Source organism: Gymnodraco acuticeps, unplaced genomic scaffold, assembly GCF_902827175.1.
Source record: "Gymnodraco acuticeps unplaced genomic scaffold, fGymAcu1.1, whole genome shotgun sequence".
Lineage (NCBI taxonomy): Eukaryota > Metazoa > Chordata > Actinopteri > Perciformes > Bathydraconidae > Gymnodraco > Gymnodraco acuticeps.
The window spans coordinates 51511-122342 of NW_022989855.1; the positions used below are offsets into that span (position 1 = coordinate 51511).

Sequence of the window (70832 nt, forward strand, 5' to 3'; positions counted from 1 at the left end):
CTATGATAGAAAATGGTCCAGGGAGAAGCATAGGGGAGTAGCCTGAAGTTTGTCATGGGTTTGGGAGACTCATAAGAATTGCGAGATTTATTATATAGGAGACAAGAATCGAAATAGGATGTGGCTTAAATTAAATGATTAATACAAATGATAAAAAGGCATGTGTGAATATGTGTCTGCTTCCCATAGGTGAAAGGGATTATGTCTTTTATAATCAATCAATTTCCCTAAACAATGTTCAGGATGATCCAATTCAAACACTGAGTAAGTGCATTGAACAAATCAATGACTGGATGTGTCAGAACTTTCTTCAATTAAACAAAGATAAAACTGAGGTAATTGTTTTTGTAGCCAAGGCTGAACGTATAAAAGTTAGCGCTGAGCTTCAGTCTGCAATGTTCAAAACAACAGAAAAAAGCCAGAAATCTAGGTGTAGTCATGGACTCTGACCTAAGCTTCAACAGTCACATTAAAACAGTTACTAAATCAGCCTACTATCACCTAAAGAATATATCTAGGATTAAAAGACTAATGTCACAGCAGGAGTTGGTAAAACTTGTCCATGCTTTTATCTTCAGTAGACTGGACTACTGTAATGGGGTCATTCTACAGAAAAGGTGGAAGTAGGCTACTGTCACTTACTTTTGCAGACACCAAAATACATGACATTGACCTAATACTCACATTCATTATATATGTTGAATAAATAGAGATTGTCTTTGCAATGGTACTAAATAAAGACATTTAAAAAAATGTTTATACATAAATTGCAATTTTTTAAAATGCCAAGTTCAAGGAACTGCCTTGTCACTTTGATCATACATGGAAGTGGAGCCTATAGTTTTCATTTAAAATGTTTTTTTTTCAATAAATAAATCTCATTCATATTTACATAACATTACAAGCATTAAATATAACACTGAAATGGTAATAAAAACGCTAATTATTATTAATAATATCCAATAAATGTCAGTTACCCAAAATTACGTCATTGGTGTTACTGCTACACAAAACGCTTTTATTTTTGAAGTAATGTACTGTCTCTGAAGAGCCTCCTGTAACAAGAGATCATTTGAGGCAGTGCAGTGGACAAAGACATAAGGAAAGTCAGATACTTCTGACTTTGTTTGTTAAAGGTGTCATTTTATCTTCAAATTGTACGTGCGTCTTTCAAGTCTGTCATTAGTGTTACTCATTGCATAGCCCTAGGGGTGAACATTTTAATGGGAAAATGTATTGTATTGAAGAGTTACACGATTTTGATATTGACTGAAGCCATTTGTGGTCTGACACATGGCAGCCATTTTGTTAAAATGGTAGTGTTTTCTCCAAATTGTCACTGGTGTTACTCTTCTTTCTGGTAACACGTAACACCAGTGACGTTCCTATATAAATAAGCTGTGTATAATGTATACAAATAATAAAAATACTTTAAGCTCTACTTGTTGTGGATTTAATCTTTGCAGGTCTCACTAAAAAGATTTTTTTTTCTAATTCAGAACGCCGCTGCTCGAGTCCTCACTGACACTAAGAAAGTGGATCACATCACTCCTGTTCTGAAGTCTTTACACTGGCTTCCTGTGTGTCAAAGAATAGATTTCAAAATACTGCTGCTGGTTTATAAAGCATTGAATGGTTTTAGGCCCAAAATACATTTATGATCTACTGACACATTATGAACCATCCAGATCTCTCAGGTCTTCAGGGACTGGTCAGCTTTCTGTCCCCAGAGTCAGAACTAAACATGGAGAAGCAGCGTTCAGTTATTATGCTCCAAATATCTGGAACAAACTCCCAGAAACCTGCAGGTCCGCTGCAACTCTGACTACTTTTAAATCCAGGCTGAAGACTTTTCTTTTTGCCGCTGCTTTTAAATGTAACCATTGACATCTAACACTGAACTGTAACTTCTATTATTATTATCTATTATATTTGTAAATGCCATTTTATAATGTGTTTCCGCTGCATTATGTCTTAATGCTCTTAACGTATATTTCAATGTTTGTAAAGCATTTTGAATTGCCTTGTGTTGAAAGGTGCTAAAAGTATTATTTTTACTTTGTGCTACACATGTGGCCTTCCTCATTTACACGTCTTGCAGACTGTTTATAAAAGCAGCGTCACTTCACTTCTCTAAACATCAACATCTCTAGGTAAGAGGTAAGTCCTCATAACTTCTAAATGGCACATATCAAATAAGATACATTTATTTAAAACTACTCTAAAATCTAAAAGTTTGGATGTTTCATCATCATCAAAGTATATTGATATAAAATGTCTTATCCTATATCTGGTTTCAAAATATGTCATATACTAATTTACCTCAGCTCTAACCAGTATTTCCCATTTGTTGAATCAAAGCTTTATAAAAGACTTGGGAAATAATGTATTTAATCGAGAAATTATACATTTAATTGTTTAGTTAAAATCCAGATACATTTTGTTCAAATGATGGCCTTTAAAGAAACCTAAACAAAAAATCTGAGTTAATAAGGGATGAAATGCTCTAAATGTTGTTGCATATATTTCCAGAGTTTCTTCCTCTTCTGAGACACAAAGATGGCAACAGCTCTGACTGTCCTCCTCACCGTCTCCCTGCTGCAAGGTGAGTTAAACTTCATTTACACTTTCATTAGTTCTTCTAAAATGTATAAAAACTCTTACTTGCTTCACATTTAGTGGTTTATGCAATACTGCAGAAAAAATAAGTCTGCGGAGAGCTAATTAAGGTTTTTTTGAATGGCTAATAATTTGTTATTGTACTTAAACCTAAAAGCAGGTTGTCTTTTTGGATTATTGGTAAGCGAGTCAGCAAAAAATACTCCCGATGTCTCATCATTGTAAAATGTGATGAACTCTTATACAGATATGTGTTTGTTGTGTTCTAGGTGCCCTGTGTGTAGAGTTTAAGGTGATTATGCCACAGACTATACACGCTCTCAGTGGATCCTGTGTGACCATCCCCTGCTCCTTTGACGTACCCAACATACATAAACCAACGTTGGATAGCACATGCAGAGCAGTATGGACAATTCATCAAGGAACCGTTGTGTTCAACAGCAGGGATCCACAACAGACTACAATAAAGGGGACACTGATAGGAGACTTGACAAAAAAAGACTGCACCACAACCCTAAATAACATGCAAACTGCTGACAGCAATACATATGCCTTTCGACTGGAATGCAATGCCCTGAAATATAATTTTTTGCAATCAACCGTGAATATTTCAGTCAAAGGTAGGTTCTAAAGTCTATTTATTTGAACTTAATTTCCCCTTGTAGAACCGACCTGACATTGTTTTGCATTTATTGCAATTTGAAAAAAATAGTGTAAAGAAAGACAGGGAATGACTGTGTATTCAGCGGATGGTTTGTATGTACACTCTGCTTGCATTATGTAATGACAATAAAGTCATCTAATTTAATATGTACCTTCATACCTTCCCAGACGACCCTCCTAGACCTACTCTGACTCCTTCCACACTGAGGGTGAAGGAGGGAGCCTCGGTGAGATTGGTGTGCTCTGCTCCAGCTCCCTGTCGGTCTCATCTTCCAACTCTGACATGGACCCCCGGCCTGGGGCTCAGTCAGGAGACACTGCAGGAGAATGAGGACAAAATTGAAGTCAAGACCTCTGTTGTGAATTTCACGGCTTCTCACCAACATCAAGGAAAGACCATTTCCTGTACAGCCACCTACAACAAACAGGAAGGGAGTGCTGAGTCAGCTGTTAGCACAAGATTAACAGCTAATATTTCATGTAGGTTAACTTGTCCTTTGCTGAAACTCACTATTACCAATGTTTTAATTGACTTGAGCTTTTTCTCTTAACTTTTTGGACTCAGCGCAGAAAACCTTGTGTTAAATATCTACAAATAAATAATGAATCTCTGTGATGTGCATTCTGATAGTTTTCACACACAACTTTTCAATTATTATTTCATTCCCTAAATCTTGACATTTGTTTAACGTTAAGATATATAGATGAGACTATTCTTGACTATAACCCATCTGTTTTCTCTACATCCATTAAAGTTGCTCCACAGATCTTGCCATCATCTGATTGCACCAAAGATGAAGCCCAGCTCAACTGTTCCTGCAAGACCGCTGGAAACCCTTCTCCCACCTTACAGTGGTATTTGGATGGGTCACCTGTCAATCACTCTGACATGTTCTCCATCAGTTATGAGCCTCTGAATGACACAGGTCTGAGGAGCATCATTGCTGTGAGTCGACATGAGGAGAGGGATCTTTCCACCCTGCTCTGCCGCAGCTACAACTCCCTGGGATCTGCCAGTCAACTATTCTGTGTCAACAGCCTTGGGCCTGAAACATCTGCAAACAGCCAAGGTCTGTCTTATGTGCCCTGAATTCAAATGTTATTGGTTAGCTGGAATCTAGGATTTACGGAAATTCCGGTGAAATCAAGATATTTATTTATTTGTGTATTGAGATATGGACTAGGTTTATACACTAGAGACAACCAATTATGTTTGAAATACTTTTGGATTGGTTTCTATGAAGTATTGCATTCATTTTTGAAATAATTAAATGACCAGAAATGCCTGAGGTAGCCAAGTGGGAGTGGGTATTGTATGTGGCAGGGGAACCTAGTGTTGTTATTCAACACATTTCACAAATGTGTGAAAATGGATGGAAATTCTGGTGTGACTTCCTGAGGTGTGAACACACCCTCATTTCTTCTATCTAGCATACTGCTAACGTATTAGTTAAAAGTGAGTACGAGGTGATGAGTGGTGGTGATAACACATTTGAGTTAACAACTGCTGGTGGAATGTCTGTGTATAGAGTAAGTCCAAACTGTTATCCAATTAATAAACTCCTATACTTTTATTGTCCCTTGTTTGTTTCAGATCGAGTGATGTTTCCAGTCTTCATCACCACAGTTTGCACTCTATTAGTACTAGTCTGTGCTCTGCTGTTTGTTATCAGGTAGGGTAAAGTGTTGCACTATATAACTTGGACTCTGTCTTTATTCATCAAAACACATTCAACAGGGTACTTTCAAATTGCAACTGCAAAATGTACCTTCATAACAATGATTTTAGGAAAGACAAGAGGAAGAGGAAAAGTGCCTTTTCATAAAGGATCACTGCCAACACTGGTGTATATTATAAAAACATGTCAAACAGCACTTGTCAATCCCGACATGTACATCTCATCACTCTGATAGTTTAAACCTCCACTTGGCTGACTAAAATGAACACCCTTAACAGAGTTTAAATTCATATCCATGACATTTAGTTCCTTTAAGCTATTTCCTTTTCTGTGCTTTCACTGTGATCAGTGGTTTCATCCTGTTGATGAATACATGAAAAATTACACATAGTTGAATGTACTATTGCCTTTGCCAGGATTCGGCGGACCCAACACAACCTTCAGGAGGGTCAACGCACGGGGGACACCAGCACAGTTATGAGCCAACTTCTAACGAGTGGAGAGGGCAATGAGGTACATTGACTTAAAGCCAAGCAGTTTTCTATTCCTAGTTCTCTTTCACCGTTAGCTGATGTTGTCTCTTTAATTGTATAGATACCAAACACAACAGAAGAAGACATTTATGTCAACAGCGAAGCGCTGAGACAGGCAGATGTCGCCCACCACAATCATCTCTGAGCCAAACAGCACCAACTTGCAAGGCATGAGACAAAACAATGCAGAAGGAGCCCGTAAAAGCTCAGAGAAGGAGAAAGGCAATACTGTTATTTACTCTAGTGTGAATTGGAATTCCAAGAAGAAGACAGAAAACTCTGTGGACATGCATCAGCCGGGAAGCGCCTCTCTGGAGGAGGAGAGGTGAAAGGTCAGAGAAATTCAGGACTCTGATCCGGCATAAAACATCTCTTCTCTTTTCTGATATTCATGTATTTGTATGCATGGTCCTTGTTTGAATAAATACATAAATGAAAAAAAATAAAAAAAGAGGCATACGCTGAAGCTTTGTGAGCAATGCTGGAGATGGGAAATATATATTTAGATTAATAATAATGAAACATTTTCATTATTTACTGTGTAATGCATATTATTATTATAAGACACTGCATTTTCTTTCTTATATTGATGTTGGCATGTGTTAATTAAAAGAGTCCCTGCTGGTGACATTTTGTTCAGTGTCAGTGTGGTTTATTTTCTTTATGAAGCTTTTTTAACATTGACTTTTTTGTTCAAAGTAAGTATATATGGTCACAGGCCTAACATGAACAGAAAACTAATGCTCTGGCTGACTGCCTTAAATAAGGTGAGCAAGTTTCCTGTTTGACACCGATACCATGGTGGGTGTAGAGAGGCGGAGGTGGACTTATACATCAGTGGGCAATCGTAGACACATGCAGCAGATCGTCTGACAAGGTAAGCGCTCCTGTCAATCAACTCAATTAAAACATGAATCCTACATTTCAAATTCTCAATACAGTACTACAGAATAATAGTGTGTAATTGCTACTCTGATAATGAGGTGCTTCAGGCCTTTAAGTGTTCAAAAGTGACTGCTCTAAAGGATTTGCAGTAACATATGGATTTATATGATTGATGTGTGACTCGACATCGAAAATCTGCTCGGTATATACAGTTTCCTGTACCACAGTATAAAAGACCAAAGTAATGTACAGAAATAACACAAATATTTTAAACTGTAATTAAAGTAACATGTGTAACGCTGCTGTGTTTCAGAAATTCTGTTGTCAAAGGTGGCTTACTAAATGTATACAGCGACTACTTTCTTCGATGGGAACTGCACTTCTGTTCAGACTGCTCGGCTTGTTTACTGGTAATATTAAGCTTTATCTGTTTATGTTTCTTCTCTACATTTTAAAGATTAAAAGATAACACAATGAGCTAGTATTTCAAATATGAGTTTCATCTTAAGAGAACTAGGCCTATTCCAAATGTATGAGAGTTTTGCTGCGACATAGAAAAAGTAAAAAGCAGCAATAAAACTGAAAAATTATGAAATACAGACAAATCAATAACAATTACTACTTTCATTACTCCCAACATTATTATTACACAGTTGCAGTTGTTTTTTGTGTGTGTAAAGTTACTCGCATTACATTTAAACAAAAAAAGGCTTAAGTGGTGTAAACTGGTGTAAATGCATTACTAATGCTGCATTACCACACCATTTGAAGCCAATTTGCAATGTAGTGCATCAGCATAGAAGAAAAAGGCTGATGTAAAGTCCTTATATGTTTTAATAAGTTCTAGCTGTAAACGGCTTTAAAAGTAATATGGTTTGTTACAGAATTATTTTTACTTTTTGTTTCCAAGAAGTCATAGGAATTGATTTCCTGTCACTCTGCTATGGTTAAATGTCTCTAATACTGCAGCACACTCAGCGCTGTGGTTAATCGGCTCTCTCAGTTACATGTGCAGAATAATTCATAGTTGTCACGTACATTACTTTCTCATCTATTACCAAAAGTAGCATCACAAAATAGACCAACCGCAACTAACATTTGTTATCTCTAAACTACCCCCTCCTCTCACCCCACGAAGGCATCTCAATGCTTCAGCAGGTGATCAGCTGGAACATCAATGTACCCAAAACAGTTACTGCAGTGGAGGGGAGCTGTGTTGTGGTGCCATGTCAGACAAAACCTCATTCTAGGGTCATATGGTACCAGTACCATACAATAAATTATCCTGTTGTGTATGATGGACGCCGTCCCAATGCAGTGGAAAAACAGTTCAGAGGACGCACATCAATACTGGGTGAAGCTTCAGAGGGGAACTGCAGCCTGATGATAGATAATGTAAAAACATCCGACAACAACCTACGAACTTATGTTTGGATCGACCCAGACTCTGACTCAACTCAGAAATTCCATCATCAAACTGTAACTATCTCTGTCGGTAAGAAGGCTAAGTATTTGTAAACTATTATCATAAGAATGCCAGGTTAACCAGGGTGAGATATATAAAGTGAAGGGAAAAATGCCATTGGAAATAATAATTCCCATATGCCATTTCTTTACACAATTGTCAATCTAAAAATGTATAGTTCTGTATCTACACTTTTACTAGTTTTTTTTTCCATTATCATTTTGTTTTGACTTCCAGAGAGAAACACTATTAAAATGCAGATTCAGAAACGGATAGTGAATGGGGAGATGTTCCAGGCTAACTGCAGCGTAAAGCACCCCTGCCCTTCCTCACCACCATCCCTTCATTGGAACAAAAGTCCATTTCTAAACGACTCCACTTCAATGACTTTTGACACGCTTGGACAGGGCCAATGGTGGCATACAGAGACACTTCATGGACTAGCAACCTATAAAATGCATAACAGCAAAATGTGGTGCTCTGCAAAGTTCACCAAAGAAAGTGAACGGACAACACTCAACGTTTTATGTAAGTGATACAGTTTACCTCGTCAAAATAATTACAGGAGTAGATTCACTTGCCAGGAATTACTATATGTATTGTTTGTGATTTTCTTTCTCCACAGATGAACCTGTGAATGTGACCCTGACACAGCAAAAGGAACCAGTGATGGAGGGTGGCAGTGTCACCCTGGACTGTGCTGCTGACTGTAACCCACAACCACACACGTACAAATGGCTCAGAAGACAGATGGGTCAGATCAAGGGAATAAATTCAACTGAGAAAAAAAGACCCTTCAACAATATCACGCGAGATACCTCTCTCTCCTGCATCGCTTACAATGACATTGGAACAAGGCAGTCCGACTGGTTGGATCTGGACGTTCAATGTAAAAACAATTATATTCCATGTCCTCTATTCCTCTAGAGTGTACTGATGAAATCTTAATTTACTAAAGTGCTAAACATTCATACCAAGATATTGCTCAGCTGGCTACTGAACAACACCACCAGAGAAAAGTAACTACATCCATTAAGGCGCCTGGTCCTTTAATACCACCTGACACAATTCATAGCAAGCTTGCAAATTGCAATGTAACCGTACCTTCCGCTCCGACGTGCTGATTTAACAGAATAACCATCCGCACATTTATTTGTATTTTATGCATTTATTGGTTATATTTTATATGGCGTTAAAATATGTTCAGTTATGTAAAATTGTATAAGCTATACTTTTCTTTCAAAACTAACAGTGTAAATAATAACAGCAAAGACACAGTTCATGTTTATCAAGCAAGAAATAGGGTGCAGGTTTCCTGTGATTAGCCTGCACACGTTCATACAATGGATGATATCTGGTACAGTATGCGTTGTAGAAACAAGCCATTAAAATCCCCTACAAATATTTAACAAAAACATCAAATGTTTTTTTGAAGAACAATGCATCTTTGAATATAATCATACAATACATTGTAGAGGACAATTGTGATAACTTGGTAGATAACATTACATCCTGTCTTTCTAGATGCCCCTGTAATCCTACCGGAGTCCTCCTGCCTCCTGACAGGGAAAAGTCTGAAGTGTGTCTGCAGGGCTGAAGCGTCGCCTTACCCCTCTATACACTGGACCATTGATGGAAATTACACTCTTCCGTCTTCCTTCAGCTTTGTTTCCACAAATCTAGTCTCTGGGGAAATAAATTGTGCAGCTCAAAAGCAATCCAACATATGTTGCACCGCCACAAACTACCTGGGCAGCAACACAAAATTGCTGTCCGTAGAAACATGTAAGTCACTATTGTGTTTCCCCTAACTACACTTAAAGGCAGATCAAGAGTATTTTATTTATTTATATTTTTCTTTCACAGCCTCCATGTTTATCTGGCTGTTAGCTTTTGTGATCCCAGGAATTGGTTTGCTATTTGGAAGTGCAGTGTTCATTTGCAGGGAAACATGGAGAAACAGGTTGGGAGACTTCACTCTTTGTCATGTACATACATGTACAGTAGAGCTGTGAATAATCGTTCTATTGTTGTTGTATTATCCACAGACCGCCAGCATACGTTGTGTGCAACACTGATATCCTTTTAAGGTAAAACTGGAATGTATCAGTTGTCTATTATTTATTTCAAATTTCTAAATTCAAATCACATCTTTTTGTTTTGCATTTTTTTTTTAAGGGAACAAAGCTTACCTGACATCGCAGAACAAGAAGAGAGATATGGCAACTTTGAAAGGTAAATAAAACTATTGTGTTCCAAATGTATGTATAAGGTGGAAACTGACAAAACGGATAGATTGTTTTACATAGTCCAATTTATTTTTGTCTTTTCTCTTACACCTCAAACAAACAAAAAATATATAGAATGGAAGATAACAGTATCAAGTCGGTTTTCATTTACCCACTTCTCCCCTACCGCTCTTTGTCTCTCCCTTCCTCTCTCTCAATCAGATTTCAAGCTGAGGACATACTATCACCATGCGGACCAGATAAAGGCTCAGATGAGGACAGACTTTCCTGTGTTTATGACAATGAATTTTTGGAAGATATGAAAGAAACCAACCAGAGCTCAACAGCACCACAATAACAAAATGGCTCACTGAAGAGAATGCAAAATACAGCCACAAGCAAAGGTGCAGTGACTAAGACTCATGATTAAATTATGCCATGATCCAGACCATCACGTGTCACTCAAAGTAGCATTCAAGATTTTAAAACTCTATACATAGATTAGATTGTTAGCAGGGGAAGACCTTAACACCACATTTTTCCAAGAATCAAATGAGATTTGTGTAACTATTGCTATTATTAGTTTTGTTTCTATGATGATATAGAAGAATAATTTGTTAATCTGTAATGACCCTTTATCTGATCCAGCTGCAAATAAAAGCAGGCTCTTGTCTTAATAAAATTCAAAATGTTATATGAGGTTTTATTACTGTAGAGATCCACTGGTCCTTAAATAACATGCCTAACACGAAAGTCAACATGAGCTTCCATTTTGCATTTTGGTTAATATTAACCAATGGGTGTGTGTTCATTGCTCAATGTAGAAATAATATCAGTGAGTCATACCGGAATAGAAAGGGACTGCTGCTTCTGGAACTTTATATATCAGCTCATCTTTGAACCATATTGTCTTTGATGAAACACACAGCAAGACAAACAGCACTAAGCTTTAGTGTTTATTTATTTGAAGGCCAAACACTTGAGAAAACGTCCAGTGTATGTGAGTAAATACAATCATTTATTTAATCAAACATTTCAGATTATCTTTGCAAATGAAATTCCCACATCTGGTTTTTGGAACCTGAGAGCCGATATGGTTTGTTTATTTTAAATTGTTCTGTAATCATAGAGTGCTTGTATGAGGTACCGGGGAATTGATGTTGTTATCTATGCTCTCTTTAAAGACAAAATGCTACTTTGACAAAAACAGTGTTTGATGATTAAGTTCAGAGCCAACGAATAAACATAATTACACAAACCACCTAAATAATTGAGGCAGCATTAGACAAGCAACTCTCATCTTCTGCATTGTGAAATGACTGTTTTTGACAAAGGAGTGGTGGCTTTAAAACGGGGATGGAGCAATATTAGGGTTTTAGTTCGCCAACATAAAAGGATGTCGAGCACAAAAGTGGAGAATACTTTCTCAATATAGTGTACATTTAAACTGATAGCGTTGGCATTTTTTTAGGTTGTTAAAATATATATTTTCTGCTGCCCAAAAACTCTGTAGTGCATTACTTAGGTCCTGTGTCTATAGTCCAAGCTTTTTCCACTTGACACCATGTATTCTACTTTAGGTATTACACTGACTATAGATGTACCTCATACAACCCAAATTCAAAACGTCCTATCTTCTGTCCCAATGATGTGGTTGTTTAAACTTTAAACAAATATTCCTTCATAATTCATTATGTATCAGCAGGAGTGTTTCTTTTGTTGACCATGGTCACATCGTCAAAATGAATTGCTTAATAACTTGTCTTTTTTCTTTGGAATAGGATAAAAATGGAACCAGGGGTGAGGAGTGAGGTCATTCTCTCAGTTTACATCATTTCCTTTCTCCTTGGCCTCCCAACAAACCTTGTGGCTCTCTACGCCTTCAGCGTCAAGATCAACTCCAAGCCCGTTTTAACAGACATCCTGCTTCTCAATCTGACGGTCTCTGACCTGCTCTTTCTGATCATCCTTCCTCTCAAGATGCATGAGGCAGTGTCAGGCATGCAATGGCATTTATCCAGCGTCCTGTGCTCCATCACCTCCTTTATCTTCTTCTCAACAATCTACAGCAGCTCCTTGTTGCTAATGGCAGTCAGTGTGGTTCGCTACATTGCACTAGCTTTCCCCATCACCTATCATAAGCTGCAGAAACCTGTGTATGCGATGATTATCAGTGCTGCTATTTGGCTGATTACAACAGCACACTGCAGCATCACTTTTATTACCCAGCACCTACCATCCCTATCCAGCGAAGACTCCGGTGTTTGCTATGAGAACTTTACGGCGCAGCAGCTGACGATCGTCCTCCCTGTACGTTTGGAGTTTTTCTTTGTACTCTGCGTAATACCTCTTTTAATTTGTGTTTACTGCTACTTGAGCTGCATCGTTATCCTGTACAGTCGCCCCAGGATATCCCTGAAGCAGAAGCAGAAGGCCATCGGCATGGCCTTGGGGACTCTCGCTGTGTTTCTCATCTGTGTGCTGCCGTACAACATCTCTCACTTAATGGGTTTCTTAGAGGGTGAGAGCCCCAAATGGAGGCACTACACCTTGCTGCTTAGCACCTTCAACACCTGTATTGATCCCATCATCTTCTACTTTTCCTCCTCCACTTTCCAGGGCATTGGTAAAAAGTTGATTTTCAAGAAGTGTGTATTCACTGTTTCAGGAGAACAGCCCACTAACTCTAGCTAAGTCTATAATACAACACATCCAGCTGAAATATTCTTGTTGTATTGTATATAATGATTATTATTTTTGGCATTTGTTATGCTTTACAGATTGCTTTAATAGTTCAGTTCCTTAATTAAACCACGTCTCACATGGTTTGCTGTTAATAAGTAACACAATATTATGTTAAGATTATAACATCCTGCTCAAAGACCTGCTTTCCATAACAAAACATTTTATGACAAAACCACAAGTTATCTTTGGTGCATAAGCAAATTCCAAATTTTATTATTTTACAGTTAATTCTCAATTTTCGAAAGGGAACTGTTATTCTTTGCACCCTTGACACATTATTTCCTGTTTACTTTAACGTGGGCCTGCAACTCTTCTGCACTCATGCATTCTGTAGGCACACATGTAGAATATACCTGCAAAACAAAACATAGGTCATGTTACCACAAGTTTATGGCACTATAACAATCTGTTGTCCTGTAATACACAATGTTTGACAGCAAGACATATTCTCTTGCGTTAAAGTTACTGATGTGTGAGACTGAAAACTGTATTGTTAGCATTTAAGTGCAAAATAAAAGCTAAAAAGTCTGTAGTAACCAACAATTTCTGTAAATAAAATTCAAGTGTTTGTGTGCTGAGCTGAGCTGTTAATTAAGGTTTATAACGTTTTCTCTGTGTGCAAATAACAATGTCATATTTAAAAAAAAGAGTCAAACTGATATAGAAAGTAGTTACACCAACTTTACTGCACTATTTAATTTGAACAAACCTGCAAAGAAGTTCATGAGCAGTGCCACCCAGCCTAGTATGTAGGACCAAGAGAAGCGCCAGTCCCCAAAGCGCTTGCCCAGGAAGTTCACAGTCACTCCAGTGTAAATGGCCATTGCAAGCAGAACAAAGAGAGCTGTCGTATTGGGCAGAGAGTGACACATATTAAAATAATATCCATAAAAGTTAAGTTCATCTCAGTTGGAAGTTGGAAGAGTTTCAATAGCAGGCGTAGTAAACTTTATTGATATACAAATTAAATAATAATGGCAGATATGATGGGGGGGAAAAAATGACGTAATTTGGTTGATTGTATCCTTGACTCACTTGAAACAAAGAACATGATCCCAGCAGCAAATGAGCGGTTGAACCTCTCAAAGGCCGAAAAGTGGGCAAATGAGAGGATTCCTGCGATGATGCCAGCAAAGCATGACATGGCAGAAAGGATCATGAAAGCACGAGTGGCATTCCAGTAGGCTGTAGGAGAGAGAACGAAGATATGATATAGAATATTATGTTAACCATGATAAACCTTTAATTTGATATGAACAGTTTCATACTAAAAATGTACTCGGGGTCATTTGAAAACTCGCTATAATGAAACTGACCAATTTAACTCCAGACACATCCAAACTACGAAATGTTGTTATGAAGTGTTAAAAAAGCCTGTCACTTACTGTTAAACAGAATGAAAAGTTTAAACTTTTAAAAGGGTTTTATTGATTTTACTTCAGTAAGATGCTATTCCTTTTTTGTATACTATATTATTGCAGTATTTAAATGTGTAGCCAGATATGAACGTTCAAGGAATAGTTATATCAGTCCAGCACTAAAACATTTTGAACATTTGATCATTAGGCCAAAATGTAACTTTAACAATACCTTTCGACCAAATACCTACAAAACTAATAACTTTCCTATCAGCCTCATCTTTTCTTTGTATTAAGTCATTATAAGCTCATTTTAGCATGCTAAAAAGCTGGTTAACTTGTTACATTACACATGCTTATCATCAGCACATTAACATTGTCCTTGTGAACATGCTAGCATGCTGACATTAGCATTAAACTAAATACAGCTTTATAGAGCAGCCAGCATGACTTTAGACTCTTATTGTTAGGTAAAAGATGTAAATATTTGTTCCACCATTGTTGCTGTCGTTCTACTCGGCCTGGAAGTCATGAAAGTCACCTAAAAAAGGTGAGTTATTGATTCAGGGAGACAAGGGAATTATTAGGGGAAGAAGAATGTATTTCCCACTTACCAATGCTGTCAGTCTGCATGTAACACTTGCCAGACATGCAGTACCTCCACAGGCCCTGGTGGGCAAAGCTGCCGGACAGACGGTACTGCATCCAGTAGTCTGTGGCTGCGGACACCACCAACAGGATGTTTCCCACAATGGCACAAAAGAGGCCCCCTCCCATGAAGCTGTGCATCATGAGTGACACTAGGAAAGTGGTCTAGGCTTTATGCACTGTGCAGGAGAAAAACAAGATGGAAGTCAGTGTTGCAAGTGTACTTGTAGCAATATCGTGAGTCTTTTTAACATGGTTTGTAGCTTTAGTCTTAATGCTTTTTCAGTAGGAGATGTATTAAAGATACAGGAATGGCCTGAGGAGAGGATGCAGAGGCAGGAAAAAAAGTGTAGTCAGTCTGCTGTGATATGGGCCAACACCGCCACAGGTGAAAATGGGGGCTTATCGTTGAGCTACAGTTAAAACACAACCATTTTAGTATTTAATGAAGGGAAGACGTTGATTTACATTTCCTATTCAGAATTACCCTGCAGGCCTAGGAGCTTAAAACAACATTTTCACTGCCACATACCATTAACTCCAACCATTTAAACAACTTCCTGGCAGCAGTGTTTACCACAACATTTCCTCAAATACTGACTCATTTTGGTAGACTCTTTGTGACCTTTGAGTCAGAGATGTGTTTCAGCAATATGTGTACCTCGTTCAAGGAGGAAGCTGCCCAAATATACACGAGGATGTTAGAGCTATAGTCTAGCTGTGTTTGCCTATCCCTGAGAGCTGCTGGACTGGACAGAGTAATCATACTGACAATACATTTAGCTCATATGGACTCTCTCTCTCTCTCTGTTTGAACATGCTTTTCACACTAACTGAATACGTCAATTACCAAGACCAACCACATGAAACCCAAATCAGCAAATAGCTGAAGAAAATATGAAAGATAATAGAGGATACAAATAAAGCCACAAATTAAATATTGAACAAGGGTTTCAAACAAAAGCTAAAGCTTAAAAGAAAGAGGTCACTTTTGAGAAATGTGTCCAACTCCTAAAAGATATCCCTTAGGTTAAACCATTTCTCCTGTGAAGCTGCACAGACCGTAACTGATGTTTTAAGCATGACAACAAAAGATTGATATGAAATGGCAAGAGAAATGAGCCGGCAGAACATGTAACACATCTGTGCCAATGGCATCCCTTTAGCTCTGAGCTTTCAGAGATAACATGCATCATCAATACTCTTATGGAGGGGTGTAAACAGCTTAGATTTCTCTGTACACATGAAAGGAACCAGAAAAATGGCAAAGAACCATGAGAAATGTATCATGTAATAAACAAAAACAATTTATGCATCACACATTTACGCAAAAAGGCACATTGAATGTGGATAATGCGAGCTATGTATTGAAAGCCTGTCACTCTCACATGGTGGAGGCCCTAGGCCACCTGTAAGACATACACTTTCTGGTTAACATGTTCTGATATGATATTTATTATTTGTATCCCACATCTAAGTGGCAGCAGCAATTAACAAACGACCCAACATCATCTTACCTGAATTTCTCAGGATAAATTAATCGTCTTAAGTACCAGCCTTTCCTCAGGGAAAGAGTGAGAGAGAGTGCAAGCTGGGAGAGAGCGAAACGTCAAAGAGGAATCCCTAGGCTGAACTCCAAAAAGTTATCCCCTCCACTTTTCTGTTGATGGAGGCACAATCCTCTAAAACAATCAGCACAGAACAAATGCACTTGAGCTGGTGGGTCAAAAGCCACGTGACTCTTTCACACTGAACTACATGGGAGTATTTTGGGGGGTCAGGGGAGAGGGGAGGGTGATGGATGCTGATGGGGGAGGGTGTGGTATACGAGGGCGCTGCACTACAGTCCCCGTCTGTTGTTCTATATGGCATTCTGGAACTGTGGATATGCAAAGGCTTGCAGTACTGCACCGGTCAATGGAACATGCTGAAGCGCACACTTTCTTTCACTGTGGCTGGGGTGTGGTTACGGGGACACGCTTACAACAGACCCATGACCAAAGAGCTGCTTAAAAAACAGAGTGCTTGACATGTTCACTCTGAATATGTAACACCATTGCAGAAACACTGACAGTAAAAGGCTGCCAAATACTGAATAAGAAAAAGTGTTCATAATGCTATATTTGACATGCATATAATAACACAAATAGTACACACGTAGCAATGTTATTCACACAACTTCATTAAAGCATTAACAGCTGCTATGATGGATGCGTTATTCGAGGTTATTAAAGTAATTTGAGCACAGGTAATTACATGTCAGATGGTCTGTGTTAATATTCAGGAAAATGCGCTCTGGGACACCTGAGCAGTGATTCCATCTTTTGTAATTAACTACCTAATTATTCCACATAAGGGATTTTTGTAGGTAATTAAATTTAGAAGACAATACAATAAGCATACCCTGCTTGATAATGAATAATGCAAAAGATAAAAACACAAGGTACCAGGCTTATTTCTAAGGTGGACACATGAAAAAAGTCTCATACTAGGAAAACTAAAACAGCATTATCTTTAAACTGCACATATCTATTTTGGGTTTGGGGTACATTAGAACTCTAGCAGTAAAGTATCGTTCTTATTTTTGTGGTTAGTATGTGTACCTTACTGACTCATTCTCCTACTGTGAACTCTTCAGCTTCCTCATTTGAGTAATAAGCATGCCCTTTACCAAAGTGATCTTAAAAAACAAACAAAAAAACAACTCAAATATGGTGAGTGGGTTGTTTTCACATCGACTGTTCAGGTAAAATCTGTAATCTGCATTTGTCCGTTGGTGGTGTAGAAACATTTAAATAGAGATGGAATGAAACAAAGCACCAAGTAAAATCCTCCACATGAAAATCACCTATTATATTAAATAATAAATGTGCATGGTATGATGGCTGGTTATCTGAGACATGAGAAAGAGATAGACACTGGTGTGTCAAGAATCAGGTATAACCTTTACTGACCTCCACAGGAAGCAGCTGTACATATCACAAGTATGTGCTAAATGATCTTGCAACCCATTTCGAGGTTGACCAATTGATCTTCAATGTCACACTTTCCTCAACTATCATGCACTTCCTCATTTAACCATCCCACGGTGCGCTATTTCCTTTTTGAAAGTGTAAGATAAACACTAGCAGCATTAGGAAACATTGATAACTTTGTTGTAACATTCAGTGGCGGTCATAGGGGTTATTACTTATACCAATGTGTTTGGAGTTATTTTGGCTTTTACCATTCCTGTGTTTTATATTTGTTAGTGTTGCATCCCTGTGGATTGAGCCTTTCAAATGATTTGGCTAATAACATAACTTCATATATTTAGCCGTGCAGCATTGTCAATTCAATTGTCAAGTATTTTATATCATTGATGTTACCAACAGCTATTCAGAATCTTTTTGTGATGGGATGTGTTTAGCACTGCACAATAGCACCATCTGCTGCACTTATAAGGCATCAGATCACCATGATGGAAACATCTTTTTGAATATGTTTTTCCTCTCAACAGAAGATGGATCAGGGAAAAACATGTACTGTCCCTTGCAGTCATAGGTCATACTGGACACTGTTTACTGGTTGGCCTGCTGCTGTCATTGAAGCCTTTCCATGATCCTCCACTCTGTCTCCCACAGGAGAGGCAGAGAAGAGGTGAGGGCCGGGCGCGTCTGATCTCATGGGTCAACCTGAAAACACCTCCCTCTGTGGGCTCCCGGCTGAGGAATCAAAGGTTTAGTTGCTGTTCCTGTTTCAAATACTACTGCACTATAAAACATTCAAAAGCAAGGGATCATCAAGTGTGTGTGTGTGTGGGAAGAAATGGGATTAACTTGGGGCCCCCTGAGTTTACATTATTTTTCTATTTTTAATATTAAGGTTATTTTTGTATTTAATTCCACATTGCTTTGAAAATGTACATTTGTTTTGTATGTGTGACTGGAAGTGCTTTCCAATGTCAACAAAATATTTCAGTTTCAATATGAATTTTATTTTGTAGTGTCTCCTCCACTTGAACTTACAGTGGGGAAAAAAGGTCAAAATTAATAAAATATATCCCAACAAATCAGGATTTTGAATATTTATTTGAAAAGAGAGAATTAACTTTGATGCCATTGGACACTTTTTTTTGCTGGACCGTCTCGTTAGTGATCATCGAGTGTCACTTACTACAGGGGGCAATGTTGAGCAGTTGAGCTCTACCTGTAAATGCCTCCTTTGTTGTGTGGTTGTGTGCTGCTGTGGATTTTAAAAAAGTGCAGTGATAGTACTGAGAAGGATCTTGGAATACTGATAACACAGAACGAGGAGTGATCCAAGGACACACTGTGAAGTTAGCTACCTTACTGCAGAGAAACTCTTCAATTCACCGAGCATCACATCACTGGAAACTGAGAGGAGGCTCATCAAAGAGCAAGCAAGTGAAAGAGAATAATAGGATGTAATGGTAATACTGTAGGGTATAGCATGATGATCAGCACAACAGAGAATTATGGAGGACAATAAAACAGATCGGACATCTTTACAAAGGCTTTGTATGTTTATCCATCAACCCATGGCAAGGGGGGAATCAACATACAGCAGCAGAACACAGAAATGAGGGTAAGCATTAACATAATGCAGCCTATAGTTACTCTAATAAGCTTCTCATTTATGCATTTCAAGTGTAAACATGTTTTACATATTTCTAACATTTAATTGCATTTGTAATTGAATACTATATTGTAAAATAGGGTTACCTTGGCAGTTGTTTTCCCCAGCCATGTCTTGTGTGGTGCTGCAGACACTTGGTTGTTCTGGATCATATGAAAGAATAATCACAAGATTACTTTAATAACTGAAGATATGGAAACACATCAAATCATGCGTGTTGTTGACTGAAAGGAAAATCTGTATCAGTCTATAAACCATATGGAAACATTTGATGAAAGTACGTAGGGAGCAGTCTCTAAAACAGTGTTAAGATTATAGAATTATAGTGTATTATTACAACATGCTGAAAAAGGGAATGTAGAGACAGGTATTGCTAGCCTACATGTCGAGATTTAACCCAACACAATTTGTGACAAAGGATGTATGAAAAACCTAAACACACACATAACAAATCTAGAAAGTACATATGTATACTTGCATGATGAAGCAAGTCAAATTGCCACTTTAATTCAGGTCTTGAATATACACATAATGATTCACTGGGATACATGTTTGCTGTTGCAGCACACATTCAAATAATACCTTGTTTATTATTCCATAAATGTAAGTGTTAGACGTTAAGTTACATTAACTGTTAATGTGCCTTTTTTAACCTTAGATATTGATACTGCAATTTATTTTCAAAGAAACGCAAAAATCAATTGCAGCCCTAAAATAAACCTAAATCAAAAGCATTGCCTTCATCCGTGAGATGATAAAGCATTGTGCATTTTGTTCCATTAGGTTCTGTGTGACCAAGACGAACAGCATGGTTGTAAAGTGATAGCAAAAAGGAATGAAACATTTCAGGTTCTCTTCATATAAAGCTAAATAAATGTACAGGCATGGCGTATACTTAGATTTATTATGAATACATACATTACAAATTAATGTGAGTTTAAAATTGCAGATTATAAAGGAAGGTAGAACAAAAACACAGAATATTCACTGAAATAAATATAAGATCGATTCGAGTAATTAAAATATAGAAACAAATATCATACAATAAAACATTACAGATATAAAATATAGTTAAAAAAATAATATGGACATCAAACAGTTGTAGCAACTCTGACAGGAGCTGGAGGGACAAATGTGGGGAGAGCCATCGATCTCTCAGAGGGAGTCTGAAACAACAAACACACAGGTTATCTACTATTAAGCAACACATATGGACCAGAAGCAGCATTTGTCTGCTTATGCATCTTTTATTAGAAGGTTTACCAGGTTGAATCTGTTGTAGTCAGGGGGAGACTTCAGCCCTCCTGTCAGCAGGATATGAGGAGTCGTTTCTGTTTGGGTTGTTATTGCCTGCGAGAGAAAAGAAAGACATTGAAACAACCGGCCGAGAGACAGGAGCAGTATTCATTGTATCATTAGCCCTTCATGATTCAAGATGAAACAGATTATTCTATCACATAATGATAGCATTATAAGGGTCTTGGGTGAGGAGCTCACAAACAACACAGAGCCATTAGAGAATTACAATAAATGACGTGGGATAAAACCAATAGGATCAAAACAAACATGATAGCAAGAATACACACCAAGTTGTTCAAACAAAGAAGAACTCCACACCCTACAACTTAAATATATGACATTCTATATATTATGCATGATAAGGAGTATGGCATTTATATACATAACTTAATGTGCCCTAAACTCCTCATTGGTAGTCTTTAATTATGTTTTATTACAATTATTCTAACCTTCTCAACTGCTCTGGACACTGGATATCTTATCTGCCGACCTACAACACAGAGGGAAGAAGGTCCAAATGTGATATTTCACCCCGTTTAAAAATGGATCGGCATTTTTTGCAAAGCCATCACCTACTTTTGTTCTTGTCTGAGTGGAAACAGAAGTAAATGGCGATGCCCAGCAGGACGATGAAGAGCAGACTGCAGGGGATTCCAGCTGCGATGCCCGCGATGGCAGCTCTACTCAGCCCTTCCCCTAGTATCACCATCACAACAAGTAGGCAATAAAAGGTACTATAGAAAGAAAACACACTAACTGATAATGAGCCATACCTGGACCAATTCTCTGGACCTCAGACGGCTCTCCTTCCGTCATAAGAGCTTTAGGGATGACTCGAAATCTGTACGTCAAGCTGGGATCGAGGAAAAAGATATCCACACTCCTGACAGAGCCAGGTTTCTGCTGGATGGTTTGAAAAACGTCTGCACTGCCTCTCTTCTGGGTGCCGCTACGACTTTTGTTCGGAAGGTATGGTCCTTTCATTTGGATGTCAAACCCTATGCACAAAGCACATGCAATTATGTTTTGTTTGATACTAGTATAAAGTTGATTCATCACAAAAGTGGTACCACATTACATGCCTTTTTAATGAGGAAAATTAAGGTGTTATTTGATGTACATATACAAATAGATAGGTACTTTATTGATCCCAATTTGGGAAATGTTTGCATTGCAGCAGCATAAAAGACACAAGTCAATAATAAGATAAATTAAGACACAATAAATAAAAACATATTTCAGAAATAGAAATAAAATAGCATTAAAAATAAACTAGCTGAGAGGGAGACGAAACAAATACTGACATTTGCTATTCGCAGCACTTTGTTCCTTTAATTATTTTTTCCCAAAACACAGCGGCTTCACACATTACACAATATTTACACCCCTATGCTCCATGTCTGTTTTCAACTGTGTGGAGTTCTGCTGAGATGTACACATTCAAAACAGGAAGGTTGGGTTTGTGTGTGTGCTGTTCAAAGATTTTCTTGTGAGAAAAAAATGAACCTGGCGAAGCGCTGCTTTACCTGTAACGACAGAGGTAGGCGGGACCTCCCAGGTCAACGTGACGATGGTGCCGTTGAGATTACGGAACAAACTGAAATCTGAGATGGATGGTCCTGGAAAGAGAGGGATTGTGAGCAAGGGGGCGATCAAGAGAGGGCACGAGAGAGGGGGGGATAACAAGACTAGAGGGCTTTGTTCGACAGGGTAAGAGCAATCTCAGGTATTCCTTAGCTCTGAGGGCCCGTTGTTTCTATTACTTTTGTAATGCAAGTGTTTCATATCAGAAGCTGAAGGTAACAGAATCCTTACGGTATTTTTTTTTAAAAACACACAAATTAGTGCGTGGCAGAAGACCGCACTATCAATATAACAATATAAACATTTGAACAACACCTTCATATCAAAAGCAATCATTTCCTATTTTTTTTATATTAACAATTAGTCTGTTGATTGTTTCCCTGTTTTAACAATTCAAAGGTTTGTCTGCAACATGCCAACAAGAGGTGCCCACAATGCATCTTAAGAGTCCTCAAGCCCAGGGTGACCTATTTAAATCTATGTATGTTTGGCAGTCAAACGCATATAGATTCCTTAAGAAATTACTTTTAATTTCAAAATAATTCTTATAATCTGAATTGTTACCGATTCATTTTACATTGATCAGGAAGATGATTGATTAACAATTTAATTCCTTTTCTGTATCTCTCATTTCCCCTTCAGAGTGTCAAATTACATATTCACTTATTAGCAGCACTTCAATGTTTTAGTTGTTCAATTTAGGGATACATTTTTGTATTTATATATTGACATATATTTAATATTTATTTATATATTCATGTTTAACCTTCTAAAAATGCCACCTAAAATTGTTTTTAACGTTTTACTTATAAAATAGTCAAATTAAATGAATATAATGAAGCAAAAATACAAGAACCTGAAAACTGCATGTCCTACAGTACTTCAGTAAGTATCTGGAGTTTTACCACAGCTTCATTTGACAGCAGCCACACTGCACCTTGTAAGTGAACTTCCCTCCTCTGGCTGCCCAGTGGGTTGCTGCAGGAGCAGGTGTAGTTCTGGAGGATGAAGTTGCTGACATTGTAATCCCGAATCTGGAGCTGTGTGGCATTGCTGCTGATCTGGTATGTTGTTCCCGCGGCGACGGTCTCGCTGCCTTGGGACCAGGACACCACAGCTTCAGGCGAGGCCTCACTCACACACTCGATGGTGACCACTATTTTTCCATCAGAGGAAACTCTGGTCATCACATAAGGCAGGAACTTCATTGGACTACCTGGGGAAGAAAATAATGTTGTTCTGGGCTGGCTACTACCTTCTCTAATGAACACACATAGTGTCATTTTTGTAAGAACCAAATACTGGCTTCTTTATCTGAAAATGTAAGACTTACTTGCAGTCACGCTGCACTGATTCTGTTCCACTGGGTGGTCTGCCATGCATGTGACAGTTTTCCCGTTGAGGTTATCTGAGGCGTTGAAGGTCAGGCTGAAGGTCTCCGCTCCGCTGCTGGTGTTGCTCAGTGTTGGGAAAGAAAGCACGGCCTGTGGGGTTCCCCCCGGCCACATACAGTAGTACTGCAGATTGACGTTATTTACCGACTGCACCGAGCACATCGGGTTGCCTGACGGTCTCTCTGTCCAAAGGAAAATACATTATTAAAATGAACCAGGCATTCAGTCAAATGTGGGTATAAACAGATGTTATTCAGACATGCATGCGGAGTCGGCGCCATGTATTTGCAGGAACTTAAAGTTGTCCTAATTATTGTAATTTCAGCCATCTTCTTTTACAGTAGGTGCAAAGATTGTAGACTGCAATCTCATAACTCTACTAAAGATATTAAAACACTATCCTTGAAGTATATATATATATAAAATTGTAATGTAGCGATATGTAAATTCAAAACAGAAAGTTTTGTTATTTTCAGAAATGTTGATACAAGTTGAAACAGTCCTTTAAAATGCTCACCAAAAAAGGTAAAATCATGCTTTAGACTTACCATAAACTTTTAAAATGATGTTCATTTGAAGCTTTTCTTTAGACTGCTCAGTGACCAGCGTGCACGTATAAGTGCCTGCTTGATTGGTCTGCACATTTGTTAGATTTAAGACTCCATTGAGTTGATCAGGAATCTGACTACCGAAGTCCCACTTGGCAGTCGGCAGTGGGAACCCTTCAGCTTTGCAGGAAACGCTCAGCGTATCTCCTGATAAATAGAAAGGCTGAGCTGGAAGAGCCTCCAGTATTGGCTTTTCTGGTCCATCTATAAACAGATCACATATAGAAAGAGGAGTCCCATGAGAAGGAGGGGATACTATCAAGGGACAGATCTATAAAGACATTTTATTAATCTTACACAGCACGGTGACGTTTATGTGAGTTGTCACACTGCTGAAGGGGTTCTTCAGGAACACCGTGTACCGTCCTGTGTCTCTTCGGTTTGGCCCGTGGATCACAAGGCTCCTCTCCTCCACTGTATACTGCGAGTTGGAATTGATTTCTATATCATTGAATAACCACATCTGTTGCTGGACCACTCCCTGCAGCATGTCGTACTGAAGGGTGAACAGTTTACGTCCCTCTATGGCAAATTCAGGCTGTGTCAGAAGAATCACACTCTGGATTCTTTCTGTAAAATAAAAAGATTTAGAAGAACAGTTGGGTGAAGTAATTAGAGCAGGTCAATGTGGTTGTACCCATTTTACTTTAAAATGCACAAAAGTACAAAGCACATTTAATTTAGATGGAAAAACTAGACTGAATTGTAAAGATAATAAATAGTGAAACTTTCTGAATGCCTGAAAGACTCCCAAAGTGCATTTTTGTTTTCCTTGAACACATAACACGGTTCATTACACAACCACCCATCAGCAGCCCTGGAGCTGGGAGGAATTGCTTTAGCAGAAGTAGCCGATTGAACCATCCCGCTGCCCATAAATATAGCAGTTACATTCAAAATAAAGGTTTAGTTAGGAAATGGGTGTGGTCCGAGCGAGGACTCTTCTAATTTAGGACCCTAGCAGGGGCGGCGGGTGCTGTAGGCTAGGGAAGGCTAAGCCTTCCCAAATATTTGTGTAACTGCATCCTGGTAAAATAAAAATATAATGTCTTTGACATTAGCACTGCTATGCAGCCACCTGTGCCCTGTACCACGAAGCCAGTTCAACAGACCCTGGATATGCTCGAGTTATTTTAACTAACCCTAACAAACGCGATCTCGCTAAACGGTCCTACGGCGCTGGTTTTCAACTCGGTAAATCAAGCCAGGGTTTCTCTCTCCAGCTGAGAACGCGTTCACGTGAAAGGGGCGGGGTTAGCTACATTTGACCAATCACAAACAGGGACTGATTGATTGATTGATTGAAAAGTTTATTAACAGCTTGTATATTGGGTACAGTACAGTACAGCTCAAAACATACAATTGTTAAGGGGATGCAGACCAGAGAAAGACTTTCGTCTTGTTTACATCAGGGTCCCCCAGGACAAGTGTACTGACCGCGCAACATCATACTTCATTAATGAAAAGTAAACTAATATTAGACAAATATGAACTTTAAACATCCATGATGACTTAAACATATAATCCAGGATACAAGCCACATAGTTGCACCTGCAAGGAGAATACAGAACAACTCGTTAAAAAAATAAACTACCGAGTGTTTGAAAGCGTACAACAGTTTTATGATACTGCCCCATCTAAAACACGAGGGGATCTGACTTTATTACATTTGAGTCGAGTGTTTCGTCAACTTAATGTGTTGCTTAAAATAATACGTCTGCATACAGTATATGTGACAATGTAACTAAGTGTTGCACGGCCAGATACGGCTCGAGAAGCTGACTCAGATAAGGAAATATTGTGATATCGATGTGTGATCGATGATCTGATTGATGATGTGATGTCAGTGTGATATGAATGATAAGTGCGACACGTCGGCGTCTTCTCTGCATACGGCAGTTTAAACTGCATTTCCTTTTTCCTGTAATATGACTTGATAGATTTAAACTCCGCACACTGAGCTCTGATCGGTCAGCAGGCGGTGCTTTCACTGAGTTGATCTCTTTTCTATAGACGCCGGAGGCGGGCAGCGTAAAATGAAAAAAAAGGTTATTTAGCCTTCCCAAACCTGAGCCTCACGCGCCGCCTATGGGCCCTAGCCTACATTAGCGGCCACTTTAGCTGGTTTGATCCCATCAAAATATGGTCTATAAAGAAAAAGTGTGAAAGTGTCAGACTGTAGAACATTCAGGTTAATAAATGTTTAAGCAGACATTAAATGCAAACCATAACGGCACACAATCATGTTTCTCACCAAATACTTCCAAAGTGAAAGAAGTCACGGATTTGGCCAGTCCAGATTTTGTCATTTCAAACGTGTAGTTACTGGTATATCCAGTAAGTGGCACATTGACAAAGGTAAGGGATCCCTTTGGCTCAATGTTCAGCACCTTCTTTCTGTCTTCGTCTATGTCTGGGGGGACATCAGAGCCAATAGTCCATGTGACGACAGGTAAGTCTCCCATGAGCCAGGTAACAGTTGGGTCATCGGCCCCGGTGAAGGACACAGCCAGAGTCACATTGCTGCCAGCTAAAGCATTCACCAGAGTAGGACCGACAGGAGAGACCACCAGCTGACTGGAAGCACCTGTATAATCAGTTAGAAGGAGGAAATATTCTAAATATTTATCTCTTCGTTCTCCAAATCCATGTTACAGTAGGCCTACATGCTATAAATACTGGAAAGTGAATATGGTATGTGTCTGTTCCTACTAAAGTAAGCACACATATCATGTGAAACCTTAACAAAATTAGCAACATGAGAACAATTTAAAGCTAATTTCCTCTGTGGCTCCTAATGACAACCTTATAGTCTAGGTAGGAACAAGCAGAGCAAACATGCTATTTAAATCCAGGAATCTTGTTTTAGGCTTACCTTGAAAAGAAAAGCTAAAAATGGCCAGAAGAACTGCGCATAATCTCCCAAATCCACCAAGCCACGCCATTTTAGTGAAACAGGACGACAGTCGAAGTTGTTTGTCTGTTTTGAGTTGATTTAAAGGTTATATTTCGCCACATGAAAAGCAAAGAAATGTCCTTGGTGTCTTGGACAACGAGACTGAACAGTGTGTGGTCTGCTGTAGCAGGGCGCGTGAGTGGCTCACCTGTGCTGAATCAAAGCCTTAATTGTGCACGTGAGGCCACGCCCCTCATCTAATTTAACATCATAGTTCCGACTTTAATTCTGTTTAGCTATAAGCCATTATTACTCTAATACAACGTGACACATGAAGAGACTGATGATTTATTTTTTCAGTTTGAGTATATATGTAAACATGTTAAGGTCTTCATGCTGGTACCTTTACCACAGCAGTCAATTTGAAAGCAGTGTGAGAAAGTAAACACGTTAAGCCTGTTTAGTGTCTAACATATGTTCGATGTTACACTAAATACGCACCTTATTTCTCCTCTGTGTACAAAGATCCGTTTTTAATCAACAGCCCATGTTTTGTGTTGTGTTTAATATATAAGAGTGTTCCTAAATGCAAGATGGCTAGCTGCAATACAACCTTGATATTTAAAATGAAATGGTCTACTTAGTCCTGCTTCCTTTCACATTTGAAATAAATATATGTTTTTAAATTTCAAAATAGTCCCACTGTTTTCATTTCACTTTTACCAAAAGCCATTAAATATAAAAATGTAAATAAGAATGACACAGGTTGTTGTTTTGGTCTGAATGAGAAATTAGATCATCAATTGTTTAACACCAGAATCAAATAATTGAAATGAAAATGACCTGAAATAATTGCTTTATTAAATTGTTGGAGCAGTTTTCTGAAGGTGATTTAACTTTATGTTCAGTCTGCTGTTTGTGCTGCTGGTGTTTTTAACTATTAGCATGCTATAAAAAGCCCTCAATATAGCACAGTATGATTCAACAGCAACATTATCATACCTTTATGAAAGTAGGATTTACTGCAGGATTTTGTTTAAGACTGAAACAATATGTGTACCAAAAGGATAACTAAGTATTGCTACATGACTGAACATAACATGCTGCAGAAATCGTTTTCCAGACAAATTATATTTATTTACCATGTTATAGAACAAGAACACCGTCTAAAAATGAATACACTAAATCCTCCTTTCTCACCACTCCAACATAAATCGTTCTTTCTTCACAATGTTACCTCCATTTAATCTCTTATACCTGTATACACGTCAAATTCACACCAACAAAAGTGCAACAAAAGAACAGTCACAGGTGTATTTAGATATGAAATAGACTGGCTGCTTTATTGTCATGGTAATGTTCTGTACAATCAACAGAATATTGAGGCGCTTATGGTTCAATTCAGATTCATGACCATCTTCCTTTGCTTATACTGAGACACACAGTCTTAATCCTGAAACCCTACAATCTCACACAAGCTTTACAAATCACCAGCAGGCATGACGCTAATCTTGAAAGGAATAATCATCTCGACATGTGTGGGTCCATATTTACAAATATCATTTACAGAAACTGCACCTCATAACATGCGTGACTACAGATTCACAAGATTAAACAGCAGAGTCAAGCAACTGTTGATGAAATGCATTGATCTGGTAGTGTAATAAAACAGCAGCATGAATTATACCGATAGACATTTCTGTGGTTCAATTATTGCATATAGACAGCTTGTCTTAAGTCAGATTCTGAGCCTGTGATACAGATGAGTTTAGACGTTAAAATGCACATAAAAGACAAGATCATTCTTGTGTGGTGGTCTGGGTGGGCTACAGACAGTGTTTCTCAGTACCTCCTTGCATATATCAGGAGTCACAATCTCAAACAGAGGGATTAGACTGATGCATAAACTAGTCCTCCGGTCGTGCCTGTGCAATTCAGTCCACTTATTCATTCAGAGCCCTGCAAGGAGAGAAGACAATGCAGATAGATAGTTAAAATCTTTTATTATTAGCTTAACTTCCGCTTCCACAGTACACAATATAGTCTTTGCCAGAGAAATTAATTAGGTTTACACGCTGAAGAGATGGTGATATAAAAGGATGTAACAATAATATTCCAAGCAGATAATTGTGTCTTTCCAAACCAGAGGTAACTTTACAGCATATGCACACACAAGCTGAAAATGTATCAAGTAAGTCCTAATAAAGAGGAAGATATAGGTTTATTAAGAATAATGATTTGTGCCCACTCAATTGATATAAATATTACAAACTCTTAATGTTACGATATATAGGAAGGATTCTCTCCAAAATGATCGAATCTATGTTTTTTGCCATAGCTAAAAAACTAAAAGCATGGTTAGAGCCATCTGATATCCTTTGCTGACATAAGAGCTGTGACAAATAGTTGATTCATTGTTTAGTTGATTAAGGGGAAATGAATCTGCACATTTTTCGATAATCCAAGCTTCTACATCGGCTTGGAGATTGAAACATCTCATTTCCTGTCATCTCTTTATTGGTAGCATCAGGTAAAAGGCATCAAATGCACCCCGTACTCTTTTTTAATGATCTATTAATCATGGAAGACATTTTCTAAGCTATTGTGAATTGTTTGTTACTGAATCTTGAGATCCTTGCTGAAGATGTGTGTTGATGGGTTTAGTAAGTTATAATGATCTAGTTCTTATGTCAGGCTCTACACTGGTAGATTCAGGGAAACTCACCCTTCTGCCAAGTAGTTCTCCCTGCTTATGCTCCCAAAGCCTCTATATCCTCCCTGCCTCCTTCAGTCTGGCAATCAGGTCGTCCACCGTCTCCACCTTAACCCCCGCCTCTCTTTGGGCAGGCTCGTCCACCCTCAACACCTCCAACCGTGACGTGATGTCCACCCCTAAGTCTGCAGGCTTCACGTTGGCTATCTTCTTCTTCTTGGCTTTCTGAAAGTAGGGAAACACAGGAGTGGGATTAAGAACAGATTCTGTACTATTTGTTTTTAAAAACGTACCTGTCAATCAAACTATGATGAATATTGAATGCTGAATAGAGTGGAGCCCTAAACTGAGCTCCAGGCGTTTTATAGTTTCTGAATAAAATACCAAGGTCATTCCTAAAAACAAGAATATGTGTGGCTTTGTTTCTGCCTCCTGCATTTCTGAACATATTGTCCGGCTACCTACCATGATATTGGGCAGGGTGGCATATCTGGGAGTGTTGAGTCGAAGGTCTGCAGTAATCACTGCTGGTGTGTTGATCTTAACAGTTTCCAGGCCACCATCAATTTCTCTCACTACTTTAATCTTGTCTCCTTCCATTGACAATTCTGATGCAAAAGTACCCTGTAATTATAAGGTAAAGCACAAATACATAACATTAAATACAAACAAAATCATTATTGCCAAAACAGGAACAGGAACATTTCTGACCATGCTTTGGAAAGAGCGAATACAAATAGTGTAAGAGAGCCACACTTGGATTGTAACTAATCCTGGGGATATGTGTCTTAAGAATTAACCAATTGACTATAAAATGTCAGGTAACAATTGTAATAATATCCGACATAAAAATCTAAATATAGGTAACTTTGGGGATTAGCTTGTTAAAATTTGATTACGACTATCTACCTATTGAGGCCTCACACAAAAAGCTTACACTGAGAGATAATGTATCAACAAAGAGCTCCATCTATTGGTCAGCCAGTGGAAATTGCCCTCCACTGTCCAAACAGCCTTTGACCTGCTGATCTGTGCAGGATCACTGTAGCTCTTACCGACTCAAACTAGTCTCCGCTTACTTCGATAGGGCAGTCTGTACAGGGGCATAGGCTGACGTCACCACTGCTGCATTACAAGAATTATTAACTGTGTTGATCTAATTTAGAGCAATCCCAAGTAACAGGCTGTTCTTAAGTTAAAACTCACCTGAGGCCAGTCCAATAAGGCTGCTGTCATCTGACCAGTCTGATTGCAGTCATCATCGATGGCCTACAGGAGCAACACAAGTCATTTCATTACAACAACATTGGTGTAGATGGTTTCATCACCGTATGAGAGCAGGAAGTGGTTTTTTTGTAATAACCTGTTTGCCGAGGATGACGAGCAGAGCATCCTCCTTCTTGGCCAGAGCAGCCATGATCTTAGAGACCTGCAGGGGTCCCAAATTCTCATAGTCTTTGCCAGTCACTTCCACGTGAATGCCACGGTCTGCTCCCATGGCAAGGGCAGTACGGATGGTCTCCTAAGAGAGGGGGGAAAGAAAAGAAAGAACTGGTTTGAATAGAGTTGAAATATTTAGGTTGTGCTGCTCCCCAATTAAAAAAGTTACCAGACACAATTACAATCACAATTACTTAAACACAATATGGTACTGTAGGTCCTCACATGTCTATAACATGTATCTAATAAATGCAACATTCACTTTTTTTTTAAATATCAGTAGTTAATTACAGTATGACTAACTTAACATTGTGGACTATAAATCCTGTATATATATATATATATATATATATATACATATTCTCAGTTTATATACTGTACATTAAATAATTTTTCTGTATTACAAAAAGTATAATATAAGCAAATATAGGACTGCATTTTGGTTTGGTGATATTTACATATGATTTACAATAATTGTGATGAGCCTATTTTTCTAAAGATAACTGAAATACAAAGAAATTAAACATTTAAATAAGCGTGTATATAAATCAAACTGCCTAATTATGCTAAATGTATGATGATTTTAAAGTAGTACCCTCTAATTGTTTATAATGTATTAGTACTTGTGAAATGATATCCATTCTACAGCATGATTCGGCTAAACCATTATGAAAGATAGAGCAAAAGAAAACGATTAAACAGTGGAACTACTATAAATTACTCCTCTAAAGTAGTTCCATCTCACCCACCATTGCTTGCTGTGGCCCGCAGCTGACCACCACAACCTCCTTAATAAGCTTCTTCTCCTTCATCTTGACCGCCTCCTCAACAGCGATCTCACAGAAGGGGTTCATTGAGTGCTTAACTCCATCCGTCACCACGCAACTGTTGTCGGGCTTCACACGAATCTGAGAGGGGAACAAGACCGCAGGACAGAGTCAGGGTGCTAGAAGACAAACAATCCAGATAACCTGGATTCAGGGGCAAACTGTCAGACATAAAGACAGAGACTCACACAGGAAGAAAGCACAATGTCTAAACAGGCAAGACATGGTAAATGAAAGTGAATACATTTGCCTGAGGGTATTAAACATGGAATCTGGATAAAGGTCTGCTGTTTCATTAGTAGGACAGAAGTATATGGACATTCAAACAAAGTATGTGAATGTTCATTTGCAGCTAGAACAGGAATCTGGATGAAGGGTTTTAATCCTATTCTGTGATAATAGCAATAGAGAGGTCTGGCGATGAGGCTTAGCTAACAGCTCACGTTTCACCTGATACCGAAGGCATTTGATCTGGTTAAGGTCAGGCCTTTGTGCCGGCCCATATAACTTCTTCCACCTCTAACTGGAAGAAAAAAAAATCCAGTATTACCGAAATACCGGTTACTGGTGGCTACGGTATACCGTACCAAAATCAGATCCGATACTTTAAAATATACTTTATATAAGATAAAAAAAAATTAATTTAATTTTAAAAGTGAGTCCGTGGCCCGTGATGGCGGGTGTTATAAATTAGATTGCATAATCGTTTTTCTTCATATTTTATGTATTTTTCATTGTTTGTTCAATACTAGAAAGGTAAGTCCCACAAATGAACTGTGATGGGATTTGCTTTTCTCTCACCGGTGAAGGTAAATGTTGATTTTAAAGATGAGATTTGTTTGTTTGTGCAATGCCGAGATCTCATGACCTTTATTCTATTATTTATTTGTTCTCTAGTCGAATCTCAGGTTTAACATTAATTATAACGGTCTGTTTGCATTGACAATATGTGCTATTCACGCGGCACACCTGATGGCGGGTAATATTGATAAGATATTAAGATAAGATATTCCATAATCGGTTTTCTTCATATTTTGTATGTATCTTTCATTGTTTGTTCAGTACTAAAAGGTCCAAGAAGTCCCATAATTGAATTTAATATTCATTTGACATGTTAACTATATCGTAAAGCGCTTCATGGGAGTAATTGTGGGATGATACATTTTCAAAGTATCACGATATGTATCGGTTGAGTATCGGTATCGTTCAGTGGTATCGGTATCATAAAAAAGTCAACGATATGCATCCCTAGTGTGGACCACCAGACAGTGCATGCTGTGTATGTTCTGTGTCTATTGGCATTGGGCTTCAGCTTTAAGATGTCCCAGAAACCGATTCAAGGGACCTGGCTAAAATCACTGAAAAACAGCTACTGAACATAGAAGAACACAGAAATATTTGTATGGCCATATAACAAACCTGTATCATTTAACTTTATGTTATAAACATATGCAGAATAACAGTTACAAATACATGTATTTGAGCTAAATTGACCTAGTCAAGTATTTGAAACATAAGGGTGGGAGCATAACAATGAATAATTCACAACAATAAATGATGAGACATCGCAAATCATATGCTGATTCTAGATGACTTTTATATCTGAATGAAAACATACATTCAACATATTCCCCCCCCCCCAAAAAAACTTTTAAAAGAAGCAACTTTCCTAACTCAATGTATTTTAATCATCTGACTGATAACCAGAGAGCAGAGGGGAGAGAAGTGAGTATTGAACACTGACACTGCACATGTGCATGAAACAGCTGCAAATACATTTTATGATGTGCTCAATCTGAGTGCCAGTATCATTGCTGAAAATGTGAAATGATATTGACCTTACAATGATTATGTGACTTCAACATTGTCTTGCAGACTTAAGACGGGGGGGAGCTGATCTAAGAACTAGAAGGACATGCCACATCTCCATGTCCTATTATTTAACCTTTATTTGTCTCACTTAGTCTGGCTTTGTGTTGTGAAATTGACTTGTATCCGGCATTTGCTTTGCTAAATCTCCTTTTAACTGTGCTTTATTAAAGCAAAAAGTATTATTATGTTGTTATTATGCAGGTTATCTGTCAAGAACGTCAATAGTTATGTTACTTAAGCTATGATAATGTGCCACAGCCAGCTGGTATCAGGAGGCTAACATTAGCTACACATAAAGTCAACTGAATGAGTACAAAAAAAGAGTCTTTCAAACGTTAATACGCCCGTCGAGACATCAACACGATATTACCTTAACGGCGTAGTCAATGACTCGCTTAACTCCAACGAGGACACGTCCAGACATTATTGCTGAAACGTTTATCAATGCAGAAGTAGACAGCTAAAGAAACAGTGTCACCGCAGTGAACCTTCACCCAAGGAGTAGAGGTCGGACATATTTTAGGGTGACACCAGAGTGGAACGCCTCCCGTTCCAGCCAACAGGAAACGGACAAGAGTAACCAATCTCTACGCGGATTCGCTAAAAAGTCGCTTAAAGCCGTTGTTAAATGAAACAATAAGTCACCAAGTACATTGATGGTTTTTGTCAAATAAATTGAATTTAGGATGTTTGGAGAACGTCTTAAATCCACATTAATTCCCATGATCTACTATCGTTATTGTTTCCATTACTGAAACTGTGGTGTGGTGCTCCTCATATATTTGTCGTAAATAGGAGCCAAATAAGAAACGTTCCGGATAATGTGTGGCAAAGTTCACCGAGGTAGTGATGTAACGAGGGTTAAGCGATGTTTCATCTATTTATTCATCAATTGTGTTGGGGGCTCTGAATGGAATTTGAGACACAGACAAAAAACGATCAAATATAGTTATTCTGATAGGGAAAACATTAATATTCAAAGCCTAATCAATAGCTAATCTTGATATAAGTTTTTTAATATTCCTAAAATGAAAGAAATATATGTATTGTGTCCGTTTAAAATACAAACCTCGAAAAGCCCTTGTTCCATTGATATTTTTTTATGTTTAATCTTTATTTTAATGTAATGCTCGATGTTGAGCCAGACAATTAGGCAGCTTATTGATGTCTTTTATACATACATATGTATCCCCTGTGTGTCAGGGAACCCACAAAGTGTCAGAAAACAAAACCCTCTCTCTTTTCCTCCGTACCCAAATCTCTAAAAACTGGGGTACAACAACAGTCTATGGGTACAACGGAGCTGATCCAGATTTGCGTCCGATATGACGTAGGCCTAATATCGGAAATGTGGACCTACGGCACTATCAGAAACGTTGCCATCAGAAACAATGCCCGATTGTTTTGGACGTAATCGACGTAATATGGTCTTTGTTTACATTAGCAAGCATCGCTAACACTCAGAGCTAACCTGTACTGGTGAGAGTGGGTGTTTCTCAATAGAGAACCGCAGTGATGCGTCCTAAAACCCGGCAGTAAGTTAGCATTTTTACCACGTCCGGTTCATTCGATAAAAAGCAATGCAATTTCTCCATAGGATTTTGGAAAATAGCTCCAAATAAGGTCTGTGTTTGACACAAATTGAAGAGACAGATCACGTTTTGTTCTACGACATTAAATACATCAGCAGTGACCCCGCTGGTGATTTTTGAAGAGTTTACGTGTCTGAAAAACGATGGTTGTTAATAACATTTGGCTGAATAGGACTACAGAAGTTGTCCAGGCCGTTTTACGTCATTACACCGAACACGTAAAACACTCCCGCTAAGTTTGTTTGCCCTATTCTGCTTGAAAGCAAGTACCTGCCTGCTGCAAACTGTTCAAACAAACGCTTCAACTTGTACTATTTAGAATCTGTATGTTTGAATATGGATCTTAAGTTGGCGAGGCGTTGAAGCAGCAACCCTGCTGTAGTTCGTTTATAGCATAACGTTAGCATTTTGCTTCTGGCGACTACATTTATGATTCGAAAATTATAAAAGTAGGATAGACATGTGGATATTATCCGGCTGAACAAAACGTGATCCGTCTCTTAAATGTGTGTCAACCACAGACCTTATTTCGAGCTATTTTCCAAAATCCTATGGAGAAATTGCATTGCGTTTTTGACAAAGGAACCGGAAGGACTTTACTTCCGGGTTTTAGGATGCGTCACTGCGGTTCTCTGGCCGTTTCTCAATCTCGAGGAAACTGGATTCCAAGCCAATATTTCAAGGATGCTACGTCATCGAGTGCCGCAGAAGGACTGTTCCAATCTCCAGCATACTTGGAATTCCACTGAGGCCGCGTCCTTGGTTTGGGGGTAATTTCGAGGCTGCACATGGGTAGACTTCACCTCCTTAAAATCCCCACAATGCTTTGCGCGCGGACCAATTTCCCCAAATCTGTGGCGGAAAATGTAAGGCGGGGCCTCTCATATTACTCACACCTGCACACTTGCTAGCCTGTTCCACTCTTTGTTTTCCGAATGCCAGGAAGAATTATTGCCTAGCTTCTGAAGCAAGTGACTCGGAAGACATGTGCTACCAAGCAAGCATCCTCGCGATTGAGAAACGGCCTCTATGTCGAGTAAAGCTGCTCCAGAGCCACTATTTCAAGCATACTACGTAATCGAGTGCTGCCAAAGGACTGTTCCAGTGTCCAGCATACTTGGAATTCAACCGAGCCCGGCGTACTTCGTAACGAGACATTTCGAGGCTGCACATGTGTAGACTCCGCGGTCTTCAAATCCCCACAATGCTTTGCGCACGGACCAATTTCCCCAAATCTGTGGCGGAAAATGTAAGGCGGGGCCTCTCATATGACACACACCTGCACACTTGCTCCTGTTCCACTCTTTGTTTTCCGAATGCCAGGAAGTATTCTTGCCTCGCTTCTGAAGCAAGTGACTCGGAAGACACGTGCTACCAAGCAAGCGTACTCGACATTGAGAAACACCCAGAATGTGTAAAAAAGCAGGAAATAATAAAAGGAACTCACCTTATGGTAAACCTGCAAGAGAAAAAGCATTTGAGCTCCATACTGTTTCAGAAATAATCCTTGATGTGGTTTGGAACATGATATGGCATTTTCACACGGCAGAATATAGCAGTATCTGCCGGTAGAATTCTGAGCAGGCATTAGCTCCTACTCCTCTTTTCTTTTTTTTCAAGCCAAGGACCCCGAACCTGCAGTTCTTTAACAGGGCTGAAATAGAGGGATATGAGGGATGTCTAAAATGTATGATCTGTTTGGAATTTTTAGCAAAACACATCATACACATGTTTTTATATATTTGTACATATCTGAGACCCATAATATAGGCCTAAAATAGTATAATAGGAGACCTTTAAATATACTGTTAAACATGTGTATACTCTCAGATCAGTAAATGGTGATTCACAACACATTATTATTATTACAATATTTATTATACTGCATTTTACCTGTACCATTATGTCTGAAGCACTATTTTATTACACTATAGTTATGTTGTATATTGTTATGGCCTAAGTGCAGTATGTTTAATTGTTGGAGCAATAATACATGTAAAAAGTCCAACATGTCCTTTCAAAATAGAGTGGAGTAGAAGTCAGTACAAGTCCCTCAAATTGGTGTTACGTGTACGTTAAAGCAGAATGTGTATTTCTGTAGAGTCGTTAAACCGTGGACTGCATTACCATATGATTTAAAGGGATGAACATCTTTAGGTTTTAGAAAATGTGAAAAGAAAGATGTCATGTAACCTATTTTTCTGATTGTTGTGTTCATGAAAAAGTGGTGCGGACAATTTCTCCAGATACATCAGCATAGCAGAAGACAAAATATGTCCCTCTACTGGGTGTTGAACCTCGAGCACCTGCATGAAAAATGTAAATACCATTTTTTGTAAATGGGGACAAAGATTTATATTGCTTCTTTAAGAAAGAAACACGCACAAATAGGACTTTGTATACAAAGTCCTATTTGTGCGTGTTTCTTTCTTTTGCAAAATGTGTGTGTGTTTCTTTCTTTTTCTTTCTGAAGCAGACCAATGCATGGAGGAGTTTGGACGCTAAAAAGCAGCTGGACCCCAGCATCGTTGCGGCGATTGCACCTTGTAGCTGAATATGCCTGTATCATAGACGCGTTTGCAAAATTCTAAAACGTTTTCAATTCTGTTCCCCACAGAATATGTGCAGGAGAAGCATTCTCACTTCACTTTCAAGGGCGTGCCGAATGTGATGAGAACCAAACTTAATAATGAAAGCAAAAATCGGTAAATAGGCCTACTGAAATACCCACAATGCATGTCATGCACACATTTCTACATGTCCTCACTACAATACATTTAAAATGCCTTGATTGCTGTTGCTTTGTCAGACACATACCGGTTTATAAAGGCAGGGTTGTTACAGATTTTAGAAACATTTTGTGTTATATTAGTTTAAATTCTCATTACATCTCAACAGCAATCAATAAATCAAATGCTCTGACAAAAAAAAGAATGATAATCCGGTATCTGTGGCTGTCACAGGGCTGTAAAAAACGATATGTCTGTCATAAACTGATACAGTCAGAAATAGCTCTACTTGAGCTGCTTGTTACGTGTTATCTGTAAGCGAGTTGTCTTTGAGTGTACGAGGGGAGAGACAATGACAGCGGACCCGGTTGTGTAATTTGTGTTTTGTAATTGTATTATTTTATATTCCTAATTAAATTACATAATGTTTTACTTATTTCTTAAAGGGCCATAAAAACAGAGGGAACCTTTTCTGGAGCTGAGCTGCTTGGGGATTCCCATGGAGACTAAAGTGTTGCTGTTACTTTAGAGTTCCCAGTTGGTTTTACTTCACTCCAGTTGTTCTGCCACCTGGAAAAATGTTTTGTTTCTGGGCCTGAAATTGTTCTTGTACATTTAGATGCATATATATTTTACATTTTTTACCTTTAAGTTATTTTATTTTTGATAATTTTTGATAATAAAGCCCCTATCTTTCTAATTGAAACTGCTCTGCTTGCTAACTTCTATTTGTTGATACCATACTTACTATAGGGATGATTACATCATTATTAAAGCAAATTAGTTAATAATTAACTATAAGATCACCATAGTCAACTCTATATAAGCTTTCTATATTATTTCTATGGTGTTTTGGGACACACTATAGAGAATTACTATAGTAATAACTATAGTAATTCTCTATAGTGTGTTCCAAAACACCATATAAATAATATAGAAAACACTATAGTGATACTACATAAAACTCTATAGTATTACTAAAGTAATGCTCTATAGTGTGTCCCAAAACACCATAGAAATACTATAGCAGTTGTTTGTGGTATTTTTATAGTCATTCTTAATAGTAATACTATAGTGTTTTTTCGTAAGGGTAGCCTATGTATTATTTTCCTTTATCATCTTTGTGAGTTTTCATGTTTTGACAGATTTTGTGTCCTTGCCAGCCTAATGTAATACAGTCATTTCAAATCAATCCAGTCTGCCCCATGGTCTGCCCATAGGCCTACATTGCTCAGAGGTTAAGGCAGGCAGTCCATATCCTGATCACAGACGTGGGTTTTAGTCCCCAACTATAGAACATTTTGGGCTGCATATTACAAATAAATCTGTGTCCAGCGTCCCCAGCGCTAATTACGCCTATGGTTGTGTTGACTTTTGATTGTGATTTTGGTTTCATGTTACTGTAAGTATTTGTAAGCAGCTGTGACTTGAAAGACCATCTATTTGTATTTGCATTTTAAAAAATAAATAAAGGACAGGTTGAAAAAATATCTGCGTAAAGTGTACATGTTTTGTTTTGTAATAATCGCCATGAGTGGCATACATTAATGAATACTTAAATAAAGTACAGTTCTCGAGTATATGTAGGCTATTTAGTTACTTTCCACCACTGACAGCTGCTGCACTAGAGTCAGCTCGGGTCACCCAGCGGCAGCGGCAGCAGCAGCAGCAGTGGCCTCCATTTTACCTCCGACACCGAGCCGTACCTCACGTGTCCTGGGCTTCTCTCTCACATGACCCGAGTGTTTGTTCCCGTGATCAGCACTTCCATCTCCATCTGTGACACCGAATATCACTTTTTATTCTAACCCTGATGGATATGCTTGAACAGAGTCTGGACAGCGCAAGGTAACCGAGAGTCGGCCAAAATGGCTAACTGGGACAAGCTAGCTACAACATGCTATTTCGGATAGCTAGTTTACGACGCTTACCAAGGCCTGAACTAAAAAGAAAACTGTTGTCAAATTAAATAAAATCTGAGAAAGGCGGTTAAGTTAGAAAGAAAAGTGAAAAACGTTTCCATCTGCATAGCTGACAAGTTGTATCATAAAGACCAATGTAAAAAAACATGATCATGGTTAACTTAGCATACAACGGTGCAATAGCTATGTTAGCTTAAGCTAAGTATTTAAACATAAACAAATGAGCAACTGTAGGTCAACTGAAGACAGTAGAAATGTTGTGTTTTACATTGCGATTTTGCTGTTGGTTGTTTGACGTCTTGCACAAGTTTGCCATCAGCTAAGGCAAAGTTGAGTGTCAGTAATTATATTTATATATTTTTGCAGGATAAACACATCGTTAGCTTGTCACGTTAAAACTCAGTGTTTTTGTCATGTGGTTTGCAGCCAAGAAAAACAAGAAGAAGAGGTTGTCCAGACTTCTGAAGGTAAGAACCTATTTACTAAGCTGTCATTCACAACATCTGGCACCTGCTGGGCTGTGAGACTTTATAACGGATTGTTTTTGACTTGTTTTATCTGATTTAAAATAAAGGTGTGTAGCATGCATGTAAGTTGCAGCATGCTTTGGTATATGTATTGTTTTGTGCAGTTTATCTCAGGGTTTGTTAGCTGTCTTTATTCGTTTCCCTCCTCTTCTGTTCTAACTGTCTTTTTCTGTCCTCTTTCACCCTTGAGACGGAACAGGAGAAGAGCACACAGCTGTTACTATAGCCAGCGTTCAGCAGGCTGCAGCATTTGGTGATCACAACATACAATATCAGTTCCGCACAGACGGTGGGCAGGTAAGCAAATAATGGAGGCTATTATGTCAGTGATTGTGATTGTGTTTTCCTCCTCCCATTGTCAGAAAGACCAAGATAGTCCTTCTTCTCCAGTAGGACCCAGATGAGGGTGTTGCACTTTTTATTTGGACATGTGATGTTTCGGTGTTGTTTTTTGTTTTGTTTCTTTCTGTTAACTGGCAAGTGGGAACTAAGTATTTTTTTGGTGTACGTTTTTCGTGTCTCTCTTATTATCCTATGATACTGTGTGAATAAGAAAATATGAAGGACAGACCATCTATTTCCATTTATAGGGCTGGTAACATTTAAGGGGCAGGTAACATAAGACTAGTTTCTTCTCCCTGCTCCTTTTCGGTCAATGGTGTGTTAATAGACATGTTTTGTAAACAATTGTTATACATTAAGTTGTGCATACTATGAACGGAACAAATACAAATGAAATGAATGCAGTAGTGGAACCTAAGTAGGAATTGCAAATTGCAATACTGCAATGTAAACATATTCTGTTACAAGTAAAAGTCCTGAAAGCGAAGGTTCAAAAGTCTAGGCAATCAAAATCAGTACCAAAAGTAAAAATATTACTTGTGCAGAATAGCCCATTTGGGAATTATGAATGTTATATGACTGGAGTATTATTAGTGATGCAATAATATGTTGAGAGGGTTAGGCGATATGGAGAAAAGCAATATAAAAATATGTTTTTACCAAATACCTCAATCAATATTGCGACCATATTGAACAGTACACTTTTTGTGCATCTACTAAATGTTAACGGCATTTTTGGAAAGATAATCATCAGTAATGTGGACTGGACATAATGACTAAGTGGGTAAAGGCAAATGATAGAACAGTACACCCACTTAACTGGAATGCAGAGTTTTAATCACAGGAAAAGACAACACTCAAGCCCTATTATGTATTTTGATGTCCAAAAGATGATATCAAGTCTCATTACAAGATTCATGCAATATTGATATATTGCCCATCCCTATGAATAACACACGGGAGGCGTGTGGCGCAGTGGATAGAGCCTTGGTGTTGGGATCAGGGGGTCACAGGTTCAAACCCCACTGCAGTCAGCATGTCGTTGTGTCCCTGGGCAAGACACTTCACCCCAAATTGCTCATATGGGGATTGTCCACAGTATTGAGTATGTAAGTCGCTTTGGATAAAAGCGTCTAACAAGTAACATGTAATGTAATAACAATCACTGATGTTGCAACTGGTAATATTAACCTAATACTAACTACTTCATAAATAGCTTTACCTATAAAAAACATATGGAAATGTATATGTTGATTTATATTTTGGGTTGATAATATAAATATGTCTAGTAACTAGTAAGTAATGTTTAGTAGAATTACACGTAAATTGAAAGTATACAAGTAAGTAAGTACCTCAACATTAATTTCCCCCACTTTTTGATATTTAGATTTGTCACAATAAGTGTTGTTAGCGTAGCCACCTCACTGTGAGAAAAACCTGGGTTTCTCTCACAAGTAGTCTTTCCTTTGTAAGGTTGCATGTTCTTGTTATGTGATCGTGTGTCCCTTTTTGAAATACAAGTCAGGATAACAGGCTCTAAATGGCTTGAACTAATGAATGTGTGGTTTTCTTCCCTAGTCCCGTGATTGACCGGTGACCTTTGTCAAGAGTGTCTCCTTTTCGTCCAATAATGTGGCACGCATCGCAGCAGTGGTCTCGGATTAACTGTGGCATAGTTAAAAGAGCGGATAAATACGTTTGGAAAAACCAAATGTGTGATTTCCAAGTTGGTTTAATGTGATGATTAACACTGGAGGGAATAAAGTCAGCGATCCATGTGGCTCATTTTGCCTAAACAAGGCTAGTGTGAGAGATCATGGGATTCCAGTCTGGTCAGGGATTGGCATGGGGCCGCTGTCACATGTCAGTCAGGAGGAGAGTCACATGATATAAGGATTCAAATACGGATTCCTGGGACAAACAAGCTCATTTTCTGACTTGTTTTCAAAATTTGAATCAGGCACATTCTGATGCATAAGCAAATTGAGAGGGCAAACAATATGCTTATGTTTCAGAATGTGCCTGAAGTAAGATCAATGCACAACTGCGATTTGGACCACTGTGAATAATACTAGGCTCCGGGGAACTGTAGCATTAGATATGCTAAACAAATCTACAAATCAGGTGAGGTATTGATTCAGGCACAGTAGAAAGGGAGGGTGGGAAATTGACTTTTTGTATAGTTGGTCCTTCTCTAATTTTCAAGTTTGACACGTGTTTCTCTCTCTACTCTTGCAGGTGACGTACCGCGTTGTTCAGGTGACTGACCAGCACCTCGATGGGAGAGATGATGGGGGGGGGGCAGTGAGTGTCGTCTCCACAGCCGCCTTTGCTGGGTCTCCCCAGGCTGTGGCTCAGGTACAAAAATCTTTGTACTCTTTTCTTTCTTTTTTATCGAAGAAAAGCCGCTGGTAATACGGATTATTTTTAAAGATTAACTGCATGCTTTTAAGTAATTCCACAGTCCTTAGAGATAAGACTGGTAATAATTCAGCTTTTAGTATTCTAACAGTCTGCCTAAAGAAATGAAAACCAACAATGAATTCATCCTGTTAACAAGTATTGTCTCTGTACAAGTATCCTGATGTTGTCAATTCTGTGAAACCTAATTTGTAACACTATTGAAAACGGGTGAAAGAGACAAACCACTGTACTGGTTGACATAATCCTTGGTTTTGATTTAAGCCACTGGTGTAGGTAATTCCTCTGTGCACAGAAAGCTAGAAAAGCAGTATAAAGAGTGAAGCATGGCTGAGCAAGACATTTCCCCAACACAGAGCTTTGCACAGAGATAAGAAAAGACACCTAAGAATTGTTTCAGAAGAAGACAATGTTCAAAGCTACGTTTGGAACAGAAACAGAACATTTTCCTTGCAAGAACAGATTTGTTTTTTGTTTTTATTTGCCGTACACTGATGGCTCTGCCCACCTTGCTGTTATCTCTGCTAACAAGATCACGGTTCCTCCTTTTTCTCCCCTCATTCCAGCTGTCTAACTGCTTTGTGTCTTGCATGGGGGGGTGGTGGGAGGTGACACCGTTATTGAGCCTGACAGAGACTGAGATGTGTGTTCACCTGCTGTGACTGCTCCTTTGCTACTTGTTCAAGCCTCTCCTCTGTTTGTCTCCTATCTGTCACAGGCTGTGATTCAAAACCCTTTCAGTAATGGAGGAAGCCCGGCAGGAGAGACAGTGGGAGGGGAGACGCGCTTCGCTTACTTCCCCGCAACTGCGGTGAGCGACGGGACAGTGTCTGTGCAGGCCGCCGCAGACCCCACACTCACACAGACGGGGGGTGAGTCAGCTCTCACACATAATTCAGGCCGAAGCTTAGAACAGTGTCACGGAAAATGAGAGAACAAGAGCCATTTTTTTCTTGTAGTCGTAAATGAACCAACAACCCCCACAGCTCTGGTTAATGAGAAAAAAAACACTCTAAAAGATTTAAATATTTTTGTTGTTGTTGAATACTTAAGATATGATGTGTGGTACAGGTAGATAATAGCTTCGACAGTGCCTCAGCTTTTTTATTTTATGATTATTGAAGTGTATTAACATTCTGTTCACACAATGAAAGACGTTCTATCACACACACCCAGCTACATTTTTTGCTCAGTTTAAAAATATAAATTCCTTGCCCAGTTACAAAGCTTCCTATAATAGTTTGCAAATGACAAACATTATCGGAGGCTGAAACGAGGTTAGTTACACATTACATTACATGTCACTTGTTAGACGCTTTTATCCAAAGCATACTCTATACCAGGGGTGCCCAACCGGTCGATCGCGGGGAGATTCCCAGTCGATCGCGAGATGTGTCTAAAAATAGAACAACAATATTCTGTTTTATCGTTAATGTCCTATAACATAATCTTCCCGTGCCAGAATAATGCACTTGAACGCACCTAAGCTTTGTGATTGGCCGGCGTGACCCCATGTATGGGGGCGTGGCTGGTGGGCAGTGGGCACTATTTCGCTGAGGTTGTCCGTGTCAACAGGAGTGACAGTCCGCACACACACAAGACCGCAATTATGGCAGAAGCAAAAAAGCCCAAAATATATAATTTTCACTCGGAGTGGGAGGATGATTATTTTTGTATCTATTCCAATTCAAAGTCCATCTGTCTCATCTGCAATGCGAGCGTGGCTTTATCGAAGAAGGGTAATTTAGGAGCGGCATTTCAAAACAGTGCACAAACGCTACGAGACGGAATTCCCTCCCAAAAGGGGAGGGGCCTGAAAGGACAGCTAAATGCACAGCAGTCCATTTTCACCAGGCCCAACAACAAGAGCAAGGCTGCTACCAGAGCATCTTATCGTGTCAGTCACGTTCTTGAGAAACACATGAAGTCTTTCAAAGACGGCGAAGTTGTGAAAGAAGCATTCCTGGAGGCTGCCGACGCGCTTTAGGGGGACAGTAAAAATAACAGTAGCATTTCAACAGGTTTTTGATATAATAAAAACTCAAGTTAGATACCGTTATTAATCAGCTGTAAGTTTTAGTTTGTTTGAAATTATTCATTATAATTATTGTACAAAATGGTATAAGAATGCAAACTTAAATTGATTATAGTCTATTATCAATTCAGGTTAAGAAACTAGTGTTGCTTGCATCCTATTTTAAAGGCATTTATTTTTACTAAAATGCAACAAAAAAAGGGTTCGATTCTATTAATTTTGTCTTTTTTATTGCACTTTGGCAGCAGATTCCTGTGTAGCTTCAGATCTGAGTTATTAGTAAGCCTAATTTATACTTTTGTAGCAACACTATTTTTATACAATGTAGTAGTATTCGTTTATTAGTCCCCAAGGGGAAAATGGGTTGCAGCACATCACAGAGGCATTTCAAAAAGTTAAGACAATACATCACTGACAACAACATAGACACAGATAAAAACAAACAGACATAAGAAAACCAATGGCAAAGAAAGGGTGCAGAGTCTTTTCTTTTTTCCATGTGTCATATGTGGCAGCACTGTTCAATGTTTCTTGAAAACATTACCCACTGTAGTGACGTGTGAATAAACTCCAACTCTGTATCAACAACACTGTTGTGTAACTTCAGTTAAATACTTGTATGTGTGTAGATTAGAAAGAGCTAAGATAAAGGATCTGCAGTATTTTATGGAGTATTAATCGTACAAAGGTCAGTTTTATACAAGTAGAAGTGTGTATTTACCTGGTAGTAGGCTGTCAGTAATGGCTACGCCTCTCTATTTGGACTGGTAGATCTCGGCAGACTGGCAACTTTAAAAGTAGCTCTCGGTTCAAAAAAGGTTGGGCACCCCTGCTCAATACTGTGGGCAATCCCCACAGGAGCAATTTGGGGTGAAGTGTTTTGCCCAGGGACACAACGACATGCTGACTGCAGTGGGGTTTGAACTAGGGATGGGAACGATTAATTGAATATTTGAAATTATTCAGGTATTCGAATAATTATTCGAATATGAGTTATTATTTTTTAAGTTGATTACATATTATCAAATTGAATAATTCAATGTATACGACAGTGCCATAGATAAATGTGTTAGTTGACGTCTAAAGGTGTGTTTTGCTCCGCTCACCGGTCCCTCACAGCGGGCAGAGCTGCAGGTGCTGATCTCTCTCTCTCTCTCGCGTCCGGTTATACTTCACTCGTGTTTATGTCCAAATCCATCAGATCTAGCTAGTTCTAGCCAATGATATGGCTGCTGCCCCTCCCTACACGCAGATCGCGCAGACTCAAACCTCATCTTAAGCCCAAATGTGGCGCAAATGCGCTCCACAGCCGTTGCGAGGTTCCGGCGCTAACAGTTCATGAGCGTGCTCCCCCGCCCCCTATCAACACTCGTGACACATGAGTGGCCAGCCTAAACAACAATAAGCGCTGCTTGGCAACCGTGTGTGGCGGCAAAGTACATAGACATTTTGACAGGAGAGATTTAGTTTTGCCGGTATTCAACATATTTGTCCGGTAATTATTGACACTCTAAGAAGAGTCCTACAGACATGGCGTCAAAAAGGAGTAATGTGTGGAAATATTTCGACCAGGTTAGTGAGTGCGGTGTAAAGGTCAAACTATGCCAAATGAAACTTATATATACATGCTATACCCGCAACCTCCGTTCCAGCTGAGAGGGTCTTCTCTACAGCTGGGCTGATTGTGAATCGCCTCCGCACATGAAAGTTGTAGGCCTATAGCTGTCAAACTGTGATCACCAGTTCAATACATTTGACAAATTCAACTTGGTTTCTACACTTATTTGAACATGTATTTATTTATTTCCAAAAGTTAATGAAAAAAATGTTTTTTTATTGGATATGTACATTTCGGTTAACCGGTTAACCGTTTTTTGGGGGGTCGAATATTCAAATATACATTTGCTTTCAAATTCCCATCCCTAGTTTGAACCTGATCCGAACACCAACGCACAACCCACTACACCACACGCCTCCCTTACACTGATCATGTGTGCTTCATGTCACATGTCCACACACACCGCTGCTCTTCCTCTTTAATGCTGCGTGTCTTCATCTGGCTCTACTAAGTGTCCTTGCGTTTTCATGGCGGTCCTGACGCGGCTGGTGGACTGTGAGTGAGGGTGGTCAGTAGATGGTGGAACTATAGAGCAGGATGCAGCCCCCTGGCTCTGTCATACACAACCAACATCTGCTTGTTCTGGCAAACTGTTGCCCAGACAGTGTTTATGGGAGGAATGTGAAATGAATCACCTTGTGTTTCTGCTGGTGTCTCTGCTCTATGCTGCACTGTTGGCCCAGACTAGAGGTCTGCATAGGCATGAAACGGACTCACAACCGAGGCCTGTACCTGCATCTTCAGACCCAATTCTAACCCAGTCTTATCTTATGTTGTTTTTCAGCTATTCCTTTTTATAAGAAAAATGTTTGCTTGTAAAAAAAAAAGCTTGTTTTGTCCCAACAACAGAATAGATGTTCAATTTACTGTCAAATATCACAAAAACCATGTCATTGTGATATCGGGGGTGCCTGTATGTGCATTCATACGTCCACCCATCCTATTCTAGAGAATGAGATACCTCAGTATTGTTTTGAGGGAATTTCTTCAAATTTGGTACAAACTTCCACTTTGGACTAAAGAATGAAATGATTCCATTTTGAGGGTCAAAGGAAAAGCTCACTCTGTGACCTGAGAAAGATGTGATGATTTTGAGAATGTTCATACAAATGTACACAGTTCAGAGTCACGGGTCAGCGTCCCTGTCATTGTTTTTCTTCTGAGAAAGAGCCTTCTTTGAATCTTTGATTTCTTGATGAGTTCCTCTTTACCAAGTATCTTATGCATTTCACCCTTCACTGACACTAAGGCACTTTTAGGGCAAATGCAGCACTTCCACACTCCATGTCTGTTTCTAGCCAAGTGTGCATTTCACTGTGTTGCAATTGCATCACATGAAGCACTTTCAGAGATCTCTGACGCCCTTAAAGCCATTTAGCTGTGTGAATTGGCACAACTCAATTAGGGCTTTTATGACACACTCAAAATGCAGAGGCACAAAACCAAAAGGAATTTGCTGCTTTGTTTAGTTTTTTCGGTGTTTTGAGTGGTTGCCTTGTGATGCCACAGAAAGGGAAGAAGACCATGAGGTTGATTTTCTGTGGGTCACGGCTGAAGCCAGGGCCTTGCAGGAGGAAGTGGGCAGCTGTTTGACTTTTCTGTGAGCCCGAGGCATAACATACTGTAGGGTGAAGGTGGAGAGTGGTTTACAAGCCTCCATCTCCTATGAGCTGATAGCGCATGAAGCTCTGGAAGTAAACCACAATCTGGCAGGACTTGATTCAGGGGTGGAGTGCCCGACATTTCTACAGAGCATCGTAGTGTTGTCCTTTCGCAACCACCATCATTTTTCACCCTAAAAAAACCCGATATTTCTTAAAAGGATCAATTCTGTTAAAACTCACTGATTCCATGTCATTATGAATCCAAACATCTGAAATTGAAGACCAAAGCTGAAAGAAAAAATGCAAATGAGCTGCTAACTCGACAGATATCCTTCATCATCATTTCGTTTTTGGGAAAAGGAATAAACTACAGGCTGAACCCTAAATGCTGTTGGGATTATATCTTTAACTGTTCATTAGTATTCAAAATGTGCCTAAGAAATGCAAGCCCTGTTATTTGGTTTACTGGGGATGGTTTTGTTTGATGGGACATTCATTTTTGTGAATGTCTTTGGGGACTGGGAATATGATGGTTTCACTACGTGATAATTGTACATGAGAGGGTTTCAAGCAGAGTTGTTTATTTCTTATAAGTGATGTCTTATAATTGTCCACAAGGATTTGGGCTGTGATGATTTGTTGTGAGATATTTCATTATAGCCACAAGATTGATTCTTTTATGCCCCTTTCTCTTTTTCTCTCACTGCTAACCGATGCCTGCCATGTCTCCACAGGTCAGTTTTATGTGATGATGACCCCCCCTGATGTCATTCAGACAGGAACGCAACGAATCATCGCCCCCCGCACACAGTCCTACCCTGCGTGAGTATCAGCTCTATTAGTTGCTGTCTGGGAACATGAGACCGCATTGATATAGCAGTTAGATATCCTGCTGTTTCTTTCAAAAAAAAACTCACTGCTGGTCAGCTGTTGTAAAAAGAGAATTCATATGTTCCATTCAAAAGGGGCCATTTGTGACTTGCTTGAAAGGTGGTTGGAGTTTAACAGTGGGACAAATTGCTTTTTAATGTTTCTTCCACGAGGCTTTTCACAGCTATGACATTTAATTTCAGTTATGACATGTTGTCATGGTTTCAAAGCATTTATTGGAGGAATATCAAGCGGCTTGAACAAATTCACATAAACTTGACACAGACTTTAACACATGAGTTGAACAAAAAAAGCATGCTGAATTCACATAAATGTGAATACAGGCCTGGGAAGTGGAGGGAGTTAAACTGCTGGGAACTGTGCAGAAGTGTACAAAGAGAGAAAGCACCAACACTGGTTTATATGGACTGCCTATTGGTTTAAAATCGATCAGGTCCATCAATGATTGGATGTAATAAAGACATGTGACCACAAAACAACGTGGACACCTATTTGATCAACCCCAAGGCTAACTTTATGCAACATTAAATGCTACTGTAGTTGTTGTATTAGTGAGTCTATCATCTCTCTCCTGAGTTTGATGTGAACGTTGATTTTGGCTTATCTATTTTTCACAAATCTCTTTATGATGTCTATTCCTAAAAATCTCCACATGCATTATTATAATCAGAAGGGATCCATCTCAGACTATCTCCAACTGTTAGCCGCACGCTGCTGATTGCTGTTATTAAGATAATCAGCAGGCTCACGTGGGCAACAACAAACCGAGTTCTCACTTTAATTGCATGATACCCGCCTTGTTCTTGCCTCATACCGATATTTACTGAAGCTTAATTTTCAGATCATTGTCACATGTGGTACAGTTATGAGGATTGCAACTTTCTCTTGCCAAAGCACAGCAATTTGCTACTTTGGTCACCCGAAATGAACACAAGACCCATTGTTGAATTGAGTTAGCACTAGGGCTGCTCGATTATGGCAAAAATCATAATCTCGATTATTTGGGTCAATAATTGCAATTGTGATTATTAAATGCGATTATTCATTGACTTTGAAAACATCCATTTATTGGAGAAAAACATTTGAACAGTATGTTTTTAACAGTTGATTACCCTGAACTTTAAGTATAATTCAACTGAAAAACCAAAAAAAAAAAAATTATAAAAAAAAAAAAAAACTAATAAAAAGATAATCGTTTTATTTCGATTACGTTGTTTTCGTAATCGTTGCAAGCCATAATCGTAATCGCGATTAAAATACGATTAATTGAGCAGCCCTAGTTAGCACTGATCTTAGTCAATGATCCTCCATTTCTCACCAGGCTTATATTAACCGTTAACATGTGAAACTGCATTGTAGTTATTAAGCTATAGCACCTATAGGGAGTGGCTACCAGTTGGTTTAGGAGACAGACACCAGACTATTACTTTCTCTGCCTATTATCTATCGTTTGGTATTTTGAGTGAAACAATATGGTTCGACATCATGGGTGATGACTGCTTCTGTGATTTCCATGCACATTAAGATTCCTCAAAGATGTAGGCTCCTTTGTTGTGGGCTGCATTAAATAGAGTTGGCAATCCGCCTTAAATTTGGCAGCAGCTCTCTGGCGTTTGATGTTGTTTGATATTCACAGCGTACAACAGACTGCTTTCCAGTCAAGAGTAAAGAACAGGCTTTGTTGCGTTGCACGTCTGCATTGCCATGTGTTGAAATACAAAGTGAACTATTTATTGAATCTCTCCCAATGTCTATCTGCAATATGTTTGTTTCTATTTATTTCCTCTTACATGAATAATTTATGACTTCTCTTTTTTGACACAAGCCTGAAGAGATATATTTAGGTGTAAACTAATGAACAGTGACATGTGAGTAAAATGAATGAACATTTCCAACCCTATCTGCCGCAGAGATGAAAACGAGCTGCTGCAGCAGGAAGGTTTAAACTGGTGAGGACAGTTCCACATTTCTCTCTCTTGTTTTTTTTTTCTACAGCAAATGATCCTATCAAATTAGATCACAAGAAGAGAGAAGAAGCACACAAACGTCTCCCCTCCCTTCCCCCCCTCTCCCTTCCTTTAAGTCCCCGGTGACTCTTCCGGTGCGAGACACAGATTTAACACATCTTCTTTGCTGACCCTGATCCATTGTTGTTAGTTGTGCTTGTGGCAAATGTGTGTCTCCATTAGGACTTAAATAATTAGGTCGTTGTTCTTTATCTGGAAACAAACTTTTATTTTAGTATCATTTTCAAAGTGTTGTAGTTCTTCTGTAGCCTCGTTTTGAATAAGTTAGACACAGAATTAGAGTAATTTTTTCCTATGTGCTCATAAAAGCTGTATTATTTGTTGATGTGACAGGAAAACAATAGAAGCCACGTGATGTCAATCTCACCTTGTCTCTTCTACATAGCTCTTTGTAAAGAAGCAGTTTATGGTCACAAAGGCTCATCTTTGTCAATATCATCCATTTAGAGAATATAAAGCACAAGCTGTAGTCACTTGCATCTCGACGTAATCTTATGGGTAATGTAATATAGGGGAGGGCAGAAGGAGTGCCAATTGCATTTCTTTATCGAGGATCAATATAAAACTACACAAATTAACTCCCAGTCTACCTGCTTGCTTCAAATGATATGCATCGAGCACCTCTGCCGCGGCTTGTGTACTGCTCATTTTCCTGATTCCTCCCGCAACAATCATTCTCAGGAGCACTCAGACGAGGTTTACGTTTCTCTGAACCTGTATATTTAGTTATTCACACAGTCCTTCACACTGTGCTTAAGAGTACTGTTGGACTGACTCCATTATACAGCTGAAATCCCATTAAGATGCGTTGAGATACAAGAGAGACTATTGGCTGACTATCTCAAACAGAGATATCAGCCGAGGAGATGTGTTGATGGGTCACAAATTCCCTGCTGTAGAATAAAGACGTGTCATATAGGGACATACAGGGAACATGCATTTATAAGACTTGGAACAAATTCAAGATTTTCTCTCTTCTCGCTCTTACATGTTTTTTTATTTTGAATGTAATTGAACTATTAATTGACCTGTGATTATGTTACTGTGTGGGTCTGTCTATGCTGTGGTGGTGGTCCCTGTCACGTCTCAGGGACTTGATTAACGGAATGCCTCAGGGAGGACACAGACAAGAGACATTGGTGTCATTAGCCGTGAGCCCAGACTCCAATAGACAGCATCTATTTTTTTACAATGTTGTAATTTCCCAGCGTAATAAAGCAGAAAGCTCCCTCGGGGCCACACCTAGGAAAAGGACAGCCAACAACAATAAGAAGAAGGCTGTCTGGGTCTCAGTTTTGCAGTCAAAGCAGCCCAGCTTCAGGCCATCGGCAGCATAAGGGTGACATGTTCTGCTTCATATGGCTGCGCATCTTTTAGTATTTTTACCAAAGGCAATACTCAACTTCAGAATCTCCAGCTTCTTTTAAATAGCACACTTTTAGTAACGAGGGCTGTGATTACAAAAGGCTGGAATTGAAAGATAACAGTGAATAATAGTTTTCAATAGGCACAGGATTAAGTGACTTTTGGGGATTGGATTGGATTTGTTCCTGATTGTAGGGTAGCCAGAGATGGAAGATGTTGTAGTGTGTGTGTGTGTGTGTGAAAAGTGTTTTATTTCCTTTCTGTCTGCAGGAAAATGGATGGACCGCGAACACCCAGAGATGAAAGGAGAAGAGCGCAACATAATGAAGGTGGGTAATTAGCTTTTGATTGTGGCTTTTCATTTCACCAGACAGTGCAGCACAATGCAGTGTGGTGCTTAAATGGACCCTTCTTTTGTTGAAAGAAAATTACTAAGCCCTGTCAAAATATTCCATTAAGAATAGATGACAACATGTGTTTACGGACCGGCCACTAGAGGGTGCTGTTGAGCTGTCAAAGCCAGGCCGTATTTGGCCCCATAGTGCCGCTACTGAAATGACAAAATCTAGGAAATTAAAGCCTGGTTCGTTCAAACAAAATCGCCTCTGATCTCTCAAACTTAAATAACTATAAATCAGGAAATGCTGCTTACATTCATATTATATTTAATATTTGTCACCTTTACTTCACAGTTGAAAGGCGGCGAAGAGACAAGATCAACAACTGGATTGTCACGCTTTCCAAGATCATCCCGGACTGCAACATGGACAGCGCCAAGACCGGAGCAGTAAGCGCTGTTACTTCACTCTTCTTCGCACATGCCAACCTTTTCAATGATTATTTGTGATTTTTAATATCTTTTTTTTACTTGGCATTAAGTCATCTCTGTCCTCACAGAGCAAAGGGGGCATCCTGTCCAAAGCCTGTGACTACATCCGAGACCTGAGGCAAAGCAACCAGCGACTGCAGGAGAGTGTGAAGGAAGTGGACAGGATACAAGTGGACAATGACTTGTGCAGGCAGCAGGTATTAATATCCATCTATGCTCTTGCCTACAAATATTTGCATCAAGCCCAGTTTCCAGGACTTCAATAATGGGAAAAGAAGGTCTATGAATGTCAAAATATTCCTTTGAGGTGGTCGGGTGTAGCAGATAAATAATAATAAGACCGCCATTGTGGGCTGCATATGTGTCTGTGAAGATTGCCACAGCGTTGAATTGATTAGTTTGCTTTGGACGTGCATTGCAACATCCATTCACTTAAGTCTCAGGAACTTGAAATCCAGCTTGCTTTATATATGCATCCTCATTTCTCAAAAAAAAAGCCCCCTGGGACTTCAGCCCGTGGAGCTGATCATCACAGCCCGACTAAAAGGGATCAAAAGAGTTTGCGCCTATATAATGAGATGTGTTACCTGAAATCAGCGCTTTGAGAGTCTGTGGGAATAGTATTCACAGCGGTTGCGTGAGAGCTAACCGCATGCTAATGCGCTCCAAAGTATTGTGAAGTCTTGCAGCTCTGAGGCTGCCACATCTCCCCGTTGAGTCCCAGGCCTGCGAGGCTCTTGGCAATATATTCGTATTCTGATGCTCAAAGCTCAATATTCTTTCCTCAGTCGCTCAGTCGGGAGGCAGAGAATTGGGATGCACCCAAGGGAAATGTAGCGAAGATGACATACCTCAAGATTTGATAATCCAGTTGGTGGTGGACAGAGGTGTCTTTGAAAAGGGGAGCTGCACATACCACTCTTTAATCATGGGGATTGAATAGCCCTGTCTCTACATTACACACAGGCAGCACAGTCAAATGTCTTGAAACGAAAACAAGTTGAGTCCGTAAACTTGCAGCTATATTAAGCTGTCACAGAGATGAACATGTTGATAATGAGACTTTTTGTTCTGCTCTTTGTTCTTAAGATTGAAGAGCTGAAGAATGAGAATGCTTTGCTCCGAGCGCAACTCCAGCAGCACGGCATCGAGATGGTTGGAGAGACGCCACCGCAGTGAAGCAGAGACAAAAAGAACAAGGAGGGGCAGAGACAAAAAGAACAAGGAGGGGCACCACCACTCAGACAAACAGTCGACATGATGAAAAAGAAGGCGAGATGATGGAGGAAAAAACAAAAAGGACTTGTGAAGAATCACTTTTTCTAGTGAATGCATCTTTCCCAGGCTGCGAACCCTTCACCGGCCTGTGGTGGCTGAACTAGACTGTTTCATTCCTATTGAGATAACCACCCGTTACACCTCTGTATAAATGTGCTCCACTCACCACCACCAGAGTGCTTTGCTAGCACACCCTATGAGAGACAACCTCTGCTGAACTCCTCCCTTAATTTGTATTTATGTAGCGTCACTCGTGGACTATGCTGTTAGTCATGTACATTTTAATTTAGCTCCCTGTCAGTGTATTTTACCCCAAACTATTGATTTTGACTTAGTTCAAGCTTTTATTCGTTTTTTTTATTTTGAGTTCTGTATTAATATTTTTTTTTAGCTGCTTTAATTTATTAGCCCGCTTGCTGACAGAAGCCTCGTCGGAGACCGGTTACAGCGAAGCTCGTGCACACGAGAAAAGCAGATTGAATTTTTAAGTGAGAAAACATCAAAGAATGCAAAACATTGTGATTCTACAGGCAGAAGTAATGTAATACACACAGTTTACCTAGACCCAAAGACAAACACGGAGCTGTGCTGGCCTCTGCTTCTGGGCTGACTTATGTAAATAGGACTTGTCATGTTTTAATACAGATGTTAAAGAATGTTAGAGCAGATTATCTCTGGGAGAAAACAATCAATAACTCCCGCTGGTCCTTTGTCATAATAATGACCATGAAGTGTGCGCTATCTTGGAGCTTGATTTGAACAAAAAAAAAAGTGGTGTACTTGAATTGTTGGGCATTTGCTTAACAAGAGAAATGACTCAGAAGTCAACAAAATCCCTTTTTCAATTTCCAACAGTTTAAATGCTATTGAAATATACAAATAGAAATGTAGGCGATTAACAAACGCAGCACGCTGGATTGTAGACTGCAGTGGGATGCGGTGCAAATTTCAAGTTTTGCCAAACTATATATAGAAACTAGTTTTTTTTTTTCATCTTTTGTTAAAGTGTGATTTACCGGTGTCTCACTAGGTGTAAGAATAATCCCCACATGTTTCATTTCCAGCTGTTTGGTCTATTTTCGTGTTGCAAGACTTCAAATGCAGCTCCACGCACAAGGGGGGAGACACCCTGGAGAGCAGCACTCAAAGACTCTCTATGGAAAAAGGAGTACACACACATTCTGTGTTGCACTTCTTAGCTGAGCACAACTTGTTCTCCACGAAATGAAGGGATAGTTTGAAAGAGGGAAACTCGATCTCACATTTCTCCACCCTCTCAGGCGAACAATAAGTAATTGGTTGTAGAAACAGCAAGAGCCAATATTAACATTGTTGATGATTTTGAGAATGAATATACATGATGTCTCTGTTCCGCTTTAGGCCATGTGAGTGAAAGTAGGGAAAAAGATATCAAGCTTCAGAGCCACTTATTAGAGCACGATTGCTTCTCCTTGTGTCAACATTTCCGGATTCAACAGAGAAAAACTAACACTCAGACCGCTGGAGAAATCAGGCCGACGATCACGTTTTAATATCTCAGACTCTGCAAGTTAACAGCTTGTGCTTTGGAAGTTCTGCGTCTGCTGTTAGATTCAAACCTGATATGAATAGTGCAAGTGTCTGATCTATCAAACGAGGCTCCTAGCCATGGTTGAATGATAGATGTTTTGCGGTATAATTTTTTACACCTCAGTGAGAGCAGAGAATGTGAATGTGAAGACATGAATAATGCTTTGGAAGACGGATGTTCACAAATGAAAGGTCACTTGTGGCTAATTCTTTTTTTTCTTTTCCATTTCTTTTTGAAATGGCAAAAGAAAGTGTTTTTCTCTGTAGCAGCCTCACTGTTCTCAGGTTAGATCTTAAGACATTTTTTAAGTAAAATGGTGTAAAATAAAACTTTCACTATCTAATAACATTTATCGACTGGTTGTGTCTCATTGTCCTTCTGAAGTTCTTGGAACTATGCAAACGTCAATACTTTATTACTTCTGTCAAGTTGGTTTTCGGTTCATGATACGTTTGTGCAACTGTTAGTCGGCAGGATGTTTTGTAACAATAGAGATGATTGAGAAATGAGTCATGGGCTTTACTGGAATCCTGAACTGTGGCATTGAAATGCTCTCTTAGTTTTAGACATTGTTCAGTAGTCTTCCATCTACACATAAACATATGACATCTGACGTCTTGTTTTCTTTATTTTTTTCAAATGTGAAATAGTAAATCCCCTGAAATGTTCGTTTAAATCTAAAGCATCACTTTACATTTTAAATTTGTTTGTGTTGAAAAAACATTCCAAGTTGTCGTTCATTAGGTTTTGAGACTGAAGGTGTGGTTTGAACAGATTTGATTAAACCACCAGCTTTCATCAGATGTTGATTAAAATCATGCTTAATCCTGATTGGTGCATTTATGTGAAAACACCATTCCCAATGGAAAAGAACCCAGATGAAAGCACTCAAAATAAATCTTTCAAAATAACCAAACATTTAATAATTCTACGAAGCAATGTTGGTTCAGGGAGGACTCATTGTGTGAAAATAGGTTTTTAAAGTCTTCAAAAAGAGCCCAGAAATGACTTAAAACATCTAACGTTTCCCTAATGGTGTCCTATTGAGATTTACCGCCATACTTTTAATCAAACTAATTTAATACCCATCGTCTGAGGGATTCAGATTCAAACTGATGGGATTTATATACAGAAACCTAATGAATTAAAATGGCAGAGACCTGAGGCTGTTTACCTTGAAAATAGGCTTAATTCAACATTGTTTCAATCCTTAATATTCTTTGATATGGTAGATAGGTAAAAATGCTCAGCCTGAAACCGTGTCACAGTTCCAGATAAAGACATTTTTAAGACAGCCTTTTTAACAAAACACATTTGGAGGATTAAGCTTCCTTGGAGAAAGTAGGCACTCCCTGCGTACTCTAGCTCATCCGATCGATTGATCAACCCTCTGGTAAGATTGAAACCTGTGAGCAGTCGGAACACACAGAGGGCACCTTGGGTGAGGAAGATCAATGGTGGATAAAAGGCGCATCTAAGCCTTCAGTGAGATTGACTTTGACTTTGCAGGTCAAGGCACTTAAGCATCATTTGGCTGTTCTTAAAGAGAGAAGTCATGCTTTGGATAATCTTTTAAATGCAAACTGTGGTGTTGTACATGCGCACAAATTAAGAGTATTTATAACTCACAGACTCATTATCTATCAGTCGTCATTAGTCTGTTTAATTTGACTCGCTTTTGTCTTTCCGACCCCCTCCAGTGTCTCCAGGCTTGTCAGCTGCCATTCAAACACACACACACACAGCCAGGCGGGCGTCTGTGTGTCCCTGTCTGTGTTTTGAAGTGGCTGATCTCTGATCCCACCTACCTGTCAGATTGGGAAATACTACTCTCAGTCTGTCAGTCAGTGTGCCCCTTTCACCCAATGCCTGTAAAAGCCCTCTCAAGACTGCTCAGTTTGGAGAAAAAAAAATCTAAAACAACATATTTATTCCTACTCTAACAAATGTAAAATGACGCGAGTGACAGGGACTCTCACTTTTACCTCTCACTGCAGATAATAGAATTACAACTAATTAATGTGTGAATTGGAAGAGGTGTGTCTCCGCTTTGAGCAGTACATGGTTAGTGCTGCAATTAATAGATTTGGAACAGTGGCTCATTTCTGGTCAGTACTGAGCAAATGTCCTTGTTTGCCTGGAGGGTGGGACAAAGCTACCTGCTGTAAATGAATGGGAAAAAAAGCCTTTTTAAATCTATGTCCAGGCCAGTCTACCTATGCACATGGTTGACTGATTTTCATCAAACTGGGCAACACATTCTCCTGGAAAGCCACAGATTCATGTCCTGCAGGCTTTTCTTTGTGCTTGTGGGGCTACAACAGCTCTCTGTGAGCAGCAAACATTGTCCGATGCCTCTGCCTGTTTCTCATTTGCTTTCTCGGAGGTTGTTATTTGTCGAAAAAGGGCTGACAGAAAGAGTCTTATTCCATCTGACATACAATGCTTCTCGTACATTGTACCTCTCATCTTTCTTGGGCTTACATTAATAACTACACAGCACCTGTCTCGCTCATAGTAGTAGTATCAGCACCAAGGTATGTTTTCTGTTGCTGTCAAGACATTTTTATTTGTTTTACTTTTTTTGAGCAGATTCTTAAAAAAGTACATAAATTGAATGACATGTTTGACTTGGAGTTTGAGCACACAGTTCATAAATAAGAAGAAACAATGGGGAGTGTAGTTTTGAAAGTATTCGCAGGGTAAAACAAAAACAAATCACAGATTCTGCTGACAATAGTTTTATTAAGGACCGCCGAACAAGTGTTATCATCATGGTTTAACATTTTAACTCAGCAAAACATCATGTATACAGTAGCAGCCAAAATCAAATGAAAAACACTGGACTACCGCTCATATTTACAAAGCTAGTTTCTAACTATGATTTGTTTCAAAGATCTTATGATACAAATCTCTGCATGGACACATTTCCAATCACCTATTGTCTTTTTCAAAGGAATATTGAGCAAGTATTTTGCCATGCGATGTTTTCCTGATTTGTTTCTCTCTTGAGTATGTTTTGGGGGCATTTTGGTGCCATTTCGACAGAGACGGGTAATGAAGTGGCGCCTCCCCGACTTGAAACAGAAACATTAGAGTTAAGTGCCTTGACATGTTTATATGAAAACCTTTACTGAAGTTTTTCAGTTTTTTTGACCGTGTTAGTTTAGACACTTTTTTGTAAAGTGCTTAGCGTAATTGTTTTTATGAAAAGGTACCATATAAATCTGGTGTAAACTTCTTCTTTATATTTTTTAAGGAGATATTTCACCTTTTCTTGAATGGAATTAATATTGACAATGTTGCAATTTCCAGTAATGTATTGCAACATGCTTCAAAGTGGGGAATTATCTCCAGTGTCAGCTTCCGAGAAACCATCAACCTTGCTCCATACCGCCCCCTTAGTCTGAAAAACGACACTGCATTGGTTGAACTGAGGCCATGACTATTACAAGTTCCCATGTTTGTTTACAAATTCTTCCAACACTGGTTCTTCCATGTCCTAGTTTTGAGTAAACACTCGCCCTGGCTGTGTTTTGTCGGCGAGTGGTGTTGTGTTGGGTTAGGTAGCAGACAAGCTGATATAAGTAGAATGTGTCTTGCAGCTCCATATGTAGGGGCGGGAGGAGGGGGGGAAGACGGGAGGAGGGGGGGAAAGGGGGCAGGAACAGAGGACGATGATGAAATAGGGACAGAGGGGGCAATGCCCTCGAACAGGAGAAAAAGGGAGAGTGGCGCCTGCTGAGGTGAATCTGTCTGCCGTGCTGGTGCCTGTCTTTGTTTGGCCAGAAGATTCCTACTGATAGCTGCAGTGACCGATAGGAGACACATGCTTAGGAACAGGCCACGCATGCTTGGAAAACCCAGATCTGAAAGTTGTTGTTTTTGTTCACTGTTTAGCACTTTTTTATTTAAAGTTTTCTATTTTTGTTTCTTCTCTAATGAACTCACACTGAAATTGAATCTGATATTTTTGTCCTGGTCCAGTCAACCTGTGTCATATTCAGATTTCTCATTAGCTGAGTCCTGCCTAGTGAAGCATGGAAAACAAAATGACATGTGTTCATCGACATGTGAGTGGACATTATGTGCCAATTCTAATAGTGGACTAGAGCTATGTCTCTTACTCCATATTAAAGAATTGTGGGTAGATTCCAACTGATGTGGAGCCATTCATGGCTGTATTTGTTGACACTGATGTTGTGGTCACCCAAAGCAAGCAGCGGGGTTATCAGTGAACGAGACCCACTGACGCAGGAGTCCCGCAACATGTTGTATACTAATTGAGTCCGCACAGGCAATTTGAAAAAGATACTGAAGGTATAATGAGAATTCAAATGGCCACAGGCCACATTTTATCAGTTTGTTTTTTGTTATTTATTTTCCAACATTATTGATGTTTGTATTTTATTCACAGCCTTATGTTATTGTGGAATAGTTTTCTTACCCTGACAGGATAATTAATCTAAAGGTGTTTATTGCTGCTTCAGTGATAAGAGGAAAAATGGTCCTTACAATTTGTGTATGTTATTTATTTATATGCAATTGATAACAATCTGGTTTATTATTATGCCATTATCATTAAATCTACACTGTTATAATTTCACACTGGAATATTTGTTAAGGTTTCAACAATTGGTGTGCCAGGAAATTACTAATGGTATTTTAATGAAAAAAAAGCAGCTGTCATTTGTCATGTGGTATGTTATTTATTAAAGGAATATGGAAATACAAAAAAACATTTTGTCATGCACATAAAGTAATGATATACAAGAGATTTGTTTTGTCAGTGGGGTAATACACCTGAAGCAATGCAAGTCGTCGCTGTCCAGACATAATAAACCTCATCAGATCACATTATATTCATCTTTAACTAATGCAAATTGAAACATCTTGATTCTCAAACAGAGGATTTTAATCCTTGCTTCTTTTCAACCACTCTCAAAGGGATTTCATTTGGTTCAACTGCAGGTTCCTGTGTATTATGCAAAAACTGAATGTGTTAAAATTGAGGGGCTAATTATTCAATTTGAGAGGTAGTAATTACATCCTTTAGACCAGGGGTGTCAAACTCAAGGCCCAGGGGCCAAATCCGGCCCGTGATTTCATTTTATGCAGCCCCACAAGAGCTTGCAAAGAATATAATATGTGTATTATACGGCTACATGCCGATCTACAGAAGCACGTTGCCCATAAACTACATGTCCCACAATAGCCGCTTTCACACCAAGTACTTTGCCGTACTTAGTTCCCAGTACTTAGTCCCGCCAAACTCTTTATACCCGGAACTGTCCTAGTAAATCGCGTTCACACCGGAATAAGTCCTTGAGGGAGGATTACGCAAATGAAGCCGCTGACGTCACTTCTTCTTCTTCTGCTTTGGGTTTACTGGCAGGCCGCAAACAACTTCACGGCGTATACTGCCACCCGAAGTCCCGGAGTCCGAAGCGCCAGAAGCCATCACTCCACCGCTCCCACGTTTTATTTTGTGTTGCCATAAATTAGTCTCTCTCTGTTGGTGCGCTGGGCTAATGCTAATAATGCTAATGCGAGCAAATAAAATGGCGGCTTCACAAAACATTTCTGAGTTTTACGGGGCGTGGTTTGCAATTCGCACAGCCAATCAGAAATGGGAACCTTTTTCTCCCCAGGAAAGTACCTGCTCTCTAGCAGGGACTAAAAAGGGGTGAAAAGGTTTGCATGAAGGTTCTAGTTCCAGATCTTTTTGGTGTGAAAGCAAAATCCCAGGAACTATCGGAACTATTCCTGGGAAAAGTACTCCGGTGTGAAAGCGCCTAATGCATCTCAAATGTGACTTATTTCTCAGAATTTGACTTTTTTTTCTTCAAAATATGCCTTCTCCTTAGAATGCGACTTTTTCTCAGAATGTGACTTTACCTCAGAATGTGACTTTTTTTTTTTTTATTTCACTTCTTTTTTGTTGTTGTGACTTTTCCCCCAGAATTTGGCTTTTATTTTCAAATAATTTTGTGACATTCTCACTGAAGAGACTTGCAATTATTTGCCCTAGACTTCTGCTCTCAGACGTAGTTACTGATGAAGTTATTAACCTATCCGATAATAATCCAATGCAGAGGCAATCATTTAATATAATACATAATTTTGTATATATTAAAACCCTTTCATGCATGAATTATGAAAGCCTCACTCAGGATTTTTTTACCAAGTGTTTTTATTGCTCTTGGGGCATGACAAACAAGATTTTAACTTTAGTTTATTTTTATATGTCCACTCAGGTGGACAGTATGCGTTAAAGTCTAAACTGAAAACTTTGGAAATTTGGAAAAAATGATAAATAAAGATGTGCAAACTTAAAATTACATTATAATAACTTAAGTATATTGATTTAAGGCCCAAAAAGATATTGCAAATGAAGTATTTTCAAGAAGAACAGTAGCAGTAGCAGTATGAATTTTAGTTGAAATATAGCCAGTGATACATGACGTCCACTGTAGTGGACAGGTGAATAATCCACCTGGTCTCACCAGAATGCGTGACTCCACCACGACTCCTTAACACCGCATTGCGTGGTGGAGTCACGAACTCTGCTACATTTACGTGTTGGCACCACGCAAACAACCCCAATGTAAAGTGAATGAGGCTCCTTTGTCGTGGTGCACACACGCATTTCTACAATGTCCTGCAGTGAGCTTTTTATTCTATAAAACGTTTTTAAAATCTACTTTATAGCTTGTAGTAACTCACGGGAGGCTTCTTTTATTTTATTTGTATTCATAATAATTTTTATTTTTCGTCAGAATGTATTATGGTGCATTATTTACCAATTTTTGTTCTCAAAAAACAGTGCATTGTGTGTAATACAACTGTGATTTTTATTAAATTAGTTATTTTTTAAGGAAGGCCAGAGCTTCAGCTGTGTCAAATAGATTGTTCCCTTTAGTTTACGTTATTTAAAAGACAATTATATTCCTATTTGATTAATAAAGGGGTATTGTAGGCCAATATTAGTCATTTAAATATATAATGATGACGATGGCTACTGACTGTATTTGAAATGCTTTTTGTTCACTAAACAAAAAGCATTTATATTTAACACAGCTGAAGTAGCCCTAGATTTGATGAATGAATGTACTATTGTACAATGGCACTTGTGCTATACTTGAGAAATACCATTTCCTGTATTATTTCTACTACAATACACCTCAGAGGGAAATATTACTTTCTTAATTTTACATTTTTCCGACAGTTATACTTTGCAGATTAAGATGAATACAAACAAATTATAATCCAAAAATATATTATCATTATAATGGGTTAAACACAACTGTATTGATCCCTGGGCGAAATTCACAAGCTAAAGTATAGTTAAAAAACAATATATATAAAAATACAAAATAATATAATATATACAGTATATATATATATATATATATTTATACAGATATATATATATATATATAAACTAGGGCTGTCAAACGATTACAAATTTTAATCAGATTAATCACAGCTTTAAAATTAATTAATCATAATTAATCACCATTCGAACTATGTCCAAAATATGCCATTTATTTATGTATATTTTTGTGGGAATGGAAAGATAAATGAAAGAAGGCGGATATATCCATTTAACATACAGTATCTATGTTTATTAAAACATTTTTCTGCGTGTCAAAATGAAAGACAACCCACACACCTATCAATCATCAAACCGTGGGGTCTTAATTCATTACGTGTTGATTTCTATCAACGGGGGAGTACTTCAGGAAAGTCAACAGAGGGGGGGGGGCGGCGGCTAGTGGAGTACTTCGTGACCACAGAGTGTGAACGTTGTGATCAGCTGTTTTAGCGCAGTTCTCCAGTGAAGGGGGGGGGAGTCTCCCTCCTCAGCCGGTTGGCTTAGTTTTGACACAATTCCGTTGTACAGACCAACGTTAACAGCAGCCCTGTCTGTGCACACGGAGACCGACTCTGTCGTCCGGTGATCTAACCGCCTTCTGGAAAAGCTTCACATATACGTCGGTACGCAAATGCGCTTTGTGACACAAGTGACGGTACGCATTTCAGATTACGCACATAACCTGCGTACCAGTTATGTGCACCCCTGTACTACAGCAAAAGTATTCTCCGTCGGGACTTCCTGCAACAACACCACGCCGTTATCAAAGATGTTCTATTGAGAAGACGATCACTACGTGACAAAAGTTTTCAAAACCGTGGCTGCTGAAATCAATCTTACTAACTGCTGTCTGTGCAATTTACTCCGCGCGAGTTGGCAGACTTTATTTTGCTTACTTTAACATCATTTTTCATGGTGGGGCTAAGCCATTTCTGGTGTAGCCTACCCCAGCCATACCCTGGCGCTGCCACTGGTGGCACGTATGGGGCGGGCCATTCTGCACATGCGTTAAATGCGTTAAATATTTTAACGCAATTAATTCAAAAAATGAATTACCGCCGTTAACACGATAATTTTGACAGCACTAATATAAACATATATGTATATGTATATATATATATGTTTATATCTTGATATAGGAAATAATATCTTACCATATTGTGAAATGCAAGTTGACTGAAAAGTTTTGTAATGACTTTCACAAGATGTTAAACTACTGAATGGCTCTGTACTGTACCTACAAGTATTAATTGACTTTAAAACATATAATATGTAGGCCGAGTTGTTACCTTCCACTCCACAAACGCCAGCGATTAAAAACCAGGCCTTGTCCGTTCTGATGTTTTCCTTGTGAAAAGCATTGGTTACTTACATCGTATAAAATAGTGTGTTTTTCCACTTCCATAATGAAAACCTCGTCGTCCATTGTGCGTGTCGTAGTGAAGGTGTTGTGATGAAGGAGGGGGGTCCAGTGTTGCCAACTCCATAGTAAGGAAAGTAGCAATTAGCTGTCCTGGAAGTCGCCAGAAGTCGCTAAATGACGTCATCGCCGAATTTGCATAGAGGAGTACAAAAAACGTTCCCAACCCTTCAAGGATCAAAACTTGAAACCACCGGAGTTAAATCCAGACGACAGTAGATCAGAAATGTCTTTGCCTTTTGAGTATGTTTTGGGGTTTTAACATGACAGTTTGGCATATAAATCCCCCTTACGATAAAGGCAGTATGCCCGTGTGTCATCTCCAATAAATGGCTTCAACCATCCTTTATACTCAGGGTTTGATTCCCACTCCTTTCTGTATTTTTGAGAATACAATTTAGACTGTGCCATGATGTTTAGCTTGTCACAGAGATGTTTAGCTTGTCACAGAGAGGCACACACACAGTGGACGAGGTGATTGAGTGACTGAGGCTGTGTGAGGCAAAGCAAAGCAAAGGCAGTTATTTATTATAGTGTGAAAGTGAGTGAAGAAACATTTACATTCAACATTTAAATCCCGCTCAAAACCAGGACGGCTTGGCAGTTAGCGCATGCGCAATTCATTTGTAGTCTCGACGCGGGGGAGTGTGGTTGTCTCCTCTCTGCTCTGACTGCAGCTGCGGCCAGACAACGGTCAGTCTGACAGTGTTAATTTTGGCAGCTATTTTTGAGTTAGTCTTAGTCTTAGTCTTTAGACGAAAATGGTTATTAGTTTTAGTCACATTTTAGTCATTTCTATCCTTTATAGTTTTAGTCTAGTTTTAGTCGACGAAAACTCAAAACGTTTTAGTCTAGTTTTAGTCCAGTTTTAGTCGATGAAAAATTACATTTTAGTTAACTTTAAGTCAAAATGTTTTCTCTCTTTAAACCAATTCAGTTAGGCAAATACAGGTATCTGAAATTGGAATCAAGGTGACCGTATCAAGTGTTGAAATTTGTAAAGCAACATTTCACTCTCTTAACCCTTTACTTAGTTAGTTTGATATCTCTAGCCTAGACTCTCACATTGGTGCAATACTGTTGTGTTGTCCTTGCTGATCCTCTAAGGCAGTGGTTCTCAAAGTGGGGGGCGCGCCCCCCCAGGGGGGCGCAGAGGCATGACAGGGAGGGCGCGAGAGACCAGGAGGAAAAATGGTTATTAAAAAAAAAAAAAAGATTATAAAAAAAAAAAAAAATCATATTTTGAAAAATTATTGATTCGAAAATACTATGATACAGTACTATTACGTCTGGGTCTCTGTGTTTCATTAAAGTGTGTGTGTGTGTGTGTGTGTGTGTGTGTGTGTGTGTGTGTGTGTGTGTGTGTGTGTGTGTGTGTGTGTGTGTGTGTGTGTGTGTGTGTGTGTGTGTGTGTGTGTGTGTGTGTGTGTGTGTGTGTGTGTGGCCATTTTGTGAGAGAGATAGCGTACCGGAGATCGTTGATGTTAGCTTCTGGTGCTGGCGAGCTATGCTAACGGATATAAGGAGTTTTTTTAACAACAAAGTGGAGGAGAGTCCTCTCCTGTCAGACTGAGAGTCTCAGTGAGCTAAAGGACTCTCAGTGTTATCTCAGTGGGTCTCAAACGTTTTGGTCACCATTAATGTAAACAATTATTTCCGAGGCACACGTTTATATGATCATTATAGTTATAAGAGAATACATGAAAAACAGCTATGAAATACTATATGACAGTAAAACAAGAATAAAGTTTAAAAGAGTGATTTATAAAATGTCCATAAAGAAATAGTAAATCTGTTTACAATTCTGTTTCATCTGGGTGTTGAGAGATGTATCCATAGATCTCTTCATTTTGCTCTCAAAGTGCACCAGATTGATGCTTTCAACTTCAATATTTAAAAATCTTCCCGGGGGAGCATGCCCCCGGACCCCCCTATGTGAGGTCCACACACCACCTATAAAAATAGCACTTTACCCCTGCTTACACCTATATGCCGAGACTTGATATCGAGCCTTCATTGTAACAGTCGCGGGTACATAGTGTATGTGCGTGGGGAGTGTTGCAGTAGAAAATTCCACTGTAGCGACCGGTACATTAATGGGAAACCCTAAATGTTTGAGCACGCTCTATGAAAGGTCAAGCTACCCCACAGCACCCCCAAAATAAATCTCTGGCGCCGCCACTGAGCCTGACTATTTGTGTTGGGGGGGCCCGACTTTTTTTTTTCTCCAAAGGGGGGGCCTGACCGAAAAAGTTTGAGAACCACTGCTCTAAGGTAAGGATAGTGCATACACATAGATACAAGTGGTACTGGTAACATAGTGGAATGTTCTTTACTCCAAGTCAAGAACCAAAACATTATTTTTTTTAGCCTTCTTATATTTATTTTCCGAAACCTCCAATAAAAGTGATAGCAATAAATGATGAACAATGACATGACACCTGAAGTTTTGGATCACGAAAATTACAGACTTGAGTTAGCTCAGTGACTCAAACTGTAGTCCATTGTAGACTCTCTACATTTATCAATGGTGTGTCAGTAACTTGTCAGAACAGAGGGTCATCCCTCACAAGATGCAGTGCAAAGCAGTAACTTGTATAAATTATAAAGTATAAATTGTTGTATAAAACTATCCCTCACCTTAACATTATACGTTTCTGTACCTACAAATAAAATAAAAATGTTGAAAGTGCATACAGTACATACCTATAGAATAAGATAAACCTTGAATAAACTTGGCCTTATAAACAATCAGAGGGAACCACCTCTGTAGTGCACTCTCATATAAAGTAACAGACAAAGTACAGACATCCGTAGTAGCATTAACAACCTTTTAGCCTACTGATCTCTATTCAGTTTGAGGAAAGCACTTCTCTCTAAAATGACTCTTGCTCTATTTCGACGGCCACGAGTGAGGTCACCTGTGATGCTAAAAACTCGCTCAGCAAATGCTTGAGATGCTGGCATTGCCAGAAGATCCAAGGCAAGAGGTTTTAGGCTCTGATAAACAGAACCCTGTGCAGCCCAAAAGTCAAGAGCAGTCTCTTTGTTCATGGGCTGTGACAGCTGCTCCTTGAACTTCAGCATTTCCTGCCTGACACAGGGCTTTGAGACTGAGAGGCTAGATCTAGATGGCCGGCTTGCACTTGCTTTTGACAGGAATCTAAATCTCGGCCGCTTTGTCTCTGGTAGTGGTACCTCTCTCCTTTCTTCTTCATCCTCATCAGTCTCCTCCTCCCGTATTACTGGTGACACCATCTGAGCAATGTAATCTTCTGCTTTTCTCAGAAGCTCCTGGATTTGTACGTCGTCATGCTCATTTTCAATGAGTGCTTCGGGTGAGACTGTAGGGTCGAGGAAGCATGCTGCAGCAATGAGGGGAGAGAATTTTGTATCACTGGGATCAAGAAAGCAGCTGAAGCGTTGGCCCATGTTTTCCTTCATCTTCTGTGACAGGGAAGCTAGGTCCCTGTGGCAAGAACCCTGGGCCTCAGGGAACTCAGAGAGGTGAGCATTCAGGTCCAGGAGGGCGGGCAACACCAGGGATAAGGACATTGTGTCACTCTGGAGCATCTGGGTGTGCTCAGCAAAGGGGAGGAGCAGATCTCTGAGAGCAGTGAGCTTCTGCCACTCACTTGGCAGTAGACAGTCCCAGCCCATTCCATCAGCTACCTGAACAAGGGAGTCCTTCACTTGGAGAAGGTGTGATATCATCAGGTATGTGCTGGACCATCTAGTAGGGCAGTCTTTGACCAGAAGTGAGTCCACACAGCTTTAGCAGTCGCTGAATTGCCACAGACGACTTGCGGAAGAGCCGGACAAGTACTCGTATTCTGTCAAGGAGTGGTTTGACACTCAAATCTTTCTGGATCATGTTCACCCCCAACACAGGGGGTCCTCTCTATGGCTCCGTACCTAGATAAACAAACACAGAGAAAAAGACAAATACTTTATTAATCCTCTAGGAAATGTAATTGCCATGAGCAACACAATGCGATATAATATGCAACGTATTAACACACATCTTTACATCTATACTTATTATGATCCATACCATTACACTGTCACATTTCTGGCTGTACATTTGGTTTTGTACCAAGTTACTGTTGATCTTTTATACTCTAATATTTAGTTTATACTTGAAGTCTATATATTTGCACTATCTTACTTTTTACCACAACTGCTGCAAAATAATTTCCCTCTGGGTAAATAAAGTAATATAAATGCTAAAAGAGAATATAACCAAGCACAGCTCAATGACATGATCTATGTCATTGAGCCTGCTACTGAAAATACTGAAAATATTAACAGCTACAAACTAAAAGAATGTACCTTCGGTCTTCGACAACCTCAGAGTCTTCCTCATCACTCTCCTGGGATTCTTCCTCAGAGCTGCTGGGCTCATCTTGTACAGTTTTTTTGAATGCTGCAACCATGTTGCTTCCGTTATCTGTTATGAGCGCCTGTGAGTACTATGGGAGGGAGGCGGGGCTCACGGCAGCACCCGCGGCTCGTTAACTGCAGAACAATACGTGAGTCTCCAAACACCAGAAAAGTCACAAATAACACCATTATAAATCGTTAGATTAGTCGTTAGTCGCTTTTGACACAAATAAGTAGCCGGAGGGTTTGGAAAGCCGCCAAATTTAACGAGAAAATCGCCAAGTTGGCAACACTGGGGGGGGGGTCTGCAAAATTAGTATATGTGGGGGATGGGCCTGGCCCGGATGCTCTGACCATTCCACTTCCTGCCTGCCCGACATTACCTTACGGCTGCGTCGCGTCAAAAATAGGATTCATCCTAATTTTAGAGGAGCCCTGCGCCGAGACGCTTCTGGGACGCTTCTGCGACGTAACGCGCCGCGTGTGGTGGAATAGCACCCATTGACTAGAGTGGCCACGATTTTTGCGCGGCCGTAACGCGACGCAGACGGACCCGGTGGAAACTAGGGGTTAAGGAGTCGTGCTGGAGTCACACATTCTGGTGAGACTCTGGAATAATCATAATTTTCTGCAAACATAAAATCAATATTTTGACAATTTATGAATTATATGATTCCTTAGGTGTTACTTGATGTCACCAAATGTTTTATACCTGCAGGGAGCGCTTTCCATGAAAGGATTGGCAGGATATCGGCAGGTGACTCTTGGTCCATCTGGCTTTCTGTCGTTCATCTTGGTTTAGAGCAG

General features: G+C 39.2%; 7 protein-coding genes across 8 annotated transcripts; 4 read left to right on the plus strand and 3 right to left on the minus strand.

Annotated features, from left to right (window-relative positions):
* Positions 1–2147: 2147 nt before the first annotated feature.
* On the plus strand, positions 2148–6122 carry LOC117562202 (sialic acid-binding Ig-like lectin 13). The gene is given in 9 exon segments (XM_034240054.1): positions 2148–2160; positions 2533–2605; positions 2889–3239; positions 3451–3762; positions 4038–4352; positions 4877–4955; positions 5378–5474; positions 5556–5620; positions 5622–6122. Coding segments are annotated over 8 exon segments (1467 nt in total). The 5' UTR covers positions 2148–2160; positions 2533–2559; the 3' UTR covers positions 5824–6122.
* A 197-nt stretch (positions 6123–6319) lies between these two features.
* On the plus strand, positions 6320–12111 carry LOC117562169 (myelin-associated glycoprotein-like). Its single transcript, XM_034240000.1, has 12 exons — positions 6320–6371; positions 6506–6581; positions 6693–6789; positions 7518–7874; positions 8082–8372; positions 8470–8733; positions 9369–9629; positions 9711–9807; positions 9893–9934; positions 10023–10079; positions 10295–10476; positions 11854–12111. Exons 2-11 carry the CDS (start codon positions 6552–6554, stop codon positions 10428–10430), a joined length of 1632 nt encoding a protein of 543 aa, XP_034095891.1. The 5' UTR covers positions 6320–6371; positions 6506–6551; the 3' UTR covers positions 10431–10476; positions 11854–12111.
* si:ch211-231m23.4 (free fatty acid receptor 3) lies at positions 11769–13393 on the plus strand. The gene has a single exon (XM_034240012.1). The coding sequence runs from the start codon at positions 11861–11863 to the stop codon at positions 12764–12766; it is 906 nt and encodes a 301-aa protein (XP_034095903.1). The 5' UTR covers positions 11769–11860; the 3' UTR covers positions 12767–13393.
* Positions 13042–16489, minus strand: lim2.5 (lens intrinsic membrane protein 2.5). The gene is made up of 5 exons (XM_034240022.1): positions 16341–16489; positions 14790–15002; positions 13853–14002; positions 13527–13661; positions 13042–13170 (listed from the first exon to the last, which is right to left on the minus strand). The coding sequence occupies exons 2-5, from the start codon at positions 14965–14967 to the stop codon at positions 13109–13111; spliced, it is 525 nt and encodes a 174-aa protein (XP_034095913.1). The 5' UTR covers positions 14968–15002; positions 16341–16489; the 3' UTR covers positions 13042–13108.
* A 3456-nt stretch (positions 16490–19945) lies between these two features.
* Positions 19946–27420, minus strand: vsig10l (V-set and immunoglobulin domain containing 10 like). Its single transcript, XM_034240063.1, has 12 exons — positions 27222–27420; positions 26601–26933; positions 24644–24916; positions 24287–24550; positions 23678–23920; positions 23282–23560; positions 22287–22379; positions 21534–21758; positions 21337–21456; positions 21210–21250; positions 20725–20811; positions 19946–20627 (listed from the first exon to the last, which is right to left on the minus strand). Exons 1-12 carry the CDS (start codon positions 27289–27291, stop codon positions 20553–20555), a joined length of 2103 nt encoding a protein of 700 aa, XP_034095954.1. The 5' UTR covers positions 27292–27420; the 3' UTR covers positions 19946–20552.
* A 937-nt stretch (positions 27421–28357) lies between these two features.
* Positions 28358–34621, minus strand: etfb (electron transfer flavoprotein subunit beta). Its single transcript, XM_034239803.1, has 7 exons — positions 34465–34621; positions 32145–32303; positions 31319–31477; positions 31162–31224; positions 30421–30579; positions 29968–30180; positions 28358–29201 (listed from the first exon to the last, which is right to left on the minus strand). Exons 1-6 carry the CDS (start codon positions 34516–34518, stop codon positions 30010–30012), a joined length of 765 nt encoding a protein of 254 aa, XP_034095694.1. The 5' UTR covers positions 34519–34621; the 3' UTR covers positions 28358–29201; positions 29968–30009.
* Positions 34622–40045: 5424 nt separating this feature from the next.
* Positions 40046–57457, plus strand: LOC117562047 (upstream stimulatory factor 2). 2 transcript variants are annotated; one of them, XM_034239818.1, is made up of 11 exons: positions 40046–40263; positions 40764–40804; positions 41055–41161; positions 43445–43564; positions 44346–44499; positions 49619–49706; positions 51686–51724; positions 53438–53496; positions 53860–53954; positions 54047–54193; positions 55086–57457. In XM_034239818.1, the coding sequence occupies exons 1-11, from the start codon at positions 40229–40231 to the stop codon at positions 55173–55175; spliced, it is 975 nt and encodes a 324-aa protein (XP_034095709.1). In that variant the 5' UTR covers positions 40046–40228; the 3' UTR covers positions 55176–57457. The 2 variants fall into 2 exon arrangements, with proteins under 2 accessions (XP_034095709.1, XP_034095718.1); XM_034239827.1 differs by lacking the exon at positions 51686–51724.
* The last annotated feature ends 13375 nt before the right edge of the window (positions 57458–70832 follow it).

Bases quoted from the DNA above. Each gene is read 5' to 3' on its own strand.
- lim2.5 (XM_034240022.1), bottom strand. From the start codon at position 14,967: ATGATGCACAGCTTCATGGGAGGGGGCCTCTTTTGTGCCATTGTGGGA. The intron at 13,662-13,852 runs GTGAGTCAAGGA...CCAATACGACAG, and splicing joins GATCATGTTCTTTGTTTCAA to CTCTCTTTGTTCTGCTTGCA. The intron at 13,171-13,526 runs GTTTGTTCAAAT...TTTGTTTTGCAG, and splicing joins GCTCATGAACTTCTTTGCAG to GTATATTCTACATGTGTGCC.
- etfb (XM_034239803.1), bottom strand. From the start codon at position 34,518: ATGTCTGGACGTGTCCTCGTTGGAGTTAAGCGAGTCATTGACTACGCC. The intron at 32,304-34,464 runs GTAATATCGTGT...TTCCCCTCTCAG, and splicing joins TCATTGACTACGCCGTTAAG to ATTCGTGTGAAGCCCGACAA. The intron at 31,225-31,318 runs GTTATTACAAAA...TTGCTCCTGTAG, and splicing joins TCGTCATCCTCGGCAAACAG to GCCATCGATGATGACTGCAA.
- vsig10l (XM_034240063.1), bottom strand. From the start codon at position 27,291: ATGGCGTGGCTTGGTGGATTTGGGAGATTATGCGCAGTTCTTCTGGCC. The intron at 24,551-24,643 runs GTAAGATTAATA...ATCTGTTTATAG, and splicing joins CATAAACGTCACCGTGCTGT to ATGGACCAGAAAAGCCAATA. The intron at 21,251-21,336 runs GTAGGTGATGGC...TCTGTGTTGTAG, and splicing joins CCACTCAGACAAGAACAAAA to GTCGGCAGATAAGATATCCA.
- LOC117562169 (XM_034240000.1), top strand. From the start codon at position 6,552: ATGTGTGACTCGACATCGAAAATCTGCTCG. The intron at 8,373-8,469 runs GTAAGTGATACA...CTTTCTCCACAG, and splicing joins GACAACACTCAACGTTTTAT to ATGAACCTGTGAATGTGACC. The intron at 8,734-9,368 runs GTAAAAACAATT...CTGTCTTTCTAG, and splicing joins GTTGGATCTGGACGTTCAAT to ATGCCCCTGTAATCCTACCG.
- si:ch211-231m23.4 (XM_034240012.1), top strand. From the start codon at position 11,861: ATGGAACCAGGGGTGAGGAGTGAGGTCATTCTCTCAGTTTACATCATT.
- LOC117562047 (XM_034239818.1), top strand. From the start codon at position 40,229: ATGGATATGCTTGAACAGAGTCTGGACAGCGCAAG. The intron at 40,805-41,054 runs GTAAGAACCTAT...TTCACCCTTGAG, and splicing joins GGTTGTCCAGACTTCTGAAG to ACGGAACAGGAGAAGAGCAC. The intron at 49,707-51,685 runs GTGAGTATCAGC...TATCTGCCGCAG, and splicing joins CGCACACAGTCCTACCCTGC to AGATGAAAACGAGCTGCTGC.